The 72089-nt window shown below is 39.0% G+C and overlaps 6 protein-coding genes and 1 non-coding gene across 7 annotated transcripts; 4 read left to right on the forward strand and 3 right to left on the reverse strand.

Annotated features, from left to right (window-relative positions):
- The first annotated feature begins 17521 nt into the window (after positions 1-17521).
- On the forward strand, positions 17522-20806 carry LOC147860500 (uncharacterized). The gene is made up of 4 exons (XM_087324068.1): positions 17522-18373; positions 18696-19147; positions 19248-19308; positions 19469-20806. The coding sequence occupies exons 1-4, from the start codon at positions 17612-17614 to the stop codon at positions 20447-20449; spliced, it is 2256 nt and encodes a 751-aa protein (XP_087180194.1). The 5' UTR covers positions 17522-17611; the 3' UTR covers positions 20450-20806.
- A 1546-nt stretch (positions 20807-22352) lies between these two features.
- Positions 22353-24439, reverse strand: LOC147860501 (cocosin 1-like). Its single transcript, XM_087324111.1, has 5 exons — positions 24031-24439; positions 23709-23917; positions 23033-23374; positions 22697-22914; positions 22353-22617 (listed from the first exon to the last, which is right to left on the reverse strand). The coding sequence occupies exons 1-5, from the start codon at positions 24437-24439 to the stop codon at positions 22353-22355; spliced, it is 1443 nt and encodes a 480-aa protein (XP_087180237.1).
- Positions 24440-30671: 6232 nt separating this feature from the next.
- Positions 30672-32879, reverse strand: LOC147860502 (cocosin 1-like). The gene is made up of 5 exons (XM_087324112.1): positions 32453-32879; positions 32134-32342; positions 31702-32043; positions 31383-31600; positions 30672-30966 (listed from the first exon to the last, which is right to left on the reverse strand). The coding sequence occupies exons 1-5, from the start codon at positions 32877-32879 to the stop codon at positions 30672-30674; spliced, it is 1491 nt and encodes a 496-aa protein (XP_087180238.1).
- A 2055-nt stretch (positions 32880-34934) lies between these two features.
- On the reverse strand, positions 34935-38660 carry LOC147860503 (putative bifunctional dihydrofolate reductase-thymidylate synthase). Its single transcript, XM_087324835.1, has 10 exons — positions 38083-38660; positions 36947-37304; positions 36820-36864; positions 36664-36729; positions 36515-36576; positions 36283-36357; positions 36033-36198; positions 35748-35871; positions 35547-35653; positions 34935-35433 (listed from the first exon to the last, which is right to left on the reverse strand). The coding sequence occupies exons 1-10, from the start codon at positions 38607-38609 to the stop codon at positions 35323-35325; spliced, it is 1641 nt and encodes a 546-aa protein (XP_087180961.1). The 5' UTR covers positions 38610-38660; the 3' UTR covers positions 34935-35322.
- Positions 38661-43061: 4401 nt separating this feature from the next.
- On the forward strand, positions 43062-45125 carry LOC147860504 (uncharacterized). Its single transcript, XM_087324844.1, has one exon. It carries the CDS (start codon positions 43274-43276, stop codon positions 44960-44962), a length of 1689 nt encoding a protein of 562 aa, XP_087180970.1. The 5' UTR covers positions 43062-43273; the 3' UTR covers positions 44963-45125.
- A 1647-nt stretch (positions 45126-46772) lies between these two features.
- Positions 46773-51430, forward strand: LOC147860505 (photosynthetic NDH subunit of subcomplex B 3, chloroplastic-like). The gene is made up of 6 exons (XM_087325050.1): positions 46773-47040; positions 49455-49559; positions 49659-49712; positions 49866-49928; positions 50878-50940; positions 51027-51430. Exons 1-6 carry the CDS (start codon positions 46813-46815, stop codon positions 51060-51062), a joined length of 549 nt encoding a protein of 182 aa, XP_087181176.1. The 5' UTR covers positions 46773-46812; the 3' UTR covers positions 51063-51430.
- Positions 51431-53796: 2366 nt separating this feature from the next.
- On the forward strand, positions 53797-53868 carry TRNAP-AGG (transfer RNA proline (anticodon AGG)). The gene has a single exon. It is a non-coding gene; the product is annotated as a tRNA-Pro (tRNA).
- The last annotated feature ends 18221 nt before the right edge of the window (positions 53869-72089 follow it).

The raw sequence follows: 72089 nt of genomic DNA on the forward strand, positions 1-72089 counted from the left end.
TTCAATATCAGTATTTGAAAGACTTACTTGTTGAACTCAGTGACCATTTCTTCAAGGCTTAAATCTTTGGCCACAACCCTTGACAAAACAGACAGAAGAAGCTGCTCGTCCTTAATACCTTGCATCGCTCTCCACAGAGACAGCTTCATGTCGTCAGCCTCTTCTTCAATTGTCAAGTCAATTTTCTTGGCCACTTGTGACTTTAATTCTAGTTGAGGGTCAACCTTACATTTCTTTTGTCGTTGACCCTTGACCTCCTTATTCTCCCACATTGAGAAGATTTGATCTTGTAGGTCCCATAATTCTCCATCTCTAAAGGCCAGATGAAACCAAGACTCATATTTTGGAAGACCATCGGACTTAACATTATCATCTACCACAATGCCAACTTCATGCAAGCATTGACGTCGTAGGCCTGGATGTAGCTTCACACCAAACTTTTGTTTGACGTCCAAATACTCGTGGTGGAAGAACCTTATACTCTCAATCGATGACATTTTCTGCCTTAGTCATTATCGTTATTGTGGTCCCACGCCAATAGCTTTGCCTCTTCAGTTGTGAGACCCACGTAAATTTTGCACTCGGCATACTTGAAGAAGAAAGTCGTTGGATGTTCTCTCACAAGTTGCCGATGTGCCTCCGCTGAATGCGATCCACCAATGACAAAGTAATTATATTGATCATGCTTTCTTATATCAAAATCTTCAACGGTTTCACACTCTTCAGGATCCACCATAACAATAAAAGGCATAACGGTAGCATGAGGATTAATTTTCATTTTTTTCTTGAGATTTTGAACATGCATTTGGTGTGGCTCTCTGATCACAAGTGTTCTTCGTCCTATTTTTTCATCAATAGGGGACCGATGGATGTGTGTTATAGGAAAATTAAACACTTGCCCTTTCCTGACCAGTTTACGCTGCATTAACTCTCTCTGTATCTTATTCTGCTCAGATGAAAACACACCCAATGCCAACTCAGCTCCTGGCGTCCCCTTAGTGTCCTTATCTTCATTTTCACTTGATGAGTCGGAGTCCGACATTTTGGTGGTCTTGATTGTACTTTAGATGCCCTTTTTGTGGCCTTCACTGAGGAGCGCAATGGCTCCCTTAGAGTTACATGGCCTTGTATATAAGGCCTCAAGGTAACAATAAGGTTTTGTGAGCTTTCAAAATCTTTTTTGAAAGCTTCCGGCCCACAAGATTCCTTTACTAGAAGATCTTCAGAAAGGAACACTTTACGTACCCCCTTAGAGCACTCTATCATTACAAGTATGTTGGTCGAATCTGCATCTTCATAGTCAAATCGTAGAATACGGCCATACATAAATGGGGTTTCATTTTCAAGCTACCCCTCGCCCTTCTTCTTTGTTGTATATAATACAACTTTTTTCTTAGAGTCGACGTATTGCATACACCATTCTTTGTCCGTTAGATCACGATCAGGAAGGTCTTCACCACCAGTAACTGCTAATATTTTCTTTTGGCTAACCTCATTGGATGGTTGAGATTTTGTCTCCTCGTTGAAGAGAAGCTTTTTTCCTCTCTTCATGTTCTCGGGAGCTATTAGGGTTTGTGTTTCAATTGGAGAACCCTGTATGCGAAGCTTTATCTTCTTCACAGGTCGGTCTGACAAGTTCTCAAATGACCTATTTAAGAAAGGACATGCGAAAACATAAGTTAGGTGGTCACGTAGATTAAGGTTGTATATTAAAATACAAATAATTAGATGAAGACATAAACTAGCAGGCGATTTGTGGTAAACTATAAATATCAATCATACATTGAGTGAACATGGTAGTCCTATATTCAAAAATTCATTCTAGTAAGGGCTATTCAACTTAGAAAATATATATCTTAATAAGTATACAAGGATATATATTGTCTTGAAGGGTAGGTATGGCTTATATTGATTCCATATCCATATTCTAGAGAATTTGCATATGATAGACTTGAATTTGGTATCGTAAAGGTAATTTGTGGGTTATTTTCTACTATTGTAAGCTATACTAGGTCATAAAACCTCTATAATTAAGGCCCCTATTTGTTACAAAATAAGGCAAATCACCCTAAAAAAAGATTGATTTTGATAGAAAGTTTGATATCTTTTCACACAATACTAAATTGTTGCCCCAAAGACACAATATTCCTCTTTAAAGTTCTTGTTTTATACAGGAACTTGATACGTCGTATCGTGTTCCTATATATAGTTCATGTCTATACATGAAATCGATGCAGGGTATCGAGTTCGTGTATCAAACACATACTTTACACAGGAACTCGATACGCCATATCGAGTTCCTGTACACAGTTTGTATTTTCCTGTATATAGTGTGCGTGCATGAAGAACCTGTTTGATGAACATGCCAGTTCATCATGCTTGCTATTTAAAATACTCGTTAGGTGGTTCCGCTTTTCTTTTGGGGTTTTAAACAGGAACTCGATATGGTGTATCGAGTTCCTGTACACAGTTTGTATTTTCCTGTATATAGTGTGCGTTTTAAACAGGAACTCGATACACCATATCGAGTTCCTGTTTAAAATGCACACTATATACAGGAAAATACAAACTATGTACAGGAACTCGATACGCCATATCGAGTTCTTGTATAATGTTTGTGTTTTAAACAGGAACTCGATACGGCGTGTGACTAAAATATGACGATGTCTTCCTATTTATAGGGAATGACCACAATGGTTAAAGTAACCACAATCACTTTAACCAGGGTTGGCAAGCTTGAGGTTAGTTAGTTAGTAACCACAGTCACTTTAACCAGAGTTACTTATTATTGCATTAATGATTACAAAGTCAAACTAACATCTTGATGAATATTTTATAGTAAAAATAACTTACAATGACTTTGAAGGTCATCAAGGAAACAATGGTAGAGGTTCATGAATGAACCAATGATTGATTATTGAAAGCAACATTTTTATGAATCTTAATTGCTTTGTATTAAAGATGTGGGCATGAATGAACCAATTATTGAAAAGTCTTATATTTAAAATTGTGGGATGAATGAACCAATGACTGAGAAGTTCTATATTAAATATGGGTGTCGTTAATTAACCAATGATTTTAACTTTAATCCAACATATATATGGCTTGGTAATTATTGTAATTATATTATACTTGATTTAACTTCATACAAACTAGTTTAAGTAATTATTAATATGTTGAATACAATTACTATATTAAAAATAATATTTTTTATGTATTGTATTAATATAATATTAAATAATATAGACATTATATTGAGGGAGTTTCTGTTTAGAGAGGAGTATATGTTTAGAGAGGAGCTTATTAGTTTTGTGCCTTAGCCTAAGCACATAACTTAAAGAGCTCTGTCTGGACCTTAAGCCATGAGTGAAGTTTCACCGTTCTCGATTGAAGAATATTGTTTGTCATCAGACTCTTCGTTTTCTACCGAAGAGTATTGTTTGTCGACAGACTCACCATTTTCTATTGAAGAATATTGTATGTCGACAAACTCACCATTTTCTATTGAAGAATATTGTATGTCGACAGACTCACCATATTCTATCGAAGAGTATTGTCTGAGCTCATCTTCACCTACAACGAATGTGAGTAATGACACATGTGAAGAGTTCTCTATTGAAGAATACGATATTAATAAAGATACGGAGAATGAAGGTAGTGCCAATGAAACATCGAATATCATGGGCGATGGTCACAACAAAGAATTGGATAGTAACAAGGTTACACCAACTTCTATGCAGGAAGAGAAATCTGGAAGCCCTATGCATATTAGAAGAATCCCACAAAGAATTCGTCTGGCTAGATTTAACTTGGTGACATCAGATAAACAGATTGGATTTGATGTCAAAAAAATATGTTGTGCCCGTGGTTATATGTCTATGATTGGAAAATCAAAGTTGCGAGAATTAAGGCGATACTATTTTTCGATGACTGGTGATGAGCAAGACACTTACCTCGGGTCTAACTGTGTTTGGCTATCTAAATATGTTGGTCAACCAAGGATTGTTTAGAAAAGTGAAAGTCAATTTTCTTTTGGTTGGCCACACACATGATCATATAGATCAGATGTTTAGCACATTCTCCAGACAATTGTCTCGGCATGATGCTTTCACATTACCTAAACTATTTGATGTCATTTGTGATGCATATACACCACGCCCAAAAGTGTTACACTTGAAGGAGGTATATGGCTTTAAGAGATATATATCAGATGGGGGTGTTGGAAATGTTAAAGTGCTTGCTTAGTTAAACAATATAAGCTTCAATCACATTTTTATGATAAAGAAAAATGAAATAAGTGGTTCTACACTTTTGTATGCTAAACAATATTCATCTTCTATAACATGGGAACCTGAAGGTGGTTGCCAGTTATTACTTTGTATGCCGAGTACAATTGTCCATGGAGCTAAGCAAATGCCAATTGAGAAGAAAGGACAGTTGCAGAGTGACTTGGTATCGGAACAAAAACGGTTATGGCTCCAAGCCTTAGAAGAAAAAAGAAAGCATATTGAGGCTACCAAAAATATGCTGCACAACAAGACACGTCATGGTGGGGTGTATTTTATAGTGATCAGAAAGGAATTATAGAAAATTGTGTATTTGGTGATAATTGGAATTTGGAAACGCCATTCACATGGTCGCTGAAACATGATCGTGTAAATAGAACTCCGAAGCAACCAGCAAATGCGATTAATGACAGTTTGGTCCATCCACAACAAAGAGACATTTATGTGGGTCCAAGGATGACCAAAGTAGCCGAAGCTAGATGGCAAGGCAATTTGCAAGAGCTCACGACGAGGATGTTGATTGCAACGCCGACTGATGTGAATTCACATGGCCACCAATTTTGGGTTGGTAAAATTCTAGCAGTGCTAATGCATGAAATAGAAAACACTATCAAGTCTATAAACGTTCATTGGTACAACACTAGAAGTGCAAATGCTTTTACAGGTAAGTATACATTGGAGATGATTAAATGCCCAACGAGAAGGGGAGGTAGGAAGAGGAAGCAAAACATTCGTAACACCTCGACCCTTGATATCTCTGATGTGGATATCATCGTGTACGACTTCACACTTACAAAAGTCAGACGATTAAGGAAGTCAACAATAGATATAATAAAAGAAAAATTACCAGGTCTACAAGGTGGCTCGAGTCAAAGGCAAACAAGATCTGCTACATATAATCTAGAGTCAAACCATTTGGTTTATGACGAAGATAATGCACTGATTGGTACATCCGAGGATGACGAGGAGGAATCGTCATTGTATATTAATTATAATAGTGATTCTCTGTAAAGGAATGATCATGAATGTATTTTTGGCTATTAAGTGTAACTACATTTCGCTTGTAACAAATCGAGTAATATAAAAGCATGTGTTTTGAATTCTTATGATTTCTAAAAAATCGTTTCTTATAAAATAACATTGGTTGTAAAGTTTGTGATATAAATTGAGAATGTAACTTTTTGAAATTCCTCTTTTTTTAGTTACTTCTAAATCACGAAAATAGTGGATTTTTAACCTTTTTCATAGTATGTTTGAACATGTTTGATATTGGTATCAATGTGTTTTGTAAAATCATTGAAAAAGCCCTAAAATCAACCAAAAGCAGGGACTCCTTCGCATATAGTTCTTCTAGTTTTCCCATTTCATTGTTCAAGCGGATTTCGAGTTGATGCCTTCTCTCCTGTTCCCCCACCAGCTGCTCATCGAACCATGCCTTCTTCTTCTCCAATAAGGCCCGGAGTCCCGCGATTGCTGCTTCCGATTTTTTCGCTTCTTCCCGTAATTGGGCATTTTCTTCTTTCATCCGGGTGTGTTGTGTTGTCCCCACTGCGAGTTTCTCTTCAAGGGTCTTCACTGCCTTTCGGCCGTTGGCCCGGATGTCCTTTTCTTTGTCCGAGGACTGGCGAAGTTCAACGCGGAGGTGGTCAATCTCTGATTCCGCTAGTTGCACGACCCATTTTGCTTTTGAGGCAATGGCAGTCTGAGCTTCAATCTCTTCCCTCAGGGCTTCGACGGTGTTGGTTGTTGGTGGAGCTACCTGTTGCGCCGTAGTCGCGTTATTTTCCAACTCCGTGATGCGTTCATTGGCCTTTTGTAGCTCGGCTTGGGTCAGTTTAACCTTTTTCCAAACATTTTTATTTTTAATCGCCATATCCTTGGCACCCATACTGACCTTTGCCAGTTCCCTATGAACTTCGACAAGGACCGCGTTTAATGGGGGTAGTTCCATCCCCATTTGGCGTATACCGGCATTCCTCTACCTGCCGACTCTGGCTAACTTCTCCTCATCGTCGCTTTCCGCCGTTTGTGTAAAAACCGATCGTGACTACCTTATTGGAATAGAGGTCATAATCGAGACCGATTTTCTACCTATTCTCGGAATGATATCTGGTTGTGCTACACCAGATATTGCTATGTTGTGATGGATTGCCTATATGATGTCCCTCAACCCCGAGATTCGACATATAAATAGCAAGCATAATGTGGTGGCCGATATGTTGTCAAGGGCAAGGTATGAGAGTGAAGAAGATTTGTGGTCCGACAAAGAGGATGTTGGCCTAAACTTCTTTACGGTTTCTTGTGCTCAGGTGCTAGCAGTGTTGACATATGCAGGGGGAGCTGTATTGTGGTAGTTGAGGCTGTAGAAATCCGTGGCACTGTCGACAACGGAAGCGGAGTACATTGCGGCTGTAGAAGCTCGTAAAGAGGTAATAAGGATGAAGGACTTCATCGGAGAGCTAGGGATCCAACAAGAGGAATTCTGGCTCTACCGCCATAGTCAAAGTGTCATCCACCTCGCAAACAACGCGGCCTACCATTCCTAGACCAAACACATCTAAAGAAGATATCACTAGCTCCGAGAGAAGGTAGAAGATAAGCTGACGAAGATCCATATGGAGGAGAACAGGTCGAACATGTTGACCAAGGTGCTATCAGCTGACAAACTGGACGTATGCCGGAGAGGGATCGGATAACGAGACATCCCATGCCGAAGTGAAGGGGGAGTTTGTTGGGAAACGGTCCCTCCGGATGAGTCGGATCGGTTGGATCCAGAAGGAGTCCAGCTTGATCCGATATGAACAAACAAATAGGAACATATTAGTAAATATGTTCAAACGTGACCATTGAGGTCATATTTGTAAATATTCCTAAAGTTATATAAGTATAAATATAACTAGGGCAACACTGTTTGTAGTAATGATCATCATCATTATAGTTGTACAGAGAGAGAAAGAACAAAAAGCTTTTTTTTGTTGTAACCGCCAGTTGGCAAAGATAGAGCTTTCCTCTCATAGTGATAGTTGGAGTCTGTGGGCTCCCGTGGTTTTTCCCTATTAGGATTTTCCACGTCAACATCACGGGTCATCTCATTTCTGGGTTCTATTTCTTCCATTGTGTGATTGAGACTCAGTTGTGGCCGAGCACTATTCCTCACAGCTTCTACGTAGCTCTCCGGCTCACGCACTTCCGCCACCTTTGTCATGTACGCATAATGATGCGCCATGTACTCATTATACCCATACACATCTTAGCTAATTAGCGGCTAGACTATAGGTTGGTAGTAGCTAATTAGCTACATCTTAGCTAATTAACTATTCTTCTTAACTATGGTAGTAGCTAATTAGCTACCACTTTTAATAATGCTTAGCTAATTTAGCTATTCTACTTAATTATGGTAGTAACTAATTAGCTACCACTTAGCTAATTAGCTGCTAGACTAGAGGTTGGCAATATCTAATTAATTACATCTTAGCTAATTAGCTATTCTTCTTAACTATGGCAGTAGCTAATTAGCTACCACTTTTGATATTGTTTAGCGAATTAGCTACACTATAGCTAATTAGCTGCTAGACCATAGATTTGTAGTAGCTAATTAGCTACATCTTGGCTAATTAGCTATTCTTCTTAACTATGGTAGTATCTAATTAGCTATAACTTTTGATACTGCTTAGCTAATTAGCTACACTTTAGCTACCACACTTTATAAGGCTTAGCTAATTAGCTAAGATGTAACTAATTAGCTACTACACTATAGAGACAAGTAGCAATTTTACCTGTCAGTTTTCTCAATTCATCTGGGAGAGCATTATTGCAATCCCCCAAACATACTGCCGCAATGCGATAGGCATATTGAAAACAAACGATATGGTATGTGTGCAGGCATGGTCGTAGGTGTACCAACAAAGTAGTAGTTTTGTCCTCTACGCCTAAGCCGCAAGCGATGCAACATGCTTGAACAGTCAATATATCGTTGCCCGATTCTCCTTCGTTTGGTAAAGGAGCAAGAATGTTGAGGTCCAATTCTTGTCTGCTCTTTACCATCCCCTCCACAAAATGTAGCTACTTCTTAAGGCAACTAACTACCTGTTCTTGACAGTAATATTGTTCCTAGAATCATTAACCTACTTGGAGGTACTCCAAATTATAATGAGTGACAGTATTTACACCTAGAAGGTCCAGGTTCATTAAAAGAACCTGGATCTCTGTCCGTAGTTGTATTTTCTGGTGGGGATCTAGGGCCCCTTCAATTTCAAGCTCATGTTGAACAACCTATCCCAAATAATGCCTCACTAAGCACATTTTCATGTACAAGTTATTTATAACATGTTACATACTAGCAAAACAATAGCTACCTGAATCTTATTTCTGATTGTTTTCATTGCCAAAGTGACTTTGCTCTCCATCGCAGCAGCCAATGTTGCTTTCTCTAAGTTAGTCTTTGTTGCCTCTAATGTCTCACAGGCTTCATGGACATTTTTCAGCATATAGCTAATCAATGTCTCACCTGTATCATCGATATTGGTTTTCATTGTGTTTCGATGTGGTGTATACTGGCAAGTTTGTTGGGAGTCAGCAATTGCATCATCAACTGCCATGCTCTAGAATCTAGCCATTTTTTGTTGCAAGCTCCCCATCTTCTGGCATTGTTCTACTGATGCCCCACCATAAATAGCCCAAGCTACCCTATACATTTAAGGGTTCGTTGCTTCTTTTGCTGTTTTGCAATACTCGTATGCAAAAGCTCTCGCGAATGCAACGGACAACTCGTTGTTGACCGGGATCTCTTGATGTACTTTCTGGTGGAGCCTCATGCAGTCATCATACAGCTCTGGTCGTACATGCTTGAGCTTCACCTTGTCTTTCACTCTGGGCACTTTATAGACTGACAACCAGTCTACATCACTAATCAATTTATCTGTTACAACAATAATGTCAATACCCCCTAGCGACATACCATATATGTTGTTAAAGTCCTCTTTTGTCTCTCAAAACTTCGCAAAGTTCAGCACTCTAGAATATGGAGGAATGAGCCACCTGAAATCAAAAATCAATACATGTTACCTCTACTCTACTAGGACATGTGTATTTAGAACCATAATTGGTAGTTAAGAATCAAAAATAAAAAATTAGCCACATTCACCCAAATCCTAAATCAAGTTTGGGGAAGTTTGCAGACACACAACCATTGAAATAAGAAATGTGAATTGGTGCAAAATTCCAACACTAAATCTGAAATCTTCAACAGTAATCAGAAATCAACCGCTTAAATAATCAGAAACCCTAATCTGAAATATGTATGAAATCAACCCTAAATTAGAATTTTTGTCAATCAGAAACACACATGTTGCTATACCCTGATCTTCGAGACATCCTTGTTTGGGACTCCAACGACTTCGCGCTAATCATTTTCTATAAAAGATGAATAGGCAACAAAGTTACAGTTATCAGAAAAAAAGAAAAAATTTAATGTGTAACTGCCACATACTTGGACGAGGATCGAACTGGTGGTGTGTTGTAGCTCTGAAGGTGCAATGTCAATATCAGAGTTTTTTTGTTGTTGCGGGAGCTTCGTCTGCGTTCATGCTCAGAGTACTCCATCTGTTTGGATTTCGAACTCAAACTCAGGATTAACAGTAATTTGGTGACATTCAAGTCAAGTTTAGATGAGGGCATTGTTCCCCACGTTCCACTACGTCAGAAACCAAAGTTCAAATTTTGTAGTATTCTCATAAATAAAATGACAAGTATTTAACTAATAAAGCATAAAATTTCGTAAATGATCCTTATGATTTGCCCACAAAAAACTAGTTAAACAAATAGCTAAATAGCTATGGCCATTGTACTAGATAATTAGCTATAATAGTGTTTCCTCTCACATGCTTTTACCCCTAATAGCTCTAATAACTCTAATAGCTTTAATAGCTCTAATAGCTTATAGTGATAATAACAAGTGTGTTGATAATAAGTTATTTCACTTTAAAATATTTTACTCGATATTATGTTGTATCGTAAATTCAACTAGCTATTATCATCCTATGGTGAATGTTCTTATCAAGTTATTAGCTATCGCTTAGTTAAACAACCATTTACAAATATTTGCATCAGTTCATATAATTTGGTAGAGGTTATTTTCTCATCGTGGCATGAAAACGTCACAACATCCTCCCCCTCTAGACCTGCGCATCCTCCGGCATGCGCCAACGAACATCTCTTTCTTTAGGTTCGTGGATTTCCTCTTCGTTAAGGAAATTAGTGCTATGATCTTCCCTTAAATTTTGACTCATAAGACATCATATCATGTCCGCACGAGTTAATTTGTAATTCTTCTTTATTTCTATCATGCTCCTACCTAACAGTAAGAAATTGAACATTCCTTTTACCATCAATACTTCGAATCCTAGCATATGTTGAGCCATCTTCAAGCACCTTCATCTCCATCCTAGAAGATGTGATGTATGGTTGGCCAAGAATCACTAGGTATGACAAGGTCTTTTGGATAAAGAAATGTTGCTCCATTGGCACATCTCCAATGGTGACTTTGATATTCGAGCAAGCTCCATGTTCAAGTTCCTTGGTCGTTGAATTAGCCGATTTCACCCTCCACCCATGATTTGTTTCCATTGGCCATCCGCCTTCCCTGTAAATATCAAAAGAAATTAGATTAATTTCGGAGCCGTGGTCGATTAAGGCCACAACTAGATCTTCAAGGTTTTCAATCTTCACAGGTGTCTCAGTTGTTGCTCTTGTGTTTCTTAGCATAGTAGCTTTTTAGCTCTTTTGGCTTCACTTCAAAAGTTGTCGTCGCCATAACTTGTGTACCAACAATGGAAGAGCTTGGTTCCCCTTTGATGACTTCCACCGTTGCTTTTTTCACTTCACTTCCTAGGTTTTCAGCAGCTTCATAAAATTTCTCGTTTTCTTTTAATTCCATCTATTATTGCATGATCATGAAATTCTTTTTTAGCTATGCCCAAAAGTTCCCTCAAGGAAAGCTCCACTTTGCTATCTAAAATTCTTTCTTCCAGTACTTTTTTCAAATAAGTTGAAGCTTCAATATTTGATAATAATTTGAACGAGGGACTCTTCTTATCCTTACCTTTTTAAATGTCAGGGCTTACCATTTTCGGACTTTCTGTCTCCTTCTTTTTAGCGCTTCTTAGCTCCCTCTTCTTGTTATCTTCATTTTCCGCCCATTTCCGTTTCTCTTCCATGATCACTTCATGGGCTTGGTTTGTTGCAACCTTCGCGAAAGCTGAGAGGCCATCCACTAGGTCTTCCCAACCAATATTGCTTCGGACAACATCACCTCCAGACTTCAACTTTTCAAACTCATTTTCACCCTTTCTTCCAGCTTTAAGAATACACGGCCAAAATTCAGATTCAGATCCTCCTTCACCAACATAGATGATTGTAGTTGTTGGTTGATAGACAAATTGTGTCCTAGTTGTTTCCGCATCTTCGATGATCCTTCTCATACCACAAGTTAGCTCGAAGAGGTAATCAAGTTTTAGAAGAATGAATCTTACCATCTTTGAAGAATATCACCCCTCTATCTATCGCTTCTTGATAGTTATCACACCCTCCTCTTGAATGGTTGACGCTAGCACACCATATGCATCTTCTTTCATAATCTTTTTGGAGCTGCGAGGATTTTTCTTTTTGTAGCTTTGCAACATGACATAATGAAAGATCTCTTATACCTTTGATAAGATCGTCCATCACCGTTTCGGGTACCTTGGAAATAGTTTATGGACTCCCAGTATCCTCCCTGATGGTTGTCTTCACTTCATCTTTCATACCCCCGGAAATCGAAAGATCTTTACACCATTGGGCTCTTCTGTTGATTCTGTTGGGATGGCTTCATGTACTCTATTCCAATCGAACACTAGACCAGTGGGTATACTCCAGCCTTCAAGGAATGCAACTAATTTTTCTCGATAGGATCGGTCTGATGCCTTCAAGAATAATATGACCTTCCCCGGTTCCAAAAGAGTCCTTTCGGTCGTCGTTAATTGGTTATAACAAGCTTCAAACTCTTTCAACAACTCCATCACCGAAATCTTCTTGTCCTCTTTGTCCACCCAATCCAGAAAACTCCTCCTTGATGCTCAGATTGTATCACCAAGCATGTATTCATTTAATAAAGTTTGCTCAAATGCAACCCAATCATTAGAACTTTTTGTGAGTTCAGAGACTTTATTTCTCAAAAAGAGATCAATTATCCTCACAAAATTCATTTGAACATCATGTTGGTTTAACCCTTTACTACGCATCTCAGTAACATATACTAGTTGTAAGAACTTAGATATATTTTTACCTTCAAAGAGACCTATTTTCTCAACAAGCTTGTCAATAGCATGATCGATTCATTGAAGAGCAGTTGCACGTTCTTGGCTTTGCATCATTCTTTGAATCATTTGCAATACCACGTTGATTTGTGGCTCCACAACGGCTTCTTGGTTGATCCGTGGCTTTGGGTTTGTTTGTTGGTTCTCCATCTCTCTTAACTTGGTTCACGTCGGGTTCACCACTATGGTCTTGATCACGACAAAAGCGTGCAACGGAAAAAGAAAATGTGAATCTAGGAAGTAAGCATCGGGCTTATTGTCAAAGAAATAGGAGAAACGAAAATAGCTTGTATTGATATATCAAGATGATTACAATAGTATTTCTTGCCTATCTAATTACAATACTCTTTGACATCTAATGTTATTCCCCCTTTGATAAGGTTGCTCTTACCCTTTTTATACATGAGGAAGGTGGGTGCATGAATGGCAAGTGTTACCCATGTATTAGGAAGGTGGATGCATGAGTGACAAGTGTCACCCATGCATAAGAGGCACCTACATTAGTGGGTAATAGCTTTAATAGCTAAAATACTTGATAAAAATGTACTTTGAATAAGTATTTAGCTTAATAAGTGGGTAATAGCTTTAATAGCTCTAATAGCTCTGGTAGCTTTAATAGCTAAAATAACTTATAGTGATAATAACAAGTGTATTGATAATAGGTATTTTGCTTTAAAATATTTTACGCGATATTATGTTTTATCTTAGATTCAACTAGTTATTACCATCCTATGGTGAATGTTCTTATCAAGTTATTAGCTATCGTTTAGCGAAACAACATTTACAAAGATTTGCATCAGATCAAATAATTTGGTAGAGGTTATTTTTTCTCATCATGGCACGAAAACGTCACGACACCGGATGTCAAACTGAATCTAATATCAACTGAAAGACTTGATGACGAAGGCTACAATGGTAGTTTTCAAAATGGTATGTGGAAGTTTTGCAAGGGAAGTCTCATAGTGGCCCGAGCACAAAAATAGGGTACTCTATATGTGATGCATGCCAAGTTGTGTAAAGATGAGGCAAATGTAGCAACAAACTTGGATGGTGAGCTATGGCATAAAAGGCTTAGTCACATGAGCGAGAGAGGCATGCATATAAGAAAGAACACTGAAATGGAACCAAAACAAGTTTCCAAATTAAATATTGGCATGGATTTTAAATCATATCACAATACATTGTAAAAACAGAAGAGTTTTTAGATTTACATTTCGATTTATTCAAGTGTGTGTGCCCACATATGGATGTTATATAAAATGTTTAGAAATGCAACTATCATGAAATAAAAAGACAGATGTGCACAAAAATTCCAAAGATGTGTAGGGAGGAAACAATGTTCAGCTCACATGATTTGATTTTGCTGGCTACATAATCTAATTTTTTTATTAGGCACATATACCTCTTTTACCTCCTATTTTCTATTGACATCAACTTTCGGTGTATCTAACATGGTCAATGAATCTAGAAACTATTCTCTATTGAAATAGAGCACAAATTCATATATGCACTAAGAAGAGAATGGGACAAGATGGCATGTCGATGAATAATGAAAGGGTATAATTGTTTTATGGATAAAACACACTTAAAGGCATCATGTGAAAAGAAAACGTTTCATCTTCCACATTTAATGTAACAGAACTCTCTCAGTTCACGAATAAAATTTTAAAAAAGGCAAGTGACAAGTCCCCTTTAGAAGATAAATTCACATGCCCAAATTGTAGTGAGCAATAAAAACTATGTTATTTTACGATTTATGCTTCGATGGTTCTATCAAAATGTATGATGCCAACCAAAACAACCTAATAGTGTCTCCATATACAACACTCACTTATAACTTATTGGGAAATTATACTAAGAATATTTATTGTTGGCCAATATATTCGTTAGCATGAAAATCATCTAGGAAGCATACTAACAAACTAGGGATGCAAATGCAAAAATCCATGTATGTCGTTAATATTTAGGGTTAGCTAGTATAAATATCCTTTCTTGTTTTTCAACCAAACAACCACTCCAATTCCTAATACACATCCTTCTAAAACGTCCTCGGATAATGTCACATGTACACAATGATCACAATCGAGACATTGATCGGTTCTCGTTTTCCTCATATAGGATATATTATTTGTATCAAGCATCCTTCTATCAAATAATTAGCATATATCTTGTAAATTCATGAATGAAGAATACATCCTTAGCCCTACAAGAGTAATGCATTTACGGTCTAATTACATGGGAATGCATTCTCTATAATACATATGTGTACATAAAACTATAATCACGACTTATATGTTCGTGTTAGCTATTCTAGTTAACACTTCCAAATTGGTATATGTATATGATTTATTAAATTAGGATAACTTTATATAACAAACAATTTGATTAGCACATTTACATCTTAGGTTGTTAAACATGTATAGTAAGCACCTACCTCTAGATTATGGCACATTGTTATCACGTGAAATTGTATTGATAAAATATAGAGGGGTTATATTTGTTATGTCATCCTAAGCAATAAAGAGCAACATTTGGTTAAATGGCAAAGTATTGAGAATATGTTTAAGTTATGAAGTCTTATCATGCTTTCCCTGGGGGCAAATGCATATCACGAGCTAAGGAATCTCTTACAAGTAAATACATCGATATTCATGACAAATGTTACCTTGTGTTGTTTTGTCAGTACAAAATAAATTTGCAGTTTGATCATTTTGGCACCACACTTTTGACAATGTAGCACTAAGGCACGTACATTATAATACATTGTATGCATTCTTTATTTGTGGTAAGGGGGCACATAACCCCCATAGTGTTCGCAAACTGACAAGATCTTTCCACTTTTAAAGTTGGTTAGATATCATGTGGGTCAAGATCACATGGTTGTTGAGGTCAAGCTAGAGAACACTTTCCTCCACATTAAACAAATCTAGGATGATGTATGTTATGTGCTCTAGCATAGATGTTCGAGTAGAAGCAAAATATTGAAAGTACAATCTATTATGAGAAGACAAGAATATTGAAAAGCTACTAGGGCTTTTAGAGTTGTGTTCAAGAAGAAACAATTCAAATTTAGGAAATTGGGCACATTTGATGCTTCGAATCTTCGAAGACTATACACAGGCTCCACAATGAGCAATAGCCATATAAGCAATAGTATTACTACCTTATTATGAGTTCATGCTATGTAAACCCTAGGTGCATCACCCATCTCAGTTGGAACTGATAGGTTTTGGCGCGTGTCGAAAGCATTTGAGTCAAAGTATGGCTTTATGGTTGGGGACGAATCGATGGATTCTACCATAAAATTCTAACAATGTTATACGAGAGAACTAGGGGGAGCATCCATGGTAGTTGTGTTATCTCTTCTTCGGTGATACACCGTCGATTACTTCCTGGGTAATCGGGTCACGGAATCGACTATGGAAATGGTTGGCCACAACAGGTCTTACGACTTATACTTATAACTTGGACAGAAAACCCAACAGTAAAGATGAATGTGTAATGACACGAAAAGATAAACCCACAAATGTGTATTATAAGATTACTGCGTAAATAATTACACGGCTCACAGCCAAAATTTCTATTCACTCCCTCTAACAGGAAAAAACATGCATACATATATAATTCTCTCTACCTAGTATAATAGGAGTATCTCCCTCTCTTAAAGGTATATAGACATCTCTCTTGCGCGCGCTCGCGGCCCCTTCCTGTTGCTGTTGCTCGCTTTTTATAGTTTTTGTTTTCTCTTGGCGCGCTTCAACCACCTCTCTGATTTTCCAGCCTTTATTCTCGGTTGCGCGTAATTCATTTGGCTACTTCCTTCACGCTCGGTGGATTCTCCTTTTCCCTACCTTTACCTACTTGTTTCTTTTAATAGATTCGTTCCGAACTTCATAACCTTTGTCCCAGGGATAACAAGTTGATTCTCTATTTCCAAGAAGTGATTGTCATATAAAGATCTAGAAACCTTCCCCAATATAGGTACGAAACTTTCCCCAATATAGGTACTCATGGTTTGCTCTTACTTCGTGGCGCTATTGGTAGTATGTAGTAAAAAAATGAGTACTTTTTTTTTCTAAAAAATGATACTACATTAGTATTAGAAAACGCCATAAGGCTAAACATACAAGATATACCACCGATCCCCTATGTTTTTCTAAATTCTAACCATCATCTTAAATAAACACTTTGGTCTTGAGTAGAACCACTCCACCTTATCAAAACGTCGTCTATAAAATATACCTATGTCCCAAACGGCATGAAACTCCACATGCCTAAGCTCCGCTTGATGCGTATTACCTATAAAAAAATGAGTACTTTGTTTGACGTTATTGGCTTGTATATGACCAAACTTCCCTCATTTTATTGTATTTCAAATTGTCTCGATTTTAGGGCTTATTGAGTCGGAATCACAAAATCAAGTGAAAAAACATGGTGTATTAGGGTAAACTCCAAGACGACATGGTTAACCCTACAACTCCCTTATGGTGAGAGGACGACACAATACCATACCCAACTTAGACTCCGCCTCTCCCATTATGGTTTCTCGACACAACTTAAACGTGACCTATAAATGACAATGACACGAATTCACACCTCTGGTTCACAATAACCCCAAAAACCTATGTCCTAACATCCCTAGTACATTTGTATTGCTCTCATTACTTCAACCAGATCAGTAGACTCTCTGATCCGCTCTCAATTGTCACTTTCATGGACAAAAGTCTCCAAACATCGAGAGTCTGTCGTAATCAATTCCAAACATGTTATATTACGCATGCGCCAAAAATGTGTCGCTTTGGGTCCCATCCTCCATATTCTCTCACATAAGGGAACTACAACATATGTTTGTACATTTTGCCATGGGTCACTAATTGAACACACACATACACACTCCCTCTCTTATATCTATCTAATTACCCTCCTTAATCTAAGTATCACATAGGGGTTAATGTAATATTAGTATAGATTGTAATGGACCATATATTTGATCAACACATATTAATAGAACCAACCAATCCCGGTAGTTATCCTAGTCATATTCACAATCCCAGTCTTAATCCAAACCCTAAGCACGATACTAATTGCATTCACAATCCTAACCATAATTTTAATCACCTTCTCCTTCCTAATTCTAATCACATTTGTAATCTTAATCATAATTACACTCTTAGTCACAATCCTAATCCTAATCCTAATCACAATCACAATCACAATCCCCATACGAATGCGAATATAATTCCTATCCCTAATCCTAACCATGATCCTAATGCTGCTTTTTCTAGACCCAATCACAATCATCATATGAATCATAATCAAGAAGATAATCATAACATTATGTCAGCATTCACAGCTGATCATCTGCTATATGGGGGCCAGCTTTCACTGTCTCTTTCTTCATCTGATGAGATTACTAATCATGATCCACCTGCTCCTCATCTTCATGATCTGAATCAGATCAAATCATTATGCACTAATTACTTTACTACAACTACTACTAATTATGAACCAATCCACAAAATGTTAATGAGCTCTAGTGTCTACTTCAAGCCAGCTCAATCCATCCTTCAAGATCTTGTATTCAATTCTTCATCATCATCATCTTCTGAATCTTCTGAATCTTCTGAATCTTCCTCTTTATTCACATCTTTGTTTTCTTCGACAATGGCACCGTGCTTAATCAATAATCATCAGCTCCTGCTCACCAGAAGAAAGCTGGTCCTTATGCTCGAAGAGGTCATTTATATTTAGCTAATAATGGTTAAAACTCGCTTTTTAGAGATCTGGTTATGTTAATTCAAGCAAGGATTAGCATCGAAATTGGATGTTTAAAAAAAACACATATTTTACAGAACAGATTAATTAGATCGTAAGCCATAGTTATGTAAGATCTAGTTATGTTAATTCAAGCAAGAAAAAAAATAGGATTATCAATCGAAATTGGATGTATAAAAGCACAAATTTTACAGAACAGGTTAATTTTAGATCGTTAAGCCATAATTATGAATCTCTGTATATGTATACACACCAATTTCTTTCTGTATACATACTATTATAGGTAGAGAAGAGGTTGAAGCAATGGAAAGAGCAATGGATGAGTTATATGCAATGCAAAGATCAAAATGAACAGCATGACTTGATGATGATGATGATTCAGATGCAGACATATGAGAATCATCATCATGGATATGGTGGTGGTAGCATTCAGTCCATCCTACAACAATTGAGGAGCTTAAGAGACAGAATCAACCAATACATTGATGGCATTAACAACTACAGAGCCTTAATCTCGATGGCCGAGCCGCCGACAAATTTACAACAAAATGATGAACGATCTATCGAATCAGCTTTAAATAGTCGAGATGATTACCGCCATTACCATCATCAATCATCATATAGTGAGGATCATGGGCACATGGTCATCATCCCCAAATGGCGGCCACAACGTGGTCTCCCTGCACGATCCGTGTCCGTCCTCCGAGCTTGGCTCTTCGATCATTTCCTACACCCGTAAACCCTCCTTAAGAAGGATTAATCCTCTCTACTCTCAATTTTGTCCTCTACTCTTTTTATTAACCTCTATATGTTCAAATCTTAATATGCACTGCAGATATCCGAAAGACACCGACAAGGCCCTCCTCGCCAAGCTTACCGGACTAACTCGTAACCAGGTTCCTGCATATCATCCAACATTACATTACATTACATTTACACCATATATCAAATTTATACATTTGCTCTCCAAATATGTCTAGTATTTTTTACCTAGTTATTTATATCATTTATCTCAATTTGATCCTAAATTCATGCCAAGGGCTAATATATTTTTAGGTATCCAACTGGTTTATAAATGCAAGGGTCCGGCTATGGAAGCCCCTGGTGGAAGAGATATACCGAGATCATGAGGAGACATTAAAACTCGCAGCTGGTCGCGATCTTCCCGAAATGCAGGTATGTGGACACGCATATTATCATTCGATCGATACCACTACAATCCCCGAAGACATGGCTCCGTTAGTCGGCTCGGCCAAATCGGCGACCCAAGAATATACAGATCATGGCGATACCAACATGCTCATAACCGATCGTTCGGCCGTGATCACATTTAACAGCATTAATAATCATCACTTCGACGAGGTTTGGTCGAAAAGGGTGGGGGCAGGAGTTGAAACCAGTGATCACATGATCAAATACATGGCAATGGCCATCCCAAATATGCAGGATAATGTTGTGGTGGCCGATGATGCGAGTGTCGCCATGGACGAAGCATCGTCCAAATTACCAAAGACATATAGCCCTGTAAGCAGCAGCACTATGTCCCATCATGAGCTCCATATCAATGATAGCATGAATTGCATTGCTAACCAAGCCTCAAGGAATATCATGGATATGGATATGGAAGAAGGAGGAGGAGGAGGAGGAGGAGGAGCTGAAGATATTCATATGGCTCAGCAATGTGAGCTTCAACATGGGATCATGGCATGGCCTTTGATCAATCTTCAGCATGAAGGCCATCAGTACCAATCGGCCCATCCTCATCATCATCATCATCGGCATCAAAGTCCCTACTATAGTGGTAGTGGTGGCGAGATCATGCCATTCGGACATGCGGGCCATGGTGGCATGACCCTTACTCTCGGCCTCCAACGACAACAGTCTATCGCGCCCAATGTCGGTATGTTACAACAATGTCTGGTGCCGGGCCTCAAGTTACCAGAAATTCGGAGCGAATTCACGAGCGGACCACAACAGTTCCTTCCGACCACACCCGCATGTCCAACACCAACCATTACAACAACCATCACCATGTGATTTTTGTCAAAGTCTTTAATCAATCACATGACATGCTCATAATCATCATACTCCCTCTGTGATCAACACATCCAAACATTCGGAATGTTTCTACCAGTTCATGTTTCATGTGTAATTTCCATGGAACAAACCTTCCCCAATATGATCATGTACTGATGGTGAATTGTGGTTTGACATGTGACAGGTAGAAAATGATAATGGATTGTTATTAGGTATATCATTAGGCATTCCCACCATAATCTTTGTAAATCAGAAGCATATTCCTTGTGTCATTGACTCCATAATCTTTGTAAATCAGAAGCATATTCCTTGTGTCATTGCCTCCATAATCTTTGTAAATCAGAAGCATATTCCTTGTCATTGGTGGTCAATTCTTGAGACCTTAACAAGAGGTTGGAAACCCCCCCTTCATCATACAACACATCTGCAGAGATTTTTGAGATGCCTCCAAGGATCCAAATTCTTCTATAATCCAAGGATGGACCAGCTTTAATGTGGTACATATAAACCACATTACTAATCAAGAATCAGGATGAGACCAATATTTCCCCACCCTGTACAAGTGTCATATGTCATTTGAACTTCCAGATGCTCTAGTAGTTCTTTTTAGCACAGGGAAAAATGTTTTTCTTTCATGAATTTGTAAGACTCTATTTTTGTTATGGTTTATATTTGGATGACAGTTTTGATCTTTCTCTCTAAGTCTGTGCTGCAAGATCCAGGAGTCCTTCAAAACCTTCAGAAGCATGGACTATATGCTCAATCTACAACAGAGAAAGGTCAGTTTGAGTGAAGGTGTATTCAAACATGGTCTTGCCCATCATACATTTCACTCAAAAAGGATTGTCTTTGCCCCATAACCCATTGTCATAATCTGTTCTGGATTTGTTCATAATTTTAGGGTTTTCTCCCATCCCCAATTAACACACAGAAAAATTGCCCTGCTCCAAGCAAGACTTATTGTTATGTATTGTTATGTAGGAGTAGGTATGCATTTCTTTATGTCTATTACAGAGATCGTGAGAACACAAAGCCCACAGACTACATGAATGTGACTCTCAATATACACCTTTAATAATCAAGACCTCCAAGCCAATGAGGATGTTTATTAGATTAAATCCTTAAATCTTGTAAGCCAAATAACAGTCCACAAATTTAAAATGAAACCTCAGAAAGCCCATCGATATCTACGAATTAAGAGTCTTTTAAGCAATTGATAGTCAGTTGGGACATTGCAATGCTTGTCATTATGGTAATATGCAAATAAGAATCTTAATATATACAATCTTAATATATACAACGCCTGAAAGACCCGAAAGAGATGGTTATTTTTAGGGTATGGTAGTCATTATTCGGTCACGAATAAGAATTACAACAATTACAACAATCAGACAAGGGTCCTGAGAAACCAAAACCAAAACCAACAAGAATCAATCAAAAGCAAAAATGACCAACTAAGAACGAAGTTTGGCATTAACACAAACAAAAAACCATTTGGAACATTTAAAAGGCTAAATTCATCTTCATCTAACATTTAGGGGTGACTTAGGAAACGAAAGCCAACAAGAATCAACAAGGAATTTAGAAACAAAACTGTAAAAAGACTTGGAAATTTTTATTTATTCACAACAGTACAGCTCAAGATTGAGATTGTTCCACTTCATTTAAGTTTGGCATGAAAATAGAGACAAAAAACCATTTTGAAAACATTACAAAAAACACTTTGGGAATTTTTATTTATTCACAACATTACAGCTCAAGATATGAGATTGTTCCACTTCCATTAAGAGACATGAAAATAGAGACAGAACCATTTGTAAACATTTTGGAAATTTTTATTTATTCACAACAGTACAGCTCAAGGTTATGGGATTGTTCCACTCCATATTGAGCTAGAGCTACATCACATAGGAAAGGGCTCATGTTCAGAGTATGGCCGACTTTCCTCATACCTCTCATGCTCTCCTCGACGAGTATGTTGTTCTCGAGAGTGCGACCTTTGACCTTGAGATTGTTCTTTTCTCGCATACACAGGAGGAAAGATAATCTCTTCATCCCTACCCAACTCCTCTAGGGTCCGTCGATCCACATTGAAAGCTGCCGCAAGAACTTCCTTTGGAATGCCATGATATACGGAGTTGCGACCCGCAAGGAAAGAAATCGAAGGCCTGGAAGCAAGGATTAAGAAAAAACAAATTTATTATGGACATTATAATTAGACCTTAAAACCATAAGAAAAACTAGTACCTATGTGATGTTACAAAGCCAACCATCTCCAGCCCTTCGTTTCCGGCCATCTTCATCGAGGGGAAGAATTGTGGGATGAGTATGAATGAGCCTCGGCTCACCTCCTCATCAAACACCCTTCGTCCGTCACCATTGGATACTTGAATCCGTCCACTTCCGCGAGTTACGTAGATAAGCTGGTGAGCATTAGTAGAGAATCCCGGAGCAACCATCGCATTCTAGAAAAATCCAAGAAACCCAAGGATAAAAAAACATGAGAAAAGACTCTTACCATGCCGAAATGAGTATAGATGCTCTCGGCCCACACTAAATGATTGGGAATGATTATTACTTTACCTCCTGAAGAGAGACTCTCCCCAAACTAAATCCAACATGGTGAAGTGCAGGCAACTTTTGGGAGGTAGTGATGCTCATGAAGCCGCCATTCTCGACGAAAATGTCGGGTTGAGATGGAGTGTATTGAAGCTCCTTAAAGATGTTCGAGGCCGAACGAGAACTCGACGTCTCAGGGAAACGAATCGGACGTCTCACACGAATGATGCCAACCTCTTTTTGGCTATCAAGAAACGACCCAATTGTGTCTTCATCAACTCCCCAAGCAGTGGCTAGGGCCTTATGACTGAAACCATGAAGGAAGGACCCGAACTGACGTTGTTGACCACCAGAGATGAAAAATTGCTACAAGCACATCGGAACAATAACATGGTAGTATGTACCGCACACAAAATATATGATATTTGATCATGTTCAGCTATCTATGTAGGAACAACACCTTTGTAGTATCACACACAAATACATGTATTTTGATCATGTTTAGCTATCTATGTACAACAGCTTTGTAGTATCACACACAAATACATGTATTCTGATCATGTTTAGCTATCTATGTAGAAGATAAAGAAAATGGAGCCCTTCCAACAACCTTGTGGTATCACACACAAATACATGTATTTTGATCATGTTTAGCTATCTAGGTAGAAGATAAAGAAAATGGAGCCCTTCTTACACTTACATTGTAGTGACTAGGATGAGATCCAAGGCTAGACATGTCACCGGCACACAAGACGCGAAGCACCTCATTCCCACCATTATACCACCAATAGATGGTACCCTTCGGAAGAGCAACTACATCTCCCTTCTCCACTCGTCGAACATATGGTCGAGGGCCACTAATGCCACTACCACTATCACTAGGCAGGACAGCACCCATATATCCACAACCTAGCCCATGTAATTCATGTACATTAATTAATGATACACTCCAAATGTAATACATCATTATTTCTTAATTATTTGTCGTCGGATCAACAAACCAACCATATAATATGATATACCTTGGGTCACATAAGCAACCTTGGGGACATTAGCATAGTTGGGCAAAAGCAAGCCATCTTCCTCGAGCTCTAGCTCTCCAATCCCAACCGCGACATCGCTGCGAATGTCACGATCCACATTGTCATTCATCCACACACGCACAACCCCACCTTCGGTCCGTAGCACCTCACAAGGCTCCCCAAGATCTAGATTAAGCCACCCTTCCTTCTCTTCCTCTCTATCATGATGATTATCAAGAGTAGAACTTAATAATGTAGTGTAGAGATTCGTTCGACCTTCACAGCCTTCCGATGGCGAATATTTGGACGGAACATCATGAGCTTCCAATGAAGAATATGATTCATCCACCACACACCCTAGAAGCAGCAAGAACACCCATAGCATCCAATGGTTGTAGTAACGCATCATATTGGAGGGATATACTTGTGCAAATAGAGAGGATATAGATGTGATACAACACAACTTGAAATCGAGGAGAACACAATCTGTTAAAGTGTATATATATATATGATCTACATATTGGAATGGCATGCAAATGATTTATGCATGGATGTGCACACTTGGCATCACAGCTCAAGGGTGATGATCATCATGAATATGCTACTATTAATCAGTAATCATTTACACACGCATGCTACTAGTTATTTTCTAAGGTTGTGGTGCAGTAGGTGGTTCAATAACCTACCAACTATATATGTAGAAGCATCACTCCGAATGTTTAAATTTCCTTCCTTCCATGAAAAGATCTTTATGGGCTGCAAAATCAAGCAATGGCATCCATTATAGATTTGCAAGTGAGTTTGGTTACATGTTAAGATAATTCTTTTACATGCAATTTGTTGTGCAACAAGCACGGAATCATAACTTCGGAATTATAACTTGGAACCAAGTGACAAATCTTCTAACAATCCAACAAGGCACCTAATTTGACATCTTGTTTAAAGCTTAAAAGTAAGTCATATATTGTCAATGTCTTTGTTTACTTGAATATTACAGATTTTCAAATTTGGTAAGAAATTAAATTGGAGAGTAATTGTCCACTTTATTTGTACATTCAATCATGTTAGCTTAATGTTAATAATGTTAAAACAATATTAGTATTATCTTATTTTTGTATTTTACACTTACGAAATAAATGTACCCTTGCGTATCACTTTACATGAAGAGGTCCATGTTTTCTAACCTCCAATATAACACATAACAAAACATATGTAACATAAGAACTAGTAATATACATTATACATTATACAACCAAGCGCAATCCTCAAAACAACAAGGTGCATTCTCGATTGCAACATTCATTGGTGAAGTTCTTGAACATCAAGAGTCGCTACTCACTTTTACATGTAGCATGTGAAATGTAATATTTTTGGTCTCATTGGTCATATTTGACCTCCGAAGACGGTAATAGAATCTCTCTCTCTCTTTTAATTCTCACATGGTATCAAAACAATTTGTGAGTAAAGAAGCGACATAAGTTTGATTGATCTAGACAATCTATAGAAGATGTCGTCGACCACCGATACGAAAAACCAATTGGAATTTGTCGGAAATCCAAGCAATGCCTCATCAACAAATCAAATGGCAAGAAAGTATGTGGTGGAGAAACTCACAGACCACAATTATAGAATGTGGAGAACCAGAATGAAGTTAATTTTGAACCTCATCAACAAATCAAATGGCAAGAAAGTATGTGATGGAAAAACTCACTGACCACAATTATAGAATGTGGAGAACCAGAATGGAACTGTTAATTTTGAAGAGAACAAAACTTAAAGGAATTATAAATGGTTTTAAAACCATTCCATTAACAAAACCTAAATTAAGCGATTGGAAAAGAAGAGACCTAGATGCAAGAATGAAGATAATCATGCATTTGAGTGATTGACAAGTTGATCGTGTTTGAAGTCTCGAATTTGCACGAGCAATGTGGGATCATCTTCAACAATTACACCAACCCTCTAGTGGTACACCCAAAATCTTCTCCTAGCTAACCCTAATGAACATGGAGATGCATGAAGGAGAACCAAGGAACACCCTCATAAGCAATTAGCGAAGAAAAATATTTATAGCAATCACAGTAGGTAACATTATTGATCAAACATCAAAATGTGAAATACTAATGGGTTCCTTGCCAGAATCATTCTCCAAATACTAAATGGTCAAATAGACGCAAGTCACATGACAATTGCAATGTTGTCGAGGAAATCCTTGTGTTCGTGAAATGAAGTGGGATCGTCGAGGTCTTGGATCGGAAGGACACAATGTTTTTATTAGCGTAACGAGAAAGCATGTAAGATAGAGAGAGATGAAAATTTGAAATTTGTTATAGTTGATAAGAGGAAGGATAAGAAGAAGATATTGAAGAAGATTACGGAAAAAATATTATTATTATTATGGTTTTGAACCCTCAACTTCAATTTTGAGAGACAAGACACTTTACCAATGAGATAAGTAAGATTTTTATTATTAATTTCTTGATTCAGTATAATCCATGATATCCATTTGGCACTCATGCATTATATGTTATGCATGATAACCATCTCGCTCATTTGAGCTCTCGTGTATGAATATTTACATGTCATAACTGGAATAATAAACATAGTTTTGAAAAAAAAAGTTTAGTTTCGTGGTATGTACTTCCTACTTGGTGCAAAAGGTTGTCGGTTTAAGTCTCTCAATGTCACTTAGTTTAATGCTTGAGTTTTTTTTTTATATCATAAAACAATTCCTTCACGACACCCACGATAACGTGAAATCACTACTCTTTGTCATTTTCTCCTAATGTACCATATTTAACACAACATCCACCCCCACCAAACCTGCACATCAACCGGTATGTGCCAATGTTGGTAGGGTTTCTTGTCATTCCTCATCTTCGTTGATGTTTAGTAACTCTATGCAAACACTTTCCACTCCTCTTTTCTTAAAGATTTTAACTCTTCGGGCGAGTGAATGTTTTTTATCGAAAGCTTCTTTGTTCTTTAGTCGAGCTTTCTTTACACGGCTGATTGCCATTTCAACATCTTCAGGCCTTTGCTCCAATTGTCAGATCCTTGTGGCTAGCAAATCTTCTCTACTCATTCCATCTTCCCACGGTAAAGCAACCCATGAAATGATGTTTTGCTCTATTGGCATAATAGGTTTCTGACCCATAATGAGCTATGTTGGTATATTTTGGAAGCAGGGGAATGGGAACAATCAATTGTGTCCTTGACATAATTAATTAGCTATGAAAAAAGTTGCATGTGATTTGCATATTTTGGCAATTTTAGGGATTATTAAAATGTGTTTTCAAATAAAGACCAACAAAAATGTGGACCATAAATGGTAATATTTCCATCCCCATAATAAATATTAATATGTATATTTATGATTTTCCCACTAAAAACTAGCTATAAATAAACTACTTAGTTGTGGTCATTTTAGCTACATGTTAGCTATAATAGTGTTTCCATTCACATGCTTTTACCTTAAACCTAGTGACGGTGTTGTGTGTTGTCCTATCATCCCACAATGCATATGGTAGCAATCTAGGCCATTAGCTTAGCTTCCCAGCACAAGACAAGTTTACGAATGCCTTCACAATAGGTCGGCGACCCCGTTCTACTTTCCCATTCGCCTCTGGGTTGTAAGCCGTAATAAGTGATAGCTTGACCCCAATCCTTGAAAAGAACTCTTTGGATTCATTAGCATCCAACTCGCCTCTATCTACTACTATCTTCCCGACACATTCATATCTACATATGACATCTTCTAGAAGAAATTGACATATTGTCGACATCGTTTTATTTCTCAATGCTCAACCCACCACTTGGTTTGTGAGATCCTCTCTTGCTAACACAAGGCTAATAGCATCACTACAATGTCTACCATCCATTTGTAGTGTACCGATAACGGATAGGTGGGGTGAAGCTCATCTCTGTGGCAAATATTCGAGTAAATCTAACATTCTTTGCATGTCTCAACATAACTTGCCACATCTTTGTAGAATCTTGGCCAACAATACCTTTCTTTTAACTTTGTGAAAGTCGCCTATATTCCTCGATGCCCTACCCAAGCACTATCATGGAACTCGGTTATAAGTGTTTGTTGCTCTTCTTTCCATTTCTTTGGGTGCTTCCAAAGGTATCCATCTTTAAGAAAGTATTTGCTTTCTTCCGGATTTCAAGGAAATCCTCATCCGTCCATGATTTATCCTTTTTCAAGGAGCTTAGGTATTTGCCGATTTCTATGAACTCCCTTTTATAATCTTCCTCTTTGAAAGTTGTCAATATTTGAGCACAAAAAGTTGTGCAGAAGTCCAAGCCAATATCTTCTTCATTGGATCTGGATTTTGGAGTCTTCCTCATTTTCATATCTTGCTCGTGACAACATATCCACCACCACATTATACTTTCCTACTACAAGCCATATTTCTGGATTAGGTGACTTGAATACACAATCCATCGCAACATAGCAATGTCAAAAGTGGCGCAACTGGAAATCATACCAAGTATGGGAAGGCAATATGTCTCAATTATGACCTCCATTCCAATAAGGTAATCGCGGTCGGCTTTCATAGCAGATACGATTCCCCACACCTCCCTCTTTACTTGAACGTACTTCCTTTGTCTGCCGCTCAACACCTTCACACCAAATCGAATTGCATATCAATTCTTTTCTTTGTCTTCTTGATTGATAACCCATCCGATTTCGGTTGGGCTCGTATCCATAGTCACATAAATCGGTTTTCCTTCGGTATAGTCAGCATTTCATAGTGCCTGAGCTTCAAGTAGTAATTTCTTCAATATTCATATCGCATTTGTATGCTCCTCTTGCCATTCAAACTTCTTCCTTTTTTTCAACAAACCATATAATGGCTGGACGACATGAGCGTAGTGCAGAATCCATATATAATAAAAAGCACATGCTCCCAAGAGTCTTCACACCTCTATCTGGGATATACATTCTTCCTTCATCTCTTGGATAGCATCCACTCTGGTTAGACGGTTTCCAGCCATATGCTCCACACAAGTGTCCTACTACCAATACTTCTGGTTGCCCAAATGCGGACTTCTCTCCCGAAAGCATGAGGTTTGCACCTTCTAGTTTCTACAATACCTTCTCACAATCTTTAATGTGGTCTATCACAAATCTTCAACACCTCATTCTTTGATTCATCTTTTTCTTCTTCCAAAGAAACCTTGATTGGTATGTCATCCAAAATTGGCATCATTATCTCAGGAATGCAATCTCTTAGTACTTTATTCATTGCATTTACCATGTATGCTACAGAATTGGTTGCACCTTGGTAAGGTACACATTTCTACCATTCGAAGCTTTCCATTAAACCTTCATTCTATTTCCATTGCTATCTAGTTGAGCCGGTCGTGTCTACGAGCTTCCGCATGCTATTCTTTAGCGGAACAAATGACGACCAACAATAGAAAGAACCCACGGCTCTTATACCAACTATTGGAGACGTGGTCGTCAATGGTAAACTAAATCACAACATTGTATATTGAAAGAACACGTTGTTATCCTACTTCTCACATTCCTAGACACAATATTTTTATCGAACCTTTAGTTTAGAGTCCAGCAAAATCCTCAAGAATAGCTTCTCAATTTATCAATATAAATAATTTTCTTCTTGGTGGTTCCCCTACTCCTAGTGTTGTGGAGGCATCCCTCCTTGATTTGCGATCTTACATGTTACATTCTACCAACATCTTAACCCAATGTTCAAAGTCATTCTTCCTTGATTTGTGATATTCCTTCTACCAACATCTTACATGTTTCGTATTATCTTTTGACTTTAGTAGGCTTTTTCATAATACCAAACAAAAGAAAAGCTACTTTAAATAGGCTTTTTCATAATACCAAACAAAAGAAAAGTGCTTCTAAGTACTACCAAACAAATTTTCCTTTGGGTATAAGATAGAACCAAATAACATTGTTAAACAAAGGCCTCCTCAAGACATTTCATTGAAGTATTTAAATAGATTCGTTAACATCAAATCTCATTCAAACCCACTCATTGGCTTTACTCAGCACATCAAATCGGAACTACAAAGCCAAATTTAGAATATGCTCCTACATTGTGTCATGTCAATGTGTACAGGGTTATATTAATGAAGTGGAAACAAATGAAGTTTTTATGTCAATATAATGAAGCACAGGGTTATATTAATGAAGTGGAAACAAATGAAGTTTTTATGTCAATATAATGAAGCACAGTGGGCTACTTTTGGAAGTAGGGAATTTAAAATTTTAAAAACTCAAAAGGATGGAACTTTTCATGATTTGGGAATTAGATCACACGATCATCCATGGCGAAACTAACAATCCTATCGATTCATACAATTTGCATTTCAAATTGTAAAAACGCGACTCGAAAAGTTCATGTGAAAACTCTCAAAAGATAACTTTTCAAGATTTGGAAATTAGATTAGAACTCATAGAGCTAGAACAATCCTACCATTAAGGAAGTCATCTCACATTTGAATAATATACAATTTAGAGTCAATACCAACATTTGAGAACTTAGGATGAACCAATGAATAACACAAAACATATGAAACATTAAAAACTCGAATTTTTTATTTATTCACAAGTACAAAGCTCAAAATGTAGGCCGTTCCACAATTATTTCCTTAAGCTACATCACAAAGGAAAGTGCTTGTTCCCACCAATAACGCTCGTCCTTTGTAGAGTAGGATTGTGGATATCGACGACGACGATGCTCTTCATATTTATCATGCTTTCCTCGAGAAGTATGTTGTCGAGATCTTGACGATGATGTAGATTGTTCTTTTGTAGGAGGAAAGATGATCTCTTCGTCTCTACCCAATTCTTGTATGGTGGATCGATCCACATTGAAGGCTTCTGCTAGAACTTGTATTGGGATGCCATGATATACTGAGTTGCGACCCGCAAGGAATGAAATCGAAGGCCTATGAAGATTGCAATAATATCAAGTTATAACAATTAAGGGAAAAAACAATGTATTGCTTGTGTGAAATATCTAAATGTAAGTATAAACTTTGGAAACAACCAAGAAATCATATAGCCAAGGAAAATTGCAATAATATCAATAACTAAAAAAAAGAACAATGTATTGCTTGTGTGAAATATCTAATAAAAAAGAACAATGTATTGCTTGTGTGAAATATCTAATATCTAATATCTAAATTTCTGTAGTATTTTTAAGTATAAACTTTGGAAACAAACAAGAAATCATAGCCTACGAAGATTGCAATAATATCAATAACAATTAAGAAAAAAAAACGGATTGCTTGTGTGAAGAGTCTATCTAAATCACTAGAGCTTTGGAAACAAACAAACAAGAAATCATACAAGTTCTACATACCTATGTGATGTTACAAAGCCAACCATCTCCAGCCCTTTGTTGCCGGCCACCTTCATCGAGGGGAAGAATTGGGGGATGAGTATGAATGAGCCTCGGCTCACCTCCTCATCGAACACCCTCCGTCCATCACCGTTGGATACTTGAATCCGTCCACTTCCACGAGTTATGTAGATAAGCTGGTGAGCATTACTAGAGAATCCCGGAGCCACCATAGCATTCTAGCAAAATACAAGAAACCCAAGGATAAACATGCAAAAAGACACTTGTCACAAGCCTAAATGAGTATAGATGCTCTTGGCCCTTAAAAAACACTTTTTACCTCTTGAAGAGAGACTCTTCCCACACTAAATCCAACATGGTGAAGTGCAGGCAACTTCTGGGAGGTAGTGATGCTCATGAAGCCGCCATTCTCAACGAAGATGTCCGGTTGAGATATTGGAGTGTATTGAAGCTCCTCGAAGATGTTTGAGGTCGAACGAGAAGTTGTCTCAGGGAAGCGTATAGGGCGTCGCACACGAATGATGCCAACCTCCTTTTGGCTATCAAGAAGAGACTCGATTGTGCCTTCATCAACCCCCCAAGCAATGGCTAGGGCCTTGTGACTGAAACCATGAAGGAAGGATCCGAAGCGACGTTGTTGACCACCGGCGAGTAAAAATTGCTACAAGCACATCGGAACAACAACATAGTATGTTTAGACATCTATGTAGAGAAGATATATAAAGAAATGGAGCCCTTCTTTTACACTTACATTGTAGTGACTATGATGAGATCCAAGGCTAGACATGTCACCGGCACACAAGACGCGAAGCACCTCATTCCCACCATTATACCACCAATAGATGGTACCCTTCGGAAGAGCAACTACATCTCCCTTCTCCACTCGTCGAACATATGGTCGAGGGCCACTAATGCCACTACCACTATCACTAGGCAGAACAGCACCCATATATCCACAACCTAGCCATTATGTAATTCATGTACATTAATTAATGATACACTCCAAATACATCATTATTTCTTGATTATTTGTTGTCGGTTCAACAAACCACCCATATAATATGATATACCTTGGATCACATAAGCAACCTTGGGGACATTAACATAGTTAGGCAACAGCAAGCCATCTTCCTCTAGCTCTAGCTCTGCGACACCGACCGCAACATTTCGAATAGCGCGATCAACATTGTCATGCATCCAAACACGCACGACCCCACCTTCGGTCCGTAGCACCTCACAAGGCTCCCCAAGATCCAGATTAAGCCACTCCTCCTCCTCCTCCTCCTCTTCCTCTCTATCATGATGATTATCAAGTGTGGAACTTAATGTGTTGTAGAGTTTCGACCGAGCTGCCGATGACGAATATTCGGAGGGAACATCATGAGCTTCCGACGACGAAGAAGAATATGATTCGCAGCAAACCACAGATGCTAGAAGCAGCAAGGACCCCAATAGCATCCATTGACAGTTGTAGTAGTAGTAGTAACCCAGCATCATATTGAAGGGATATAATTGTGCAAACAGAGAGGATCACACAACACAACCTGAGATTGAGGAGGACATATATCTTTTAGAGGTGTGTATATATGATCTATTCTAATGGCATGCAAGTGATTGTGCATGGATGTGTCCACTTGGCACCACAGCTCAAGGGTGTTGGTCATCATGAATGTATTAGTAAAGTTTGGTTTGACCTCGTCTTTTGCAAATATAAATCAACAATCATTGTACACAAGGTTTTCACTTCTTTAGTTCTTCACGTTTTGTTGGGTGGATCGTGACCTTCTAACCCTTCATGTTTCCATAGTTTTGAAGGCCATTTTCAAACAATACACATTACATTTCCCACTAGTAAAAATGTAGTTAGGTGCTCTTTTTTTATTAATGACACGAAAAAAAAAACTCTAGCATAGCTTTGGTTGCACGCCGATATAACCGAAGAGACAAAAAATATACGTTATTGCTTAGAATATACCCCTCCCCATCTTGGATTCATGCAAATGATTCCTAGTTTCAATGCAAGCACACATCCATTAGCAACACATGTAGAATTTTCTACCCCAACTTTGCCACACTAGAAGGCCATTAATGTATATCACATCACTTCCATTATTTGTGAGCCTCGTGCTATGTATGGATTTGTATTTGGTCATAATTTGACAACCATTACCATCACATTGTCAATTGAAAATAAATGAAGTCATGTTGAACCATTGCAATGTGGTGTTTTGCCTTGAGTAGTTATTTTCAAAGTTGTGGTGTCCATTGTCTAGGAGTTGGCAACTCAGCTCTCTTCAGGCTTGGGTTCCTTAATGAGTATGAGCTCAATTTGGGATGGCTCAAGCCAAGCCGAACCGTTTAAGGATAATCGGTTTGTCTAAATTGGTTTAGGAACCGATTCGGCTCAAGTTTGAAAATTCCTAAATAGGTTAAGCCAAAACCAAACTGTTGATGACTCCTAGCCATTTCCAAGATAGTTCAAGCTCACAATTAATATTTCAATAGTATACACAATAACTATCTGGGAGCATCACATGAAATGTTTTCTTACCTTTCATATTGGCTACAGAATCAAGTAGTGACATCCATCATGTCTTTTATTCTCATCAACTTACATATTTAGGAGAGAATATGAGCACAATTACATGTCAAGATTCCAATGCATGTTACATGTTGTGCAAGCTTGCAATCATAATTTCATACCATGTGACAAACCTTTGGAAGTCACGAGGCTCCTAATTTTATATCTTGTTTAAAGCTTGAAAGTAATACAAATATCACTAATGCCTTTGTTTACTTATAGACTATAGTGAAAGGTTTTCATGCTTGGTAAGGAGATAAAACAAAGAACATTTGACCTTCCTATTTGTAGCATTTAATCAAAGAGCATGTGCTATGTTAACCATCAAGATGCATCTACCAACAACAATTTGGCCCAAGGTTTGATAGATCGCTTATCAAACATACTTGGAATTATGTCTTGTTTCGCATGGTGATGTACTTATCGAAAATGGATTGGAGCCCATCAAAATAGTCCATTGGATTGCCTGATCTACTTGTACCTCTATATCTTCAGTTGTGCATACACTTTTGAGAGAGGTCTGAGGAAGAGACAAAAGCACCAAAAAACAAATCTCAAAGTGGCTGAGACAAAAACCAGGATATTATGTGAATATTGCAATCCAAAGTATGCTTCACATTTAGGAACATACTAATGAACTATCATGTAAGTTTAACAATGTACTGAGAGGAAGGAGATGATCTAATGGTGAACTTAGGACTAATATCTATATGGCACCAGTCTTGGAAGAAGAGTACTTCAATTAGCAGACATTTATTTCAGCAAAACATCTAGTTGATGTTTTATACCTATCAACATTTATTACAAAAGAGAAAAGGCAATTGTATAGCCCAAATTGCAATACTTTAGTATGAATGATACTTTCATGAGTCCCAACGGTGATACACCTAACAATAGGAGTCGGTGGGACTGGGGTCCATAAATGTTCCACAACTTAGTAAACAATGTAGACCCATCACAACCATGTCATGTTCCTCAAACCCTCAGATTATTAATAGAAATGGAGTATACATGGCTGATTTATCCTATTTTAATGGGTAAATATGCAATGAGCAAGAAGTACAAGCCTCAAATTCCAGCTATGGCTATGCAATATAAAATTGCAATTGTTAGGGTGTGATAAGAATAAATAAAGTAGCTAATTAGACCAATATTAATTAAACAATGCCCAAATAGAAGGCTTAGAGATTAACTCTCCACCAGATCATAATCTTCCTAGGCCAGACCAATAAGTCAGCTACTTGCCTATTTGAGACTAAAGCCATTTTCATGCTGATTTCCCTACCACTATCCTTACAGTGGCTCGTAATGATCACTACATGTGTGCAAATTGCACTAATTCCATGGACGATTTTGTTATTAAACAGCCATCTTCATAGCAATCTTTTTGTGAGAGTCATAACCCACAAGCTCAAAATCATCCGCGCTCAGCATATCTATATCCTTTTTGTCGGTATTTATCTTCAGCACCTGACGGGAGAGTTCAAAATTAATAAATTAAAGTCTGTCTTTTAATGAGACCAAAGATAAACTTTAAAGCAATTGAGATGTTCGAGAAATTGCCAAAGAAAGTAGGACTCAACAGGAAATGGTTTTGGTGTGTTCTTTAACTGCTCTTGTAAAGGATCAACATGGTTCTTGTAGACATGAGCATCTCCGAGCACATGGACAAATTCTCCCCTTTTCAAGTCTGTTATGCCAGGTTGTGAAAATGCTAGTTATGAACACTTCAAAACACAGCATCAATATTAAGAAATATGTAACTTTGATAGATGCTGCCTCACCACAAACATGAGCTAATATGCATGTAAGTAGGGCGTATGATGCAATGTTGAAGGGCACGCCAAGCCCCATATCACATGAGCGCTGATACATTTGACATGAAAGCTCCCCATTTGCAACATAAAACTAACCAGAAAATTTATATAAATTGAATTGGGATGTGTTCAAAACTACTCAAGAGAAAACACTTCAACCATGTTCTGTTTCTTTCTATATGTAATATTTGGCCTTTCTTTCACATGACTATAGAAGCTAATGCAGAAAAGTGTTGTCTTCTATGCTTTTACCTGGGCAAACATATGGCAAGGTGGAAGCGCCATGAGTTGTAAGTCGGCAGGATTCCAAGCTGAAAGAATAATACGACGATCTTCACGTTTGTACCTCAATTTCTGTATCACATCAGCTAATTGATCAAAGCCCTGACCAGAATAGTCAGCATGCATATTTGAGTACCTGATAGGAGATCACAGTTTGTTACAGCTTTTGATATTCTTTCAAGCAAGTCTTTTTGAAGCAAGGAGATTTCTTTGCACTTACTTTGCACCAAAATGCCTCCATTGAAAGCCATATACAGGCCCTAGATCACATTCTTCTCTATCAACAAGACCAAGACTGCAATACAGATCGTAGAAGTGATATGTTTTAGAATCACTTGCATGACCAAGAATTAGCATGGCTTTATAGATTCACAAACAAACTATAAGGTTGTCATCCTATTTTTATACAGGAAGAAAAAGCACACCAGTTAGAGCCCAAGCTTTCTATTCACCTGTCGAGATATTCTCTTGATGCATTTCCATCCCAGATATGGATGCCCTTGTCCTGCAGCACCTGAAATAAGAATAAGACTCGATCACCTAGAAATTACAAGATTGTATGAGTGTGAGAATGGGGTTTTGATGTGCATGTTGCTATTACCTTTGCATTACTTGAGCCGCTAATGAACCATAATAGTTCTTCCACCACCCCTCTCCAAAAGACTCTCTGGATAAACATCAGTACCATTAGGCCAGATTCCTAAACAATTAAGCATCGTACTTCAAATTTCACATCATGGTGAGAACACATGATCACCTTAGTCGTGAGCAATGGAAAGGTGCTACGAAGATTGAACCGCATCTACAAATACCAAGGGAAAATAACAAGCTGCTTTAACACCAAAAACAAGAAATTTTTATAAGCCTTACAAGTATATACATACTTGACATCCAAACTTGGACAGCGTTCCTGTGCCAGTTCGGTCTCCCTTTTCAGCACCATTCTGAATTATGTCCTGTATTAAGTTCAAATATTGGTACTCTTCATGACTTTCCCTTATAGACTTTGGAAGCCGCGATACAGAATTACCCAGATAATGAGCTCCGCAAAAGCCATCCCTAACATCTTCTCGGACATAAGTTCTGAACGTGTATCGAATATTGTTCTCAACCATAGGTGAGGAGGAGTACCATAGACGGAATATGTTCTTATCAAACTTTGGGAAGAACGTGTCACATTTACAGTTGTAATCAACTTCAGTGGCATGAATAGCATCACATCCAGGGAATTCCAGAGCTTCCCTGCATTGCATCGCAATTTGTTTTAGAAAAAAACAACTTTTTTTAGACAAAGGGCTTACAGCCACATGCATCTAATATAGAGTGATGCAATGGTAAAGAATAGTCATCTTATCAAGCAAAGATTGAAAATGCAGTAAGCAGTTCTAAGTTCTAACAATAATAAAAAAATGGCCACTGTAAAAAGAGGACATATAGAAGAAAAGAAAAGCAATATAACTTTAAAATGGCAAATATATGTATGGACTTCAAAATTACTAAAAATCTAATGTGAAGCTACCCATAAAGTCCTGTTATAGAAGAGGGGGTTCAGTGTTTGAATAAATTGTCTTTATACACTAATTGTTGTGCTAGATAAGCCCACTGGCATGATGGAATCTTTTGTCTAAAGTCTAATGAAATAATCCAACAATTTGGTGACATATAAAAATCACTAAAATTCGAAAGAGAATGAGTAGAAGAGAGAAAGATATGAGACTGATCAAGAGATTACATCTGAAAATGGTGTCTCGTCTTTGGAGAACAAGAAGTTGAGATCAATAAGTCAAACAGCCCAATATACCTTTCGGCCCTTCAGAGCATAAGTTTCACAATGCCTAAACATTCAATGCTCTAGGGAGAAAATGTGGCATTATTTTCCACTTAGTTAAAAGTATATGGCATCGCGATGATAAGAACTATATAAGTCTGCGGACTCTTGCTTGGTTCACTTCGAATTGTGTAGAGATGATGATTGTGTGGAGAGAAAGAGAGAGAGAGAGAGAGTAAGAGAGAGATTTACTTGTAGATTTGGCCGCCACCGATGACGAAGACAGTTTCGATCGAAGTAGAATAAGGTGAGGATGCAAGGGTGCGAAGAGCTGATCGAAGGCCAGAGCATACGATGACATCTTCAGAAGAAGCAGCACCAAGAGCCGTGTCAGGAGACGAAGAGCGTGTGAGCACCACATTGAGGCGTCCAGGGAGCGGACGAAACTTGGGCGGGATACTATCCCATGTCCGCCGACCCATGACCAAAGCATTCCTCTTATGGGGACCTTCTTCTGCTGACCTCTTTACTGTTGCTGCTGCTGCTGCTGATTCTGCTGTTGCTCTTGATTTTGTTTTGGTGGTGATGGCCTTGAAGAAGGATAAGTCCCCTGGAAGCTTCCATGGAAGGCCACCATCGACGCCTATGCCTTGATCAAAGGTGTTGTAAGCTACGACAATCTGGAAGGCTCTCTCTTCCACAAGCGCCATGTCTGCAGAGGTTGAGAGGGATCTTTGCAGAAGGTAACGGAGATGGAGTGGGTTATGCAGGAGACGCATCCAGGATACTACTGCATATTCTGAGAAAATCGTGATTGGGGTGGGGAGGTGCCCATGGATCAAGCAAAAGCAATGGGCGGGAAGAAAAGGTAAATATTATTGAATAGAATCAAGATTCGAACTTGAGACCTGAGTGAAGGGCTCATCGCGATCTTCCTCCTAGCGATCTTTGCAGCTTCTTGGATCATCCCTTCGATTCGATTCGAATTCGACACGATCCATTTTGTTTCGACTCGATCCGACCCAATTCGTTCCGTTTCGATTCCATTCGATTCGTTCTGTTTTTGTTTCGATTGGACTCAATTCATTTCGTTTCATTCCAATTCCATTCAATTCGTTTCGATTCGATTCATTTTGTTTTGTTTCGTTTCATTCCAATTCCATCCAATTCGTTTCGTTTCGTTTCCATTCGATTCATTTTGTTTCGTTTGAGTAAGTTCTAGTAGGCTCTAGTGGCCATTGGAACTGCATAGGACTCCGATGTTAGGCAATGAAATACTTTTAGATGTGAAAACAAACTCTTTTTCGAGTGTGTTCCCTTCATGCCTAATGAATGTAAAGGCTTGAATATATTGTATTTAGGGCATGTATGTTCTATGAAAACATATATTTTCATTTGTTTTGTTTCAATTTGACTCGATTCGTTTCGTTTCATTCAGATTCCATTCGATTCGTTTTGTTTCGTTTCCATTCCATTCGTTTTGATTTGATTCATTTTGTTTCGTTTCCATTTGATTTGTTTTGTTTTGTTTTGTTTTGTTTGAGTAAGTTTTAGCTGGCTCTAGGGGCATATGGAACTACATAGGGCTCCGATCTTAGGCAATGAAATACTTTAGATGTGAAAACAAACTCTTTTTCGAGCATGTTGCCTTCATGCCTAATGAATGTAAAGGCTTGAATATATTCTATTTAGGGCATGTATGTTCTAATATCTATGACAACATATATTTTCATGTGGAAAGATTTCCTCCTAGGAGAAGCCAATGATATCTCTCCGCATACTTGGTGAATACTTGGATTGAACTATTTGCTAGTGATGGTAATAAATAAAAACAACAAAGCTTTTTATAATCTCAAGGGAGATCCAACCCATGGGTTGGGATGTTTAATAAAAATAGCAAAGTGTTAATTATTTGTCGAACACTTGGTTAAGTACCTAGCATACGTACCACGACCCATGCTTTGGCACTAAACCAACTGCAAAACCAGGAAAAAGAGGGATAAAAAAGAATTGCCCCTAGAGCTTTATGCCAACTGGCCACCATAATATGAAAGGGGATGACCTTTTTGTAAGTGAGTTATAAAAGTTACCTTTGTGAATTTTTAGTTCTTCTTCTTGATTCTTTAGTTTTTCCCTCCACCTTGTAGTGATTTGAGTGATTAAGGTTGAATGCTACTTAGCCAAACCCTAATCACTCCACCTTTCATATGTGTTGTGTGGACATCTCTATTTAAATGAAGTATGATTAGTATCATCATGTGTAAAACCTTTACTTTTATGTTTATATGCTTAACACATAAAAGCCTTCGTAAAGCATTATTTAGCTTCTTGATTAGACTTGTCTTAGGGAAGTGTGAGTGAGAGTTCGAAAGATTAGGGTTTGCAAGGCCAGCGGCTTGAAAGTGATTAACAATTTCTCTTGCTTTTGCTGGGTTCGTCGCTAATTAGTTAGTTTTTTCGTCTTCTTCACTTCCATTTGATAGAGCTAAGTCTTTCTTATTCTATTCCCTCTCTCAATCCCAAAACGAAACATGCATATGAGTCAAAGAGCCTAAGACCAAAGCATCTATCTTACGTACTTAGGCTTAACTTGTATTTAGCACAATTGTTCGGTAATATATACTAAGTGTATTGTTGCTTATTTGTCGCATTCATTATGAGCTAAGTGATTTATTAAGTGAAATGCTAAGTATTACGTATGAAGTCCCTTAGCTTTATTAAAGAAAGAGTGTTAGAGAGTATAATAAGTAGAGAGTTCCATAACCTCGTACCCCACATTGAGTTCATAGGTTTTGGGACCAAATACAACCAATTACCACCTTCGGCAATAAGCTTGTGATAGAAATGAATTTGGCGAGATTCTAATGCACATGTAGCTATTTGATCTCCCTAATTCACAAAAAGAATAGTAGCTAACATGCACAAATAGTTACAATACATAAGACTGGGTTAGGTTTACATTACGTGTGGGGGTTTCTACTCTTGATGTTGCTCGAAAGGAGAACATGGCACTTTCAACAACCTTCTACTCTGAAGGCATTTGCTCTTGTCTCTTATCTACAACTTCATTTGCATGATTTGCACGAACTCGAGGAGGCCGGTGGAGAGAATAGTTGGGAATTGACAATAATATAACGCCACCACAAATTATAACATTGAGATACAAATCGACAAAGAATAAACAAGAGAAATATAATTATATTACAATAAATTATGGGCTATCAACTCGCAAAGGATCAATAATCACATTCTCACAAATGTGCCATTTCAAATGCTACATTTTGGCCTTTCATGCATTTCATACCCACCAGATGACCAACAATGCAACAATCTTTAAGTGAAATTTCAATTGTTTCATTAAATACCATATTAGTTCCAAACAATCAACTATTTTTTGAGAAAGTTATTATCTAATGCAACCAATAATAGTAAATTGTAATGAAGATCTAGTTAAATATGTAAAGTTTAAAATAAAAGGGAATTTTGTGGTTGGTTTTGAAGGCACGACAAAACTTTTTTTCATTTCAATTTTCTTTCGTAGCTTAACAATTTACCTATGGAAGTTATATGACTTTTAAACATACACAAATTGAAGATCATAAAATTAAAGAGTTGGTGTCCAATATGAAGTTCTAATGTTGAAACAAGCATTTGAAGTTTTCGAATTAGGTTAACTAAAGAACCAAGATTCCTTTTGAAAATATTAGATGGGATATTGCAAACATCATATTTTATACGTTTGAGTTCTTTTGCAATACATTTGAGCATGTTGGACAACGAGCATCCCTAATTTCTACAAGTATTATTGCTTGTACATCATCAAATCTCCATCAATGGACACAACAACTTTTCCCAAACAGTTATGTCATTTAAAAGTAATCAAGGTGGTATGTAATACTTTTCAAATTGAATAACATTTAGAAATTTTGATTACATTCAAGAACCTTAAAGAGCTTTGCGAGATGTTTTCATATTGGATAGGTTGGCGAAAGAAGAGTCAAACTTTCTTACCTAATAACGCAACTAAAGATTCCTTTACCCCATCCCATGGGAGGGTTGATTTGGTAGGTTATTTCTACCATTTTAAAACACAAAAATTAGTTTAGGTGGTTGATTGTAGGTATTATATCCTTCGTTCCATATCGACATCATGCTAACAAAAAAGAAGACGATATTTGTTCATTAGAATGTGCTGACATTGGAATGATTAACAATGCTTCATAGAAAGCAAAACAAAATAATATAAAAGAGTGGGTTAAAGAAGGCACATCTAGTAAGCTTCTTAGTCATTGGAATGATGGAGGGCACTTTGAAAGAAAGCAAAATGAAAGAAAGAATATGGTGAGAGATGTGAGAGGAAAAGTAATTGTCTAGCTAATGTTCGAGTTTTGAGCACCAAGGCACACCTAGAACAAAGATACCAAGGGGAATTGGAATGGTCAAAAGGCACAAACATAGAAAGGAAATACAAGATTCGACGATTACACATGAAGGATCAAAAGCACACCAGTTAAAATCGTTGTATCTTAAAATGCGAGGGAGAGTGATGAGGGAGATTTCACGAGTTACGTGTAGATTCCAAGCAAGGAGAGTTCGATTCAATTCACGGGTGAAAGGAGACGAGGCAAGCTAATGTGTGCATGTGTACTTATGGGATCCAAATTGGGCAATAGGTAAAAAAGGAGAGTGACGAATCAAATTTTTATTGATTGATTGGGAAGCAAGCTTTCGATCAATCGATCGATTGATCGAGAGAGGCACATAGAAGGATCAATCGGAGGGCGAGCCTTTCGATGAAATCAATCGATAGAGACCAAGTATAGAGAAGGATCGATAGGAGAGCGAGCTTATGATGGATGGATGGATTGATCAATGGATGGATTGATGGATTGATGGATTGATCGATAGAGAGCGATTGAACGACACACGGGCTTTCGATCGATCGATCGATCGGAAGAGAGGCACAAAGAGAGACACTAGTGTGAAAAGAAGCCATGTAACACTTAAAGGTGTGAAGAAGAAGAAGAAGAAGAAGAAGAAGAAGAAAAACCAGAGCTCCTAATCCTTCATCTTCTTGTTCAGAAAAATGGATGATGATGCCCTCTGCTATCCCTGTTTGATCCAGATGAAGCCCCCATATCCTCATGGAGCTCTCCTCGTGGGTGGAAACCATACCTCCTCAAGATTTTGCACTCGCTAAGTCCTCTTCTCTCTTGTTTGATGCATATCTATACTATCTTCATCAGAGAAACAGAGCACCATTACAGAGAAGGAACAGATCTCCATCCCTGAGAAACGGAGCAACCTCAGAGAAGAAACAGGGCCAACATTTCAGAAAACAGAGGAAGAGGGTCCTTTTTTTCCCCCTTTGTTTGTGTGCGTGCCATCGATTTATACCTTCAATCTTCACAAAGAGGGCTTCTCTTTTCCACCTCTCAAGGCAATGTCAGCCCTGTACCCTCACGATGATCTCGAATCTGAACCTCTCGAAACTAGGATCAGCTTGCTTAAGATCTTCCATGAAGTTCAAATCCGTGAACATCGGCTTCTCCTCCTCCTAATGATCGAGGTAATCCTCTGCTTCCTGTTCTCCTTGGTTCTTGCTTTCTCTCTGTTTTTCTATTGTATACCATGCCATCATCAATATGTGGGGTATTCCGGAAGCATGAGCAAGAGTGACCCTTTAGATGGGAGCATGTATTCTATGATGAATCATGATGTACATGGAGATTTCCATGTCACTGATCTGCAAACAGATAGAGATGGTATAAGCAAACCACATATAGAGATGGTTAACCAAGATCCATCCGTCGACCTATATCGATTTAAGCATCAGTGGGCCTATCTGCTTCATGGTGGTGAGAATACTCAGGATGCAACAAATGACATTTTTTTCAATACACCAAATGTGGTTTTGGATGGGTATCAGAGAAAAAACCTGAATAGGCTCAGTACTCAGGCTGAGTTAGAAGAAATGCAGCTCATGCCAAGTGTTTATGAGAAGATCTTCCAAGATTTAATGGATGAAGGTTTGCTCCATCTCCATGATAAGGCTCTTTGCCTAGGTACAAAAACAGGTGAAGAGTTCACTGCATTGAAAAAGAAGGAATTGAAGGATGTGGTAAGCATAGATGATTTAAACTCCAGACATCATTCAGTATCTAAAGAAAGCAATAGCATATTCACACAAATGCTTGTGGATGAAAGCTTTGATTTTGTGTTCACAACACTATTTGATGAGGTTCCATATTCAGATTTCTTTGTCGCAGAGATCGAACGTGTACTAAAATCAGGGGGAATTGCTGTCATGCATGTATCTTTGGATGTATGGCATACTAAGTTCCTGTCAAGTAAAGGTGGACATAGCATAAAGCCTGTCACTTTATTATTTCATCACTCTAACATCGTCTACGTGACCAAAGCAGAGGCATCTGGATTGGATACCATAATCGTCTTCAAGAAAAATACTGCAGGTTTTCATGAAGATGCGAAACCTAAGCAACTAACCTCTAAAGTAATATGGGCAGGTCTGAGTGTAGAAAATGATAAACATGATTCTTACCTTGAATTTGGTAAATTTGAAGGTGAGCGTAAACCACAATCGGAAAAAGAATGGTTTAAGGTTAGTCGATTCAACACAACGAATGGTAAACTACAACAGTTTAAAGAGATTTTGAGAGATAAGGACATGATCTATGTATGGTCAGGTGGTGCTGATAATGATCATACAGAGGCACATCATGATCTGAAGAATGGCCATCATTTTGGTGGAGATCTATTCCAAGCAACTGCTAGTTCATCCAGTTGGATTCAAACTCGGATCAACTTGATGATTGGGAAAGCATTATCGGGAGGGCAGTCGGACTATTATGACCGGAAACATCCAATGAGCTCAGGTTTTTCGGTTTGGCGAGAAAGAAGTCTGGTGCCTGATGATGTTCTTGTGGTCTTTATAGATTTGCAATATGCATTGGAGTTCGACCTCGTCTCGAAAATGGCAGAGAGTGGGAGTATCCATCTAATCGATAAGCTCTTTCTTGTGTGTGATCACTCTAGTCATGAGCTTGGGCAATGTATGGAATATTCCGAAACCTTTAGTAGCACTGAAGTTTTTGTTTGCTGTGGACAGTAAGATAATTCTACATGACATTGTAGCTAAGTGTAGGGATTATGTTTGCAGGCGTTTTTATCTATCTTTTTATGAGCAGGCTGCTTTGACTCCACCTTACTAGGACATGAAGTTTATTATTTGATGCGAGAATATGTATGGTTTTAGAAAATCTTGCATTCTGACTTATCAAAATTTCGAGTTTTGACATTTTCTTGTGTATTGGGATACCAGAATATCTATTTACTTTATAAAGTAGTGGGCAAGAAAAAATTAAAAGAGGAATTCTATGGTGGAGAAAAAAGAAGTGTGCATGAAGGAAGAAGTAAATTTTTGGACAAACTTGCTTTCGAATCATCAGAACTTTTATGTAGTTTTATGTTTTCGTGTGTATTGATGCCAAAATATGTATGTTTTGGAAAATCTTGCTTTCTGACTATCAACATTTCAAGTCTAAAATGTTTACATTTCTTGTCTATCAGAAGTAAATTATACTTTGATGATTTACTCATTTGAATCATGAGATGGGTAGAATGAGTAGTTTGGAAATTTCATTGTCAATATATACATGCGTATTTATAATTTGTGGTTTAGAGTCCTGCTAGGGTTAAAAGGTAACAATATATCTCTCCTGGCAATAGATAATTCATTTGTTTTAGCTAATCAGATTTTGTAATGTACATGGTGAAATACTAAAGCTTTTTAAGAAAGGTTTTTTAACGGTTTTCGACCCATGCGTGTGTTAGAATGGTCACTATGCAGATATCTATATTGGAGATGGCATTGGATTGAATAAACGTGAATCATTCAGTACATGTTATTGCCAATGAGCTCACTATATCGCCAACCATATTGGAGATGGCATCTGATCTGATTGAATGAATGTCAATCAATCATTCAATGCATATAATGTTTGATGAGCTAGGGTTTGCAAGCAAATGTAGGAAGAAAAAAGTTTATGAAGGACAGTGGATGCTGCTCCACAATCTCAATGGAGGTGTTGATGAAGTTTCCGTAAATCTGATTGAACGTATGCACGAACCCCTGATTGCCTTTTGTATCATTATCGATTATAAAATGATGATAATTAGATGGCCCTGAAAGTATTGCAAAACACCCAATGAAGTTTATGTAGGTCTTTCCTTGGAAAAATGATGTTAGGTTAATTGATGAGTAATGTAAGGAGGGAGAGCAGAATCATGAACGATCAACTCGATATTCATCTTTGCATCAACGCATCTTAGAAGGAACAATGGAGGTGTAATCACATAATTGAATGTTGACTCAATTACTCGCCCTAGTTTCTGTCTAATTTGCCACCTCAATTGTCATATAGTAATGACATGACATGACATGAGAGGTTTGCGGGTAAAATATCAAATATTGTACTTGCGAATGGTCTCACTATTTGAGTTGTCCAAACGATGACGGCACGACCGTGGGAAAGGTAATTTTTTTTAGAAGTAGATTCCTAATTATGTTTATACCTTCAAGTGGGAGCTGTAAAATCCTGCCCACGGGAGTCACATCTTTTTGGAGAAACATGCGATCGTGCAATTATGCTTGCGTACCATGGGAATTAGGAATCGCCAATGGCTCGGCTCAAGCTTGAACCGAGTAGTTAAACCATTTATAAACGGTTTGTCGGTTCGGTTCATGCTTGAGCCTCCTTAACCTGTTTATGCTCGGTTTGTCAAGGCTCAAGCCGAACCGAACCATTTATGGCTAAATCAGTTACTAAACGTTTAGCGTTAACCGGCTTGGCCAAACCAGTTAAGCCTTAACCAGTTCGGTTCAAGTTTGAAAACTGTCAAACCGGTTAGGGGGCGGATGAAGCTTTTTGTGGCCTGAGTGTGGCAGAGGCTGCAGGTCTCATGGCGATCTCTTCTCCTCTCGGATTTCAAGGAGTTCTTTCCATCTCTCATTTACCTCTGTCTCCTTCATCCTCGTCTCCCAGATTAATTAGGGTTTCTTCATTGCCCTGCAATACAGCCAGATTTCCAGGCATCAGAGTCTTCTCCTCTCCTCAAGATCAAGAAGACACGCCATCATCCATAGCATCAGAGACGATCATTCCTTTCATCGACTTGGTATTCCTCAGTGTATGTTTCTTCGCGTCCTTTCTTCTCCCTCACTTTTTCTTGTCTGTAACTTTATTTAAGGAATTGCTCTTTTCTCAGAGGGGAAATGAGTCTTTCTGCGATGATAATTCATCAGTATATACGCATTCATATAATGTGTTTCTCTGAGATGCTAAACCTCAGAAACTTTTATGTTCTTTAAGAGTTAGCGAGTCCTTTTTCGAGATGCTAAATCTTGGAAAGTTGTATACTGTATAAGAGTTCATCTCTCTCTCTCTCTCTCTCTCTCTCTCTCTCTCGCTGGGGATACTAGAAACTTGCATATTGTTTAAACAGTTAATCAATCCATTTCTGAGATACTAAATCTTCGAAGGTACAGTCTTTTCTTCCATGGAAGATAATCACTCTTCTTAGGCTGCGGAAGTATATATGTGCGTGTATATCTGTATACACACATACTTCTGCAGCCTAAGAAGAGGGAATTACAACTTATATGTATGATCATATTCCCGGGGCATCAAAACTGGGTTGTTTTTACTAGCCATGCCACATTTGGTGATATTCTTGTTGTACCATCACCAGGTAAGATATCAACTGGGGGGGTAAAAAGATTCTGGTATTCTATATTTGATGTGACTCAATCTATCAATAACTCTTCAAATAGAGGTGGTGGTGGTAATCCTCTTGTCACCAGATTTAGTCCCCCACAAAATATTAAAAATGGCGAGTTGAGAAAGAAAGATATATTAATGTCTTCTAAGACCAAATTTGGCCCATGAGATAATTGATTACAATAATGGGTATGTGTACCTAATCATTGAAAATAAAAAATAAAAAAAACATAAAGAAGAGAGTTTGAGCGTGGTACAAGAAATGTTATGGGGTGTAGCATGGTCTATAAAGGACATGGCTATGTGTTGAGAGACTAGTTTCATTTCCATCCAAGTCTCTCGAAAAGGAGTGGGGGGTTGAAGGGTTTTGATGCAGGTGTGGCCCGAGGTCTCAATGCAAATGGTATCCCATCCATAGCTTCTAGGCGGGGTAACTGACGTTCCCTTATCTTGTTAATTGCTTCTTGACGATGACTGACTTTGAAGCCTGTATCCAAGGGCATTTGGTTGTTCTTTGGTTTTTTGCTTTAGTGAGGCAGAGGCCGAGTGCTGCAGGTGTGTCCACGTTCATCCTCCACCCTTGTCCTTGAAAAATTTCAATGGTGATGTGTTGGTGAATATTAGAAAGGTTATGGTTAACATTTTGTAGCTTATTCTCTTTATGCTGTTTTAACTCTAAGATATACCTACCTAGTGTCTTTGTATCTGAGGTATCCAATAGTTGGGAGAGGGTCCAAGTATGCCTTGGTATTTTTCTCTTATATGAGCAAGTCTCACGGTGTGTACGATGCTCTGATGGCCTATCCAATTGCTTCACCAACACCATTGGTGTAAAACAAGGTTATTAATGCCTAGGCTGTTTGCGAAACACCAACTTACCACAGTACTATATCAAGAGCTAGTATCTCTGGACTCATAGAGTGATCGAGATGCTGCGAAAGCTTCAAGGGATATCCTATCTTCTGATTGGCTATGCATCCCATTAATAAAAATTATTACTTGAAAAAGTGCTTCTACTAGCATAGGGGGTCAACTGAATTCTGCTCTAATGATTTCATGTGGCACCGTTGATTTGCTTTGGATTTGTCGTGATAGCATCGTGGCCAATGGTCTCTCCAATTGCAACCACATGAATGCTGTCAGCCCCGGAGCCCAAACCTCTGCCTCATACACGAGGGAAGGGGTTACTAATGAGCGAAGAGCCACCCCTTTGTTCGTGGCTCTTGGAAGTCTGCCAGGTGGTATTAACTAACCCCTTCATGAAACTAGGAAAGATTTGAGCTAAAATTCACGAATTAGAAAAAGTTCACAAGGAATGGGCATCTCTTTGGTATTTTTATATTCCAGGTGATAAAAAATGGTTCTCTTTGATTGAATGAGCAAACAATAGGGATTGAACCTGCATATGATGGATTTGCAGTCCATTGCCTTAACTACTTGGCCTCATCTGCCCTCTGCTATTCACTCGGGCCCTCCAAGTTGGGGAACAGGATCTGCCCATTAAGCCATTGATAGCTTGACCCATCTTTTATATATTTTGGCATTTTGCATGATCCATCCTAGGAAATCACACTAAACATATCCACTGCTCACCCTATAATTTTAAATCAGACCAGATGTAGTTTTATGTCATAAATCAACAGTTTTTTAATGTAGATTGAATGTTTCAAAATTAATTTGATTGAGTTTTGTTTCTTTCATATGGCATTCTGTTTGACTCAATGTTAGGACATTTGATCACAATTGCCAAAACGTTAGAAACTTTAGCTTTATACCTGATATTTCTCTTGTTTATGAATGTTAATTTGTCTCTTCTTTCTGCAGCCAGAAAATGGTGCTGCCAATGTAGACACTGTGTCAGTTAGTAGTGGTGAGAAGCTACTTCGTACTGTGATGAATGATGAGAAACTAGAGCTGTACAATCTCTATGTAAGCAAAATAATTGTTTTCGTTTTCAATCTTTTTCATTTATCCTCGTAGTTGTATCTTTGGGTAGATAAACAACTGAAGTGGTCACCTTTTTGACAGGGAAAAGTTATGAATTGTGGTGGAGGTGGCAGCTGTGGAACATGCATTGTGGAGGTCTAAATACATAATTGTTTTTCTATACCCTGATTAAATATGCATGCAAATGATATTGAGTACATGTAGAACTTTCCAACATTGATCACATTTACTTTGTTATATACAATCCTGCTGATGCTGATTATTGTATTTTTAATTGTTATCTTGCAGATTGTAGAAGGAAGTGATCTTCTGAATGAAAGAACAGATGCTGAATATCGGTTCTTAAAAAAGGTGAACAGATTTTGGAAAGTTTTTTGAGTTGACGTATTTTCTGTTAAGAGAAGCAGGTCCAAGCAGTGGTTAAGTATTTTTTAGCAAAAAGTTTAAAACGTTCATTGAAAAATCCGATAGTTCTTGAAGGGAAAATGATCAGAATTTGAAAGCTCCATAATTTCTTAAAAGTTTAAGGATTCTTACCTTAAGTTTACAACTCAAAAGTTTTTATTTTCAAAAAGTTTACCTTACATTAACCTTGGTATTGTTTTTGTGAGTCCTGAATCTAAGCATCCTGGAATATCCACGATTTCTTCACGTCATGCATCATTTTAATCTGCTGTTACACCACATTTATATCCCAGGAATGAGGAGTCTAATGCAGAAGAAGTTAGGTTCTAGAGCCATCTAGAAAGTCAAAGGAGGGTACAAGTACATTAATCTTCCGAACAGTCAAAACATGTCAAGCTTACACCAGAAGAATAACAATGCTATGTCTAGATTCTAGAAGAAAGGAGGGTACAAGTACATTAATCTTCCGAACAGTCAACATGTAAAGAGGTCAGGATCTTCTAGAATCTAGACATAGCATTGTTATTCTTCTGGTGTAAGCTTGGCATGAAAATGCATACGACATCAAATGTGAAATTGATAGGGGTGACATTGTTAACTTCTAGTAATGGATGCTTTTACCCTTTCCCACTTGCGGTGAAGGATTCAGGATGAACGTGGAAAAGCCCTTCCTGACATGAAAGACAGTATGCTTGAATGAAGTTTTGCCTCGCTGTGTGATGCAATGGTGAAGAGATTTGGAATCAAAGCACAAACACAACTAAGCAAAGTTCCTGTAGTCTGCTTTACATTTAAGTGCTAGTTATGACTCTCAAAAGCCTTGAGACATTTCAATTAGGAGTGTTTTTTTTATCTTTTAAGCTTCCTCATTCAGCTGATTACTCCCACAATGCAGAAACCAGAGAACTGGAGACTTGCCTGCCAGACTATTGTTGGGAACAAGTCGAACTCTGGCAAGGTATTATTTTCATTAGAAGTTTGTGAGTAATGAATATGCTGTCCAATTTTGATCAAATTTAGTTATGACACAATCAATGGTTTCAGGTGGTGGTGCAAAGGTTGCCTCAAAAGAAAAAATAGGACAAATCTCACTTGAAAACTCCAGTGAAACAACATTACTGTACTCATGAAATGAAGGTCGGGGAATTTATTGTCGTACTAGATCCAAATTGTTTGCCATATGATACAACCCTCTACTCATCTGTTATTTTCCTCTCAAGCTTTGGTGATGATAATCCTCCCTTCTTGAGCAGATAATAGCATTAGGCGCTGTGTTATACTTTTTTTATTCTATGGGAAAAGCTGTCATTGGCATGTTGAAACTAAATAAAGAGTAACTTTTAAACATTTGCAAGATTGTATTTTTGAGTGGTTTCATTGTATTTGTGGGGTCAAACTCCACAACTTGCTGAAGGAAAGAAATGATGATGACATTTACTGTAGTTTTTCTAATCGTTGCATGAAATGGCATTGCATTTCAATAGGGCCAAATTTAGAGACAAATAATTGGATGGGTCTTATCTGTGTTGTGTTGGTTTAAGGCACTTATGACTCTCTAAATATAATTGTTGTACATTTTAGAATACAACACTAGTTCAAATCTTGATGAACAGTCTTGGATGAATTACTCCTAGTTTAATGCTTTATGAGCATGACACTTTGATTGATTTGGTTAACGAAGTTTTTCTCATATCTAACATAAAGCAATTTTCTCACAATTGTATTCAAGTTATTGATTTATGAGATATGCAAGTAAAGGTAGACATGAATCGATCTAGTATATCTTGACAATCTACCTCAGACTTTGTTGAACACAAAACTATGATGAGTTGTGAATGATCGGAATTGTAAAAACTTCTCTAAATTATCATATAAAATTAGCATATAAAATTCAACTTTTCTATAGACTTCTCAATATTCGTGTCAAATACCATTGAACTTATATATCTTGTTAAATTTTGAGATCATTGGGCATTTGTCGTTGCCTAAATTTTGCTATTACAATGCTAGAGTGGCCTTGGGAGTAGGTGAATGTAAGAATGGTAAACATTTTCCTTGTGTCTTTATTGCTAGGCTTAAAGGATGTTCTTCCATCCTGCACATTGGGCGAGTCTTTGTGCTTCTATGCTTGATTTTGACGTGCAACAATCAAAGCAAGAAACACCTTATAACACTTCTCTCATGATTCTTAGGCCATAAAGTATGTTGTGGTAATTGAAAGGAGAATAAAAATTATAAAGGTAAATTGTTTTATTATTTTATGTACGCCTAGGAACATGAAGACTTGTTTTGGAACCTTTATTGAAATAAAACATTCTAGAAGCCAATTTCATCATCTTTTCAATGGAACATTCTAGAATCTTATTGGGAGACAAATCTCCAATGTCTTTGATACTAATTTCCTTGAATATATTGTATTATGAATGCCACAATCAACCACATCATTTCCAAAATAAATTAATCAATTTAAAAAGTTTTTTGTTATACTAATATCAAAAGTTTGATAGTTCCATTAGAGTGATGAAGTTCAACATCCAAAAGAACGCTCTTAAATGGCCGACGAGCTCATTGTTTTGTGCTATTGTAATTAGTGTCCATGCATTTAACAATATCATAACACTTTCAAGCACATCATTAATATGAAGCATGTTGGTTTCTAGAAGAGTAACAATGGTGGATTTTATAACTATGCTAGGGAATAAAATACACCATCTCAATTGGATCATAGTTTGTTATCGTGGCTAATAACAATGGTGTATGTTAGATTTAATAGATTATCACTCACATATAATCACAAGCACCTAAAATCAAAAGGTCAAGTGTGTTTGCACGTGCAAGCCCCCTATGGCTAGGGTAAGGAACTTTGTAAATATGCTATTCTTTGGTTCATTTCCTTGTTCAACTAGTCAAATAGTTTCCCATTCTCATTAATGATATTATGCCGCATCAACAATAGTTTTCATTTGGATTATAGGTTTGAGCCTAGGTTTATTACTTTCCCCAACAATATGTTATGCAACATCATTGATTATTTTCATTTCGGCGGTAGGTCTAAATCCATATTTATGGTTCACATGTTTTGGCAAAAGGATATTATGTTATTTTTACTTTCTAGGTGATATATCTTTTTCTTCTTGGTCCATGAATGTAAGCACCTTCTTTTATTTTGCATGAAATGACATGTCACAAAGTGCAAGAGTTGTATTGAATCCATTAGGTGAAGGGAGTGCCACTTATGAACAATTATGAAAACATGGCATGGACACAATCCTATATCAAGATCAATTTGTAGTTGCTCAAATAGGTGAATATTTGTTGGTTAGAATGCTTTCCTTCATAGTTTAGGTTACCACACAAAAGACACTACCTTGCAACATTGCATGATTCTTACATTCATAATTGACCACCTAGTGTACTAGCTTTATGTCATCAACAGTTAGGTAGATCATCTTGAGCTAACATGGAAGGGCTACCCTAGAAAATAAAATTACATTCATCATCATAGAAGTGTAATCTTATTGATATTGAAAGTTTTGAACATTGGGAAAAAAAGCACTTAATCCTAGTGTGTGAAAATGTACTATGTATCAGGAATTCAATGTGGTGGGACTATAGGGGCCCTAGAAAACAAGACTATACCTAATGGCAATGCAATATATTGGTCCATAACTTAGGAGGGATTCAAAATCTTGAACAACGAATATAAATAATTATCATAGTGGTTGAAGACGTCACATTTTGTTTGAAGTTTGAGACCAAACTTGCCTAATGGTTAATAATAGGACTAATTATAAACTCTTCAACTTTACAACAAGGGCATTTGGTCTAGTGGCATGATTCTTGCTTAGGGTGCAAGAGGTCCCGAGTTCAATTCTCGGAATGCCCCTAATTTTGCTAAATTCAATAACAAATTTAGGAACTTGAACAATAATAGAGCATAATATTTATTTATTCACATGTGTATCACGTGAAATGTAATATTTTTGGTCTCATAGGTCATATTTCACCTTCAAAGACGATAATAGAATCTATCTATCTATATATCTTGTGGGCATTCGTCTATCATCATAATTTCTCTCTCTAGTTGGAACAACATGAGAGGGCACACAAGATAATCCTATGAGGCCAACTTGGGTCAATACAACCATGTCTTGCTCATCCTAAACCCTCCTCAAGATGAGGGTGAGTGCTTGCAAGTATGAAGTAAAGAATAGAACAGATTTTTTATTGTCCGCAAAGAGGCCAACTTTGATCTATTGATTCTTGAGCCAAATAAACATATCGTCTTGTATGTGAGTCCTTCCTAGGAAGGGGCATTATTGATTCACAGTAAAAACTTGTGCACATCACCAACATAATGTAGAAGACAACGTAAAACAAAATTCTCTCTTCTAATTGGGCAAATAGCACCTATAAATGGTTTAAGAGATGGTGTTGCCAAAATTGCTCAAACAACACAACCTTAATGCTCACAAAAGACATCAAACAAATCATGCCATATTGATGCTTCAATAACCAAAAGGAACAAGGATACCAAGAATAGCAAATTGCAATAGTATTGCGTTGGTGAAACTCAATATTTGAGCAATAGTTGTCCTTGAAATTGGGCCATAGAGGGCCATAGAGGGCACTAGGAAAATTAGACTCAACTTAAACGAAATGAAATGTATGGTCCATAATCCATGAAAGATTCAACATTTTGAACAAGGAATCATAGTGGTCCAAGAAGTCACATTTTGCTCCAATTTTGAGACCAAACTTACAAAAGGGTTCATATAAACTTCAACTTTACGACCATGGAAGCAAATAGTCTATCTTTTGTATAAATCTCTCTCTCTCTCTCTCTCTCTCAATGTATTCAAGTGACACAATATAAATTCCTTCAATAAAATTCTTAAAATGTCCAACTTAAATATAGGTAAAGTAGTCATAAAAGTCAATTTTTAGTAAATATGGAGGTTCATGTGGCAATTGTTACTAAAAATTATTATAAGAAAATTTTCTTATAATAATTGTTACATATTTTTTTGCAAGTCATGTCTAGAAATATCTCCATAATTTGGAACTTTTTATGTAGCATGGAAAAGGTTCCTTGATCTTGCATTCTAAATTATATCGATTTTATCTTTTCTTTTTAAGGTAGGGCTTTGCATCACGAGTCAATGATTTTTTTTGCCAATTATTATAAGAAAATTTCATTGACCTCAACCCATGAATGGATTCTTTTTTAAAACAAGACATTATGTGTGATGTACCACTGTCTCCCGTTTGCGAATGTGTTGATGAATTATGAATTAACATAGGACATAGAGAGAAAAAGAGAGAGGAATAGCTAGTTTATGACAACTTTATGTAATGGTGAAATATGTGGGCATATTTCATTTTATAGGGAGCATGCCATGATAAAAATGTTTCATTACCCTTTTATGAAACGTCTCAAAATATAGGCTTTATGAAGTCCACTTTTAATTTTTGCCAGGCTTCTTAAAATAGGAGATTGCAATACTAAAGAATATTGTTAGGCCAAATAATATGTATGACCGAGCTAACTAGAAAACTCACCATGGCATAATCCAGGAAATAAAGCTACAAGACCTTGATGTATTTCAAGAGGGGGATGGGGGATATAATTTCAAACTATGCCACACAATTAATCTAAATCCAGTAGAATAAAAATTGTTCTTTTGTTACATATATCCTTGCGTTGGGTTTGGTCTCGACTATCTACACGATTGAATATTATGTGATGTAGGATTTTCTTGGTTCATGTGGTTATTGTGCTAAATTAATTTGTCATTGTCTATTTACATTTAATCCATCAATTCTTATTATTTTCTTGGTACACGTTGTTATTGTGTTAGATCAATTCAATTTAGTTGTCTATCCATGTTTAATTGATTGATTAATAAATTAGATGGAACAAGGAGCTTCAACTTTGACATAGCACATACAAGTAATCTTCAAAATCATTGTGCATACTTTTTTTTGAATTTCTAATACATAATAAGCATTGTTTTTTATCGTTTTGCCATCCTTGAGCGCATGTTGTGCATAGGACCAAGTATTTCGAGTCAAAGCTAACTTTTATTGCTCTTGTCAAAAAGATCAAACACATTTTTGAGATATTTAATGTGTTGTATGCACTAGAATGTTTTAAATACATATGAATTATCAAGCAAAAGCAAGTGATGAGATGGAACCACGTAATTTGCATATCAGAGTGTGTAGTTGAGATAAGGCTTGATCTCTAAGGTCACAATAAATGTTGAAAGATGCTATAACAGTCAAAGTTCTTATGATATTGTTGAAAATTAGGCAACGGGCCCTTAAAAACCTTGAATATTATGACCAAAATAATTAACTTTTAAGCATAAGGAATCGAATTCACAATAATAAATATGTCTTATCTATCCTTAAAAAAGTTGTCCCACTTGGAACACTTGAGTCTCACGTCACTATGAGTATGATATATCCTTAAAGGACCCGAAAATAGTAGTCCAATTCCGTAAGTTAGAGTTATTGTAGGCTTACAACCTATGGGCGAAATGGATGATAATACATGCTCGTAATCTATAATGAGAACTTAACTCCAATTCTATGTTATCAAGTGGCATTTTTTCCAAAGTATTTATTTTTCTTTGAAGCATCCTTGAAAATCCTTTCTTTTTTCCAAAACAAAAAAACTCCTTGCATTAGTTATAAAATTTCATAGTTGTGAATGTTATATACAAACCACAGAAGGGGCTTGATAGTTCCACCTTATGTGGAGGCCCACTGATTCAAGAAAGGAAGAGGACGACCATTGCTGGATGAAGGCTAAACGTTGTCTTTCGGCTCCTTTTCATCTGCCCATGATGCCATCGTATTGGCTATTTAGTGTGGCCACAACTTCACTCAATAACATCGCCTAGTGAATGGTTTGATCGGAGAAGACTTGCCTACAATCTTGTTTCCAAATAGTCCATAGTGTTATTGGGCTGACCAATTCCATATATCACCTTGAACATTTTTTTTTCCCCAGAAATACCTTGAATATTGTCACAACTTATTGTAAGTCGTAACAATAAAATTATAGTGCCACTAGGTGGGTTATTATATAAGGTTTTGACAAATTTAAACTAGTAGCTATACATTTTCAATGCATTTTTTGCTATTCTTTGGAACATGCTTGCCATTGTTTTTATGAAAGAACTACATACAAATATAGAAACAAGAGCTTTATCTTTTTCCAAATAAGAATATACTCCATTAGTTAAAATGACCTACAATACACAACTTTAGTCCCTTTAACGGGTAATCATTACCTACTTCCATATGGGCTACATCACTTATTTATCTTACACTCAATAGCCCACATGTTTGTTCTCTATGTTTCTCATGTCATTCACGCCCCTCTATCATCTAATGGGAGGGGGAACAACCATCTCGGTACTACGTACTGTCACCGTATATCCACTCCAATTTCTACAGCCATCGGTGTAGTATACCATCGTTTTTTGAAATTCAGCCTCATTAATCCTAAAGCATCATCTGTTCCATCAATCCACTCATATTGTGCCATATTAGCTTAATATATTTTGCTGGAGGTCGTTTGTTTGCTGAAAATACCCTAGTACATCTTGTTGTGCAGATGTTCCATATGATAATGGGTGCAAGCAACATCCATAGATCTCCAATTTTCTGCTTCTGGGCATTACTTGTAGGTGCAATGTTATCAATGATCAATCGAATAGTTCCATTCTCCCCTCTGTACATTGCTTTGCATGTGCTATCAATTTCTCCACATCATCATCAAGACAGTTCCAACAAGCATGTCCCCGTTTGAGGGTAAATGAGCTAGAGGCATGGCATAGCAATCGTAATGCCCTTCTCCATACAGCCGTTGCCTCATGACATTCCCATAGACAATGGGAAATGTTTTCTAGCTGTCCACATGCACTACATCTAGGGTCTACATTGGGGCCTTTAGCCCACACCCCTACCGGCAAGCTCTATGCACAATAAGCCATAAGCACATCATTATCTTGCGGTCACCACTGTCATGCCATATCATTTTCCAGAATTTAGCTAATCTCCTTTCATTGATGCCCTCTTGTATCCAAAATTTACGAGCTGCAATATCTTTGTGTTCTTGTTTTAGTATAATTTGCCTCCCGATTTTTGTGTTGTACCTAAAAAATTGAACCAACTTGGCACCATCCATTTGTCCTTGAGTTCTCCAGAAATACATCGCTGGATCCCATGATAACTGATTTGAATGCCCTTCTATTGGCCAATACATTGTTGTTGGTTTGATCTCACTCGGCTTGGGGTCAACTATCATATCCTTTCCATTTTTTGCAAGCAACCTAATTAGCCTTTCAATTTGATAGGCTGGTTGCTCACATATTACCATTCTATGCTCTATTTTGTAGTAGCATGCCTCGTTAGATCCTGCTTTCATTCCCTTAAAATTCCAATTAGATAATTTTCAGCATCGATAAGCGATGTTCATTCAATTTCAGAGGGACTTATGGCTTCATCTTCCAAGGTTTGCCTGTTGCGTGCAATGACATCTATAATCCTCATTAGCACGCATTTACCCTAGTTTATCCTCCATATTCTAGCCTTTTGAGTGCCCACATCATTACACTGAAATCTCTTCCAATCTGCCAATGTATTCCCTTGGGCATTGATTAAATTGGCCCATTTGAAGCCTGCTTTTTGTCCTATCATCGGCCCATCCACATCTCTAATTAGTGGGTTCCAAACAATAGGCATGTACATTTGGGCATATTCGTCATTTCTCCACCTACAAACGATTCCCTTTCTTATTCCTTGCCATGGCTTCATAATTCCAACAACACATATACTTTGTGTACATCCCCGGTATTTGGATCACATTTCTGGCACAAACCCCCAAAAGGCGCTACTTGGCCAACTTCCACCTTGTCTGGGCAACCACATCTTCCCTCTGCATCGGCAAAGAATTTTCCAAGGTGCCTGAGGTGGTTGCAAGCTCTTGACCACCAATTTGCCTAACAAGGCCTTCGTTTGCACCACAGGATTTATTAGTCCCATTCCACCTTCACTTTTATCTTTTATGAGTGTGGTCCATGCAACCTTTGCACAAGCATTTTGGAAAGTTGTCAGTAGTCGAATGAAAACAGTCCTAGGGGACATAATACATACAACGCAAACTGGCTTCCTAGAAAACCGGAGCATTGTTGACAATGTGTATTCAACACAATGCGTTGTATGTATTATGTCCCCTAGGACCGTTTTCATTCGACCCTAAACCCTAAACCCTAAACCCTAGCCATGATCTTATAGGCATTAGTGAGAATCGTCAATGGTCGCCAATTATCAAGCATTGTTAGATCTTTTCCATCCTTGGGAATCAAATAAATCATTCCTCTACACATTGTTGGAGGCATTAAATCTTCTACCATAATGTATTGCATCCCTTCCAAAATGTCATCCTTAATTAGATCCCAATATTTGATGTAAAAATATATAGGAAGTCCATCAATGCCTACGCAACTTTGTTTGTTGAAACAAAAGCTTTATACCCAAGACGACAGTAATCTTACATATTAAGTAATGCTAGAACAATAATAGTTGCCACATGATAAAAGACTAAAAAGCAACATTATTGCATTACCCAAATTCATTACCAATGTAAAAAAGAATACATTATGAACATGCTAAAGTTTCATAAGAACTTATATACATTCTTAGTGTTGAGAATGAAGCTCAACCTAGTCTAGTGTGAACACACCCTTTGAGAATCTATGAGAACCCAAAGGTCAAAAGTCACCACTACTCTCTACACATGAACAATACTATGTGTCATAGAATCATATTCTATGACACATAAATAATGAGTTCCATATTCCCCATGACTAATGAGTCTCAACATTCCCTAAGGTTCTTGAGAGAGAGTGGGCGTTATAGTGAGTTAATGAAGAGAGAGGGTGACCTTATATAAAGCCCCCTCCTACTTTATAAAGAGTCGGTTATCCTCCCTTGTAATGCTACATTTTTGTACTTGATATTCTCTTTGTTAATATACATCTTCTTGAGTACTTCATTTCTCTTATTTATATTGTGTTTTCTCTCCTCTCCTCTTTACACGCACACACATAACACACATATCTTCCGCTGTAGAGAATCACATATGATTCTTTACAGTTACATTAGACATAAAGTATTACCAAAATTGAGCAACTATGTAGCTAAAATTTGAGGATAGTGTTGGATTTTGACACATTCACTCCAAGAACAAAGATAACATATTTAGAATAGTTGGTAGGTGATTTGCACATGGTTGTGTGTGCAACAAGCAAAGAGTAGTATGCACACATGTGATAGATTGCCCTATATTGATTCATCCATGGGCACTACATTTGAAACCCACATATTACAATATTCTTTTTTTCTTTCCAAAATGAAGCTACTTTCCCATTAGTTAGGAAGGATTATTACAAAGAGAATGTACAAGGAGGCTTATACACAAATCGGGGAATCTCCCTCCGATCAAGTTCAAGAAAATGAGACTACTTACATAGCCTTTAGATAAGTATATATCTATAGCTAAAAACGATGCCCTTCAGTGTTGGCTAGTACGAGCCAACGCCTGGGGCCTACGACGAAGGGAGGATGGTAGGTGAGTCGGAAATAGCCAGGGTGGGGGCTGGTAGTTCCACCTCGGGCCACTTCCTCCTTGTGTCACCATATGCGTGTTTTGCCATTTCTGCCAAAAGCGCAAACGGGCAGTGACCACGTCATTGGAATGGCTGCAAACCTCGTCCAATTGCTCTCGTAGGCAGCTGATAAGCGCAAACCATATGTCCATGACCACTTCCTCTGGGGGCCGTACCAGATCTTGGAAGACCTTTAGGCAAACACGCTTTCCATACATACCACAGGGTGAAGCTTGTGATCAACATCCAAATTTCCTGGAACCTAGGGGATGTAGACTGCAAGCCTCTCTCAAAACAAATATTAACGATTTTGCCTCTTGTGCATACGTAGCACCAACTATCCGCATTGAAGGTGTCAGTCCACCTATCAACGGAGTGATCAATCCATGTCGCAACACTCCACGATGCTGTTCCTTTTGCTTCACATGCCACAAGGAGGCGAGTCACTCTATCCCATACCTTTTGAGCTTGATGGCAATCCCATAGACAATGTCTCAGAGTCTCAATAGGTGAAGGGCAAAGTGGGCAACCTAACGGGCCGCCACGTTTACCTAGCCATTCACCAGCGGGAACCACATTATGACCGATCTGCCACCAAAAGAGCTTGATCTTTTTAGGCATGTGGAGACGCCATAGACCCTTCCAAAAGGTAATGAGCACCTCATCAAGGATGCCCAATGTTCACCAACCATTGCATAAGGGGCCGTCTTAGATGCAGTTGTAAAGTCCGACCCAATTTAGTGCTGTACTTGAAGAAATGGTGGAATTTGCTGTCATGTTTTCACCTGAAATCCCATGGGTCCCATTCTAGTTTGACGAGGGGACGACAAGCGTATACCCATAACTTCCAATGGGGTTCCACCTTAGCAACATCCGGGTCTGTCTTCCAAATGTTATCAACGTGTGCCACCACTCGGATTGGGTGCCAAGAGCCCCTACTTTGACTCTCCCCAAAAATTGTATCTCTTCACGATCCGCTCATGCCCTTCAACAACTTAACCATTCCAACCTCATCAAAGAGACCGAACCATGCATCTTCTCTCACTTGCCCCATTGGAACCCTATCAACTGCCTTATCTATCAATCTCCGCATTTTCATGGCTCCCTCGAGGGGAGGGAACGAGGCCTCCTAGGCTCTTCCTGAAGCCACTATGCATCTCCAATCATCTATAGAGTGGAGCTCTAACTGCACCAGCTTTCCCCATGCTAGGCCCTTAAGTTGCCCTAACATCATGTCATCACTTATTCGCACTTGAGGGTTCCAAAATAATGGTTGTCTAGACCACATGATTAGTGTCTCTGGGGTGTGCTTGACCAAATGATGTTGTACGTGACACCATGCTCGCAAGACGGGGTTTGTGACCGATGTTGCGGAAATCTGCGGGTACGTGTTAGATCCGGGGTAGGACCACCAAGGTCTTGGACGTGAGAGAGACGGAGCATAAAAGGTCGAGCTTCACCGTCTCCGGAGCATTTCCGGATACGTACTGGAAGCAACAAAATGAGAGAGGGAAAAGGACATGCACACAACATCGACTAGACACACTCTTCCTATGTACAGAAACTAGAAAGAAAGAACTACATATATATATATATATATATGTATATATATATGTATATATATATATACATATATATATATGCAAGGGCAAGATACAACTCTGGCTTCGAGCCAGACTAAGGTAGATTAGGTTACAACAACGGTTTGCTGCCAAGCTGCCGATCAGGGAGCTCACGGGCTCGTCGCACCGTGCGGGGTCTTGCACAAGAGACAGAGCGGAAGCGAAACCCCCTAGGATACAAGCTCTCAACTGAACTAAACCCTTAATAGACATGAAGACTCAACCCACACGACGACGAAGAAGAAGACCTAAAACGAAACCCTAAAATGAAATAGGGTAAGGAAGACCGAAGTAGAAGCCCTAAGAAAATAACAATAAGAAAACTATCAAACCCTAGATCTAAGTGGTATACCCCACTAACCCTTCATAAGAGCCCCTTCCTCTCCTTTTATAGTCCAAGGAGGGAAGGATGTTATAGTGTGGGATAAATATTGTTGGAGACAAGGTCGTCTATGCGGAAGATCAAGAAGCATTCGATTCTGTTCTGTACCTGCGTATGACAGTCTCTAGTTCGTTGCACAGAGAGAGAGAAAGAGAGAGAGAGGGAGAGAGAGACACAAAAGACTTTCTATTTAATAGAAACAATAATACAACACCCAACCTCACAAAAAGGTTACAAGGTCACTATATATAGTGACCGACTTAGGGCAACTACCCTTTATGCTAATTACACAAATGGCCCAAACTTGAGCTATACAAAGGGATAGTGTGAATACGTCCATTATACACTTGTATTCGACACTCCCCCGTAATGGGCGTATACATGGGTTATCTAAGATTACAGGTATAAACCTAGGTTCTCGGACATATCAGTTTTTGTTCGAGTCGGCAGGGTCCGAAGGCAGAAGACCGAACTGGTCGGGTCGGAAGAGTTGAAGCCGATCATTAAGGAACTGATGTCGGTTGTCGGAGACCATCCTGCGCTGTGTCCGGCTCTAACCGGACTGGTTTGTCGTTACGCCCATCTGATGCCGAAGAGACCGAAAACGGTCTGCCGAAAGACACTTGGTCATTCCATCTGCGACATTGTCAGTTGTGGATATTTTCTCTAGACCGATTTTCCCTGAAATGACGCAGTCCCGAACGAAGTGATATCGAACGTCGATATGTTTGGAGGCGTTGTGGTGAACCGGATTTTTCGACAAGGCAACAGCACCTTGACTGTCGCTGTAGACAACTGGAGCCGAGTCATGGTCGACTTGTCGAAACGTGTGCGCCAGCCGACCGAGCCACAAAGCTTCTTTTGCTGCGTCGGACGCAGCTACATATTCTGCTTCGGTCGTTGAGGTCGCTGTGCACTCCTGAAGTTTCGACTTCCACGAGATTGCTCCATTGCCGAATTTGAAGCAGTATCCGGTTGTTGATTTCCGACTGTCTATACAGCCGGCGAAATCCGAGTCGGTGTAACCGACTACGCCTGAGGTTCGGTTCGGACCGAAAAGAATGCCGCGGTCTTTTGTGCCAGCCAGATATCTGAACACATGCTTGACTGCGTTCCAATGCGATCGGCCAGGGTTATGCATAAATCTGCTAACGACTCCTACGGCATGAGAGATATCAGGCCGTGTCGCGACCATCAGGTACATAAGGGAGCCGACTGCCGGTGCATACGGTACCGACTTCATATCTTCCCCCTCCGGACCGGATGTCGGGCAGTCTCGCTGAGAGAGCCGAAGATTCATGGGGAGCGGGGTTGAAGCAGACTTGGCTGATTGCATGTTGAAGCGTTCCAAGACACGTCCGATGTAGTCGGTCTGAGACAAAAAAAGATGTCGTTTATCGCGATGCCGACTAATCTTCATGCCAAGGATGTGTCGTGCCGGACCGAGGTCCTTCATGGCAAACTTCAACCGCAGTTGCCGAATGAGATCGGCAAGGTCGCCCGCGTGGCGTCCAGAAATTAGCATGTCGTCCACGTAGATGATGAGGAAGATGGGTGATCCATCTTGAGCTGTGTTGGTGAAGAGACAATGGTCCTCATCGCTTTTTGAGAAGCCGATCGATTGGATGAAGTCGTCGAACTTCTTGTACCATTGTCGCGGTGCCTGTTTGAGGCCGTATAGACTCTTCCTGAGTCGGCAGACTAGATGTTCTTGGCCAGTTGCCACGAAGCCTTTTGGCTGCTCCATATAAATTTCCTCGTCAAGATCACCATGGAGGAAGGCTGTTTTGACATCTAGCTGAATCAGCTCCAAGTTGTCGGCTGCCACTACGCCGAGTAGGAAACGAAGGGTTGTCATTTTCACCACTGGTGAAAAAATCTCGTCGAAGTCGACGCCATATTCTTGTCGGAAGCCCTTCGCAACTAATCTGGCCTTGTACTTTGGGGTGGTCGAATCAGACGTCTCTTTTAGTCGATAAACCCACTTGCAAGGAAGAGCACGTCGGTTCCTAGGTAATTCAACCAGATCCCAAGTCTTGTTTGCTCGGATGGAGTGCATTTCCGACTCCATCGCCAGATGCCAGGTGGCTGAATCGACAGATGTCGATGCTTCTTCGTAAGACGTCGGTTCGCCGGCGTCGGTGAAGAAAATTCCAGGAGAATACCTCTCCGGAGGTTGCGACAGTCTCTCGGATCGTCGAGGTATGATTGGACTGGTCGCATCGGGTATCGAGGTCGGATGGTCCGAAAGCGAATCATTCGGCTGTGCCGAGTCGGAGCTGTCCGAGTCGGGAATGTAAGGTTCAGCTACCCGTGAAGCTGACCGTGTGTTAAGAGCGGGGCCTTCTTGAAGGGTCGGCACATCGGAAAATGTTACCCTTCGGACTTCGGTCGGTGTTTCGACTGATGGAGTCATAGCCGACTCGTTGAACACAACGTCCGAACTTCGAACGATTTGTCTGCGTTCGGGGTCCCAGAGTCGGTATCCCATTTCGCCGTCTGATCCATATCCAAGGAAAATGCATTTCCTGGACCGAGGTGCAAGTTTTCGGCGAACATCTTTCGGAATAAGGGCGTACGCCTCGCATCCGAAGATCCTCAGCTTGTCGTAATTCGGCTTACTGCCGATCCATAGTTCCTGAGGAATTTGAAGTCCTAGAGGTCTACTTGGCGACATATTGATTATGTGTACTGCCGTGAGTAGAGCCTCTGCCCAGAAGCCATCCGACAGTCCGGAGTGTTGGAGCATGGAAACTATCCGTTCTTGGATTGTCCGATTCATTCGTTCTGCAATCCCGTTTTGCTCCGGACTGTGTGGTGCCGTAAATTCACGTCGGATGCCGCGTTGTCGGCAGAATTTGACGAATTCTTTGGATTTGAACTCTCCCCCATTATCGGTCCGAAAGCATTTCAGTTTTCGGCCGGTTTGATTTTCTACCATAGCGAGCCAATCGGAGAAGATCGAGAAGACACGATCTTTGGTGCGAATTGGATAAGCCCACACCTTTCGAGTCGAATCGTCAATAAAACTGACGAAGTAAGAGGCACCGCCAAGAGACTGATGCGGCATTGGGCCACAGACGTCCGAGTGGACTAAGTCGAGAGGTCTCGTTTCTCTTGGTGCTGATGTCGGGTGTGATGCGGCTGCTTGTTTGCCATACTGGCAATGCTCGCAGAATTGATGGTCCGAGAAGGAGAGTTTGGGGATGTACCCGGCTCTAGATAGGTGCGTGATGCCGGCCTTGCTGAGGTGTCCTAATCTTCTGTGCCATAGTGATGACACAGGAATATCCACCAAAAACAGGTTACCCTCTCTGAGCGTAACATGTAACGGATACAGTGAGTGTATCTTGGGTCCTCTAGCAAGCAGGAGGTTCCCCTTGTGGAGTGTCCACCCTCCCGAAGAAAAACCGGCACGAATGCCGTCTTCATCTAGTTGTCCGACTGAGATCAATGGCCTTGAGAGCTCGGGTACATGTCGGACATTGTGAAGTACAAGTGTAGAGCCACCTGCAAGGTTGAGCTCTACTGTGCCGATTCCGATGATGTCACAGTGTTGCGAGTTACCGACTCGAACTGAGTCGGAGTGACGGATCGTATATTGCCGAAATTGGGATCGATGAGGAGTCACGTGAAATGACGCGCCCGAATCTAAGAGCCATGTGCTCGATTCTTCAGTCGTGAGCAGAACTTCTGATCCGACTGGATTTTCGATTGATAGTATATTCGGGTCGTTTGGTAGCACATCAGCTGAGAAGCTGACGTAATTGATCTCCTCATGCCGGCCACTCTTCTTGTCTGATTTCTGAGACTTGTCGTTCTTGTTCTTGAGTGCGCGGCAGTCGGCTTTGATGTGTCCGGGTTTCTTGCAGTAGTTGCAGATTCGGTTATCCCGTGACTGGCTCCGTCTTCGCTGATTGTTCGGCGGTCGTGAGGAATCTCTTCCTCGTATGTTCGATCGGTCTGTCGAACCTTGTACTACATAAGCGTCGTCTGTTGAGTCTTTGGCGAAAGACTTTCTCCGAGCTGCTTCGGTCAGGATTGCGCTCGTGACTTCGGAGTATTTAACAGCCGTGGTTGACGCGTTGCACACGGTTGTGACGAAAGTCTCCCATGATGAGGGAAGGCTGCTCATGAGTATCATGGCTCTGAGTTCATCCTCGATTGCCGTCCCCTGAGATGAGATTTGGGAGCTTATGCTTTCGTACTCATTGAGATGTGCTTGAACCGAATCGGATTCTTTCATCCGCAAGTTGTAGAGGCGCCGGATCAGAAACATCTTCGTTGCAGCGACCTTCTTTTCGTAGGTGTCCGACAGTGTTTTCCACAGTTCGAATGCTGTCGTACACGATTGCACCGTAAAGTATACCGATTCCGATAGGTGCATCCGAATCGTGGCACGGACGATTCTGTCCAGCTTCTGCCACTCAATTGGTTTGTATCCTTCTGGAGGTTCTTCATTTTCGATGGGATCGATTTGCCCCTTGACTATGAGATAGTCCTGCATTTGCTCCTTCCAGAAGTTGAAGTTCGATCCATCGAACTTTCGTAGACTCATTTCTGACGAGCCGGATGTTGATGCCATCAAATTTGGTTTCGGTTGGCGAAGCTCGGTTCGGAGTTGACTACGAACCTTGAAGGAGTGCAGCCGGTTGGCTCACCCGATATCGTTCAAGTCGGATTTGAACCCGAGTCGGTTCGGCTTCGGATATATGTATTTGTTGAACTTGCTCGAATTGACTCCGGTAACTTGAGGGACAGAACCGACTGGTCTTCCCGAATGTTGCCGAGTCGGAGTGAGCCCGGTTCGCTTCCGAATATATATGCCAAATACCGATTATTGAAACCGATTATCTGGACCGATTCTGCTTCGGTTGACTGCAGCGACGAGAGAGACGGATCCAACTGATCCTCTCGAATGTCGATCAGCCGGATGAAGCACGAATTGGGGTTGTTGTCTTGAGACCGATCTGCACCGAGTGGTTACAATGAGCGGCGAGCAGCGTTTGATGACCTCTTCGGATGCCGTTTAACCGAGTGGAGCACGATCGTGTCAATGTTGCACAAGGGGATTTCACCTCGAGTGGTTACGATCACAAGGAACGGAGTACAGCCGGCTGGCTTACTCCAGGCGAAGATGATCTAACGCGATGAGGTGCAATCCTCGTTTTTCTTCTTCTTCTCTCTTCTTCGAATGACGCAGGAAACCGAATACTGTGCAGGCTGAGACGACGGCCGACAGCGGATTGAAGGACCGAATACTGTGCAGGCTCTGATACCAGATGTTGGAGACAAGGTCGTCTATGCGGAAGATCAAGAAGCATTCGATTCTGTTCTGTACCTGCGTATGACAGTCTCTAGTTCGTTGCACAGAGAGAGAGAAAGAGAGAGAGAGGGAGAGAGAGACACAAAAGACTTTCTATTTAATAGAAACAATAATACAACACCCAACCTCACAAAAAGGTTACAAGGTCACTATATATAGTGACCGACTTAGGGCAACTACCCTTTATGCTAATTACACAAATGGCCCAAACTTGAGCTATACAAAGGGATAGTGTGAATATGTCCATTATACACTTGTATTCGACAAATATCCCCTTGTTATTTTATACACATTTTCGAATGTACATGTGCACACGGCACACATTGCCGACTTTGCCCATTCCACTCGGTTTTCTCATTGTGGCCGGAAATCTTTACGACAACGGTTGACAAGCCAGCTTGGGTGGGACTGTTGTCCATCAGAAGTGGACTAGTGGGAAAAGGGTAAGGAAAAGAACAAGAAGCGTATTATTATAGTAGAAGCGTTAAAAGAACGCATGTAACGGATCATGCAGGAAGCTATACCCTGTGTATATAAAGGGCATAGGAACATTGTACGAGCTAGCGCAATTTTGAGCATAGTCATTTAATACAGTTTCTGTCTTCTCTGATTTCAGTTTGAAGAGTTTCATGTGTCGCTATTTCTGTGTCAATACGCAACGTCATTGTTTAAGGTGAGTAAGCATCGTTGTGCATTTACGCACGGTAGGAGCTCGGTTGTAGCCGTCACCAAGTTCACGTCTTACCTCACGGATAGTCACTACGCTTTGTCGTTAGACTACGTTGTAGCTACGCAGAGTACTCGTGGCCATTCCTTGGACCATGATCTCCTTGAGCCTACCCCAAAGGATTGAGGGTAGGCCGTGTTCCTAACCGGTAACACTTTTGGCAGGCCTGGTGGTTTGTGAATCTTCGCAGCGGAGCAGTAGGGGATGGATGTCTGCCTCCGAAACAAGTCGAGATTACAAATATGGGGGATGTCAGTTTATCGACATTTTTCAAAAATAAAAGCTGTTAATGTATGAGATGGCTCTACACTTTACAATGTGAAATATTTGACATGGTTTTTTACAAGCATAAACTGCAGGATTGCCCTTTAGAATTATTACAAGTATGTCCTAAACCTAGTTTGTCTAAATGGGAACAATGTGAATACGACCATTATACACCTGTATTCGGCACTCTGTAATGGGTGCATACAACAAAAATCTGTAATAGAAAGAACAAACAAAATACATATTCATACAAAGAGATGTTGGACTAATTGGTTGTACTACTAAATTGGCAAGGACCGAATAATAGAAGCTGACTCGACTAGTCCGATTCAAAGCGGATTGTCCGAACTCATCTCTATGTTCGACTCAACTGGATAGATTTCTCCTTAAGCCCATTTGGTGCCTTAGTGATCGTAATTGGTCATCCAAAAGACACTTGGTTGTCCCATCTACAACGTTGGTGGCCATAGAGATCTTCTCGAGGCCAAGCTTACTTGTAGTTACACAGTCCTGATCGACGTGATACTGAACGTCAATATGATTCGAGCCATTATGGTGAACCGGGTTCTTTGACAAGGTGACAACACCCTAACTGTCATTGTAGACAATTGGAGCTGAATTGCAGTCGGTTTATCAAAATGTGCATGTTAACCGACCAAGCCATAAAGCCTCCGTCGTTGCGTCGGATGCAATTGCATATTCAGCCTCCATTGTCAAAGTGCTCGTGCACTCCTGAAGTTTCGACTTCCACTATATTGCTCTAGCGCCGAATCGGAAGAAATAACCGGTCGTTAACTTTCGATTGTCCAGGCAGCCGATAAAGTCCGAGTCGGTGTTGTCGACAATGGCAAAGGTTTTGTTCGGGACGAAGAGGATGCCGAGGTCTTTTGTGGCCACTAGGTATTTGAATACATGCTTAGCTGCATTCCAATGCGATCGGTTGGGGTTGTGCATAAATTTGCTGACAACTCCTACGGCGTGAGCTATGTCAGGTTGTGTCACGACCATCGCATACATCAAGGAGCTGATTGTTGGTGCATACTATATTGACTTCATATCTACCATATAGATCTCCTCCTCTAGATCACCATGGAGGAAGGTCTTCTTAACGTCTAACTAAATCAACTCTAGATCTTCAGCTACCAAAAAGCCGAGCAAAAATCAAAGGGTAGTCATTTTCACGACCGGGAAAATATTTCCTCGAAATCGATGCCATATTCCTGCTAGAAACCCTTCGCTACTAATATGCCTTTGAATTTGGGACTTGTCGAGTTAGGCGTCTCTTCTAACTTATGGACCCATTTGCATGGGAGAGCATGTCGATTTGTCAGCAGTTCAACTAAGTCCCAGGTCATGTTGTGCTTAATGGAGTTCATTTCAGACTCCATAGCTAGATGCCAGGTGGTCTTTATATGATGTCGGCTCGTCAACATCTGTGAAGAAGAGTCTAGGAGAATATCTTTCTAGAGGGTGCGATAGTCTCTCAAATTTTTGGGGAATGATTGGGCTAGCCAAATCAAATAAGCTAGTCGGATGGTTGGAAGTTGAACTGTTCGTTTGAGTCGAGTCGACACGATCCAAATCTGTGTTAGGAATAGTACTAGAGAAGGAAAATACTATGATGATTAGTACTAAGAGGAAGAGAGTGTGTAAGACTCACGAGAGAGAGAGAGAGAGAGAGAGAGAGAGAGAGAGAGAGAGAGAGAGAGAGAGAATGATGATAGTCGGTGATATATTATATGAAGAGTAAGTACAAGAATAGCTAGGAGGCTTAAGACTAGCGTTGAACCGAATTGGTTCGAAATAATGCCTTGTGCCTCTTTTTATAGTGTTGTCAGGAGTACTCTTGAAGTTTCTAGAATGTTCAAGAGAAATCTAGAATATACATCAATTTTCTATAGTGAAATAATAAATAAAAACAATATTTTTTGTATTACAATGTATAGCTTAATGGTAAGGCTTCAACCCACGTGACACAAGGTCATGGGCTCAAATCCTTTTAATGCCATACCATGCTATATCATGGCACTATCCCCCCCTTTAAACAATGAGTATTACGAGTCGTCTTTGATTGAGGACCTGGTTTGTTCGGATATTGACGATGGAAGTCTTCAAGAAGAGCTCGAGCATTCGCCAAATTCGTCATTGGTTCCCAAGTACACTCGCTTGGACTATATCCAAACCATAGTTCTAGCCATACGTCCCATTCGTGTCATACTCAAACGCCAATATTCGTATCATACTCATACGTGAAAAGTCTCCAAGTATGATTGAAATCCATACGCGATACATAGATATATACATATGGTGTATATGGTGTACATAACGTGTGTGGTCTAGAGAGAGAAACCCTGTTTTGCATGTGTGAGGAGACAGTGATTGAGTGTATATCTAGACTCTAGAGAGAGAGAGAGAGAGGAGCTATGGGTTTTGTGTGTGAGCGAGTGTGTAATATGTATATTAGATATCTAGATTTTGTAGAGAGAGAAGATCTATCAGTTCTCGTGAGAGAGAGAGAGAGAGTGTGTGTGTGTGTCAGACGTCACTTCTATTCACAAAGAATTATGAATATCAAAAATTAAAAATACCCACCCCCCCCCCCCAAAAAAAAAACCAAATGAATATCGCGTATCATACGCGTACGTTTGCAAACGTTCGCGTACGTTTGCAAACGTTCGCGTACGTCCAGTAAATTGGACGTATGAGAATATTAGGAACTATGATCCAAACCAATCGACCAAATATTAGAGCTTGTTGCGAACAATCTTGGAGTCGAGGATGGCAGCAACCTGGAACTCAGGTCCATCTTCAAGTTCGATCGGGGGTGGAGGTGGTGTAATACGATCTGGGATAACGTTGTCTTGATAGGGTTCTAGGAGGGAACTATGAAATACTAGATGTATACATAGTTGCAGAGGAAGATCAAGGCGAAAAGTAACATCATTAATTTTTCCATTAATACGGAAAGGGCCTAGCCGTTGATAATCGAGTTTGTCACACAGTTGAGTAGTCTTGATGTGCCGTCGTAATAGCCATACTAGATCTCCAATATTAAAAGGGGATGGAAGCCGATGACGATCCGCATAGTCCTTCTGTGT

Source organism: Azolla caroliniana, unplaced genomic scaffold, assembly GCF_043228905.1.
Source record: "Azolla caroliniana isolate FFs.n. ecotype wild unplaced genomic scaffold, voAzoCaro1.0.p SCAF_9, whole genome shotgun sequence".
In the NCBI taxonomy this organism is placed as follows: Eukaryota; Viridiplantae; Streptophyta; class Polypodiopsida; order Salviniales; family Salviniaceae; genus Azolla; species Azolla caroliniana.

Excerpts from the sequence above, each read along its gene's own strand:
- LOC147860501 (XM_087324111.1), bottom strand. The coding sequence starts at position 24,439 with ATGATGCGTTACTACAACCATTGGATGCTATGGGTGTTCTTGCTGCTT. Across the intron at positions 23,375-23,708 it reads CTCATCCTAGTCACTACAAT|CAATTTTTCATCTCTGGTGG; the intron begins GTAAGTGTAAGA and ends ATGTGCTTGTAG. Across the intron at positions 22,618-22,696 it reads GGCTTTGTAACATCACATAG|GCCTTCGATTTCTTTCCTTG; the intron begins GTACTAGTTTTT and ends CCTTGCTTCCAG.
- LOC147860502 (XM_087324112.1), bottom strand. The coding sequence starts at position 32,879 with ATGATGCTGGGTTACTACTACTACTACAACTGTCAATGGATGCTATTG. Across the intron at positions 32,044-32,133 it reads CTCATCATAGTCACTACAAT|CAATTTTTACTCGCCGGTGG; the intron begins GTAAGTGTAAAA and ends ATGTGCTTGTAG. Across the intron at positions 30,967-31,382 it reads GGCTTTGTAACATCACATAG|GCCTTCGATTTCATTCCTTG; the intron begins GTATGTAGAACT and ends CAATCTTCATAG.
- LOC147860504 (XM_087324844.1), top strand. The coding sequence starts at position 43,274 with ATGTCAGCCCTGTACCCTCACGATGATCTCGAATCTGAACCTCTCGAA.
- LOC147860505 (XM_087325050.1), top strand. The coding sequence starts at position 46,813 with ATGGCGATCTCTTCTCCTCTCGGATTTCAAGGAGTTCTTTCCATCTCT. Across the intron at positions 47,041-49,454 it reads TCGACTTGGTATTCCTCAGT|CCAGAAAATGGTGCTGCCAA; the intron begins GTATGTTTCTTC and ends TTCTTTCTGCAG. Across the intron at positions 49,713-49,865 it reads GTGGAACATGCATTGTGGAG|ATTGTAGAAGGAAGTGATCT; the intron begins GTCTAAATACAT and ends GTTATCTTGCAG.
- LOC147860500 (XM_087324068.1), top strand. The coding sequence starts at position 17,612 with ATGGACCATATATTTGATCAACACATATTAATAGAACCAACCAATCCC. Across the intron at positions 18,374-18,695 it reads TGGTCCTTATGCTCGAAGAG|GTAGAGAAGAGGTTGAAGCA; the intron begins GTCATTTATATT and ends ATACTATTATAG. Across the intron at positions 19,148-19,247 it reads TTCGATCATTTCCTACACCC|ATATCCGAAAGACACCGACA; the intron begins GTAAACCCTCCT and ends TATGCACTGCAG.
- LOC147860503 (XM_087324835.1), bottom strand. The coding sequence starts at position 38,609 with ATGCGTCTCCTGCATAACCCACTCCATCTCCGTTACCTTCTGCAAAGA. Across the intron at positions 36,577-36,663 it reads GCGGCTCAAGTAATGCAAAG|GTGCTGCAGGACAAGGGCAT; the intron begins GTAATAGCAACA and ends TTCTTATTTCAG. Across the intron at positions 35,872-36,032 it reads CTTGCCATATGTTTGCCCAG|TTTTATGTTGCAAATGGGGA; the intron begins GTAAAAGCATAG and ends TTTTCTGGTTAG.